General features: G+C 37.8%; 1 protein-coding gene across 2 annotated transcripts; it reads right to left on the bottom strand.

Annotated features, from left to right (window-relative positions):
- Positions 1-18,103: 18,103 nt before the first annotated feature.
- On the bottom strand, positions 18,104-69,319 carry PMP22 (peripheral myelin protein 22). Of its 2 annotated transcripts, XM_036766177.1 has the most exons (5): positions 69,174-69,319; positions 67,114-67,217; positions 65,838-65,937; positions 33,633-33,773; positions 18,104-19,336 (listed from the first exon to the last, which is right to left on the bottom strand). In XM_036766177.1, exons 2-5 carry the CDS (start codon positions 67,189-67,191, stop codon positions 19,173-19,175), a joined length of 483 nt encoding a protein of 160 aa, XP_036622072.1. In that variant the 5' UTR covers positions 67,192-67,217; positions 69,174-69,319; the 3' UTR covers positions 18,104-19,172. The 2 variants fall into 2 exon arrangements, with proteins under 2 accessions (XP_036622072.1, XP_036622073.1); XM_036766178.1 differs by lacking the exon at positions 69,174-69,319 and having other exon boundaries at positions 67,114-67,350.
- Positions 69,320-72,089: the final 2,770 nt, after the last annotated feature.

Below are 72,089 nucleotides of genomic sequence, written 5' to 3'. Positions count from 1 at the left end.
CTGTATTTAATTTTCAGATTAGCCTCTTTAACATCAGGGGTCCAAACACAGGAAATCTGTAGCTTTTCCCAACTCCTAAAGGCCACAGTAGACTTGTCCCTTCTGAGTCTTCATAGTTTCTTAAGGAAACGAAAACATTTTTTCCCAAAATAATTCATAGAGATAAAATCTAAGGAGATCACGTTTCTACAGTCCTTCTTGTCTGTATAACACCTTTTACCCTTGAGAAGGAGGCACAGCCTAATTATCTGTCTTCAGTGTCTGAAATATGAGAATCCCACTCATCCTAAGAAACAAGGTAATCTCACTACTGGGATCTCAAGAGAGGAAGAGGCCAAAAGCATCAGAACCAGATGCAGAATGAGGTGTTATATAGAAGGGTAGGAGGAGACAGTGATGGAGATACGTTGGAAGGCAACATTTCAGGATAGGCCTCGAGTCAGGTAGGAAACTCAAGGATGATGTCAATGCTTGATCATATCCCAAAGTCTGTCTGGGGTCCAGTCAAGGGCTACATGCCTGCCATGACCTGGTATCTAGAGCCTCCTGAAGGGGGAAGGTCATGAACCTTAGGAACAGGCAGGCATGAGGGAGGAAAAAAGAAATGCTAAGTGATACCAGCCTTGGCCTTTTTACTCCTTCCCTTTGACCAAGGATCTCTTTATCCGAAACCTATTTGTTTAATAGGTGCTCCAGAGCCAGTTTAATACAGATTGTAAGAATAATTACTTTATATAGCATTTTAATGTTCATAAAATACTTATAATTTCATTTGGTCCTTATGCCAGCTTTGGAGCCATTACTCTAGGGCTCTACCCAAATTAATACAAGTCAGCAAGCATTTATTAATTACCTACTATGTTCCAGGTATTGTGCTAAGCACTAGCTATAGAAAGAAAAGCCAAAATAAAAGTAAACACCCCCTCATCTCAAGGAGCTTGCAGTCTAAGGGGAGAGAATCTGATTAGTGATTTGAATGTGTGCAACCTATCCCACTTAGCTCGCTGTATCTACTGTTGGCCCTAGATACCAGAACATGGTTTAATTTTGCATCCTATTCAGCTACCCACCCAGAGTATTGCACTTTCTTTGTCCCAGGACATCCTTTCTCTCCACTTGTGTTCCACTGCCTAGGAATAAAACTCTCTTCCTTGGTCACTTCTCCCCTATATGTGTTGAATTTTTATTATAAATCACCAACAAACACATTTCCATATAGAAAGAAGAGAAAACAATGGATCGCTTAAATTGTTTTTTTATAATTTTTCCCCAATTACATGCTAAAACAATTTTTAACATTTATAAAACGTTTTGAATTCCAAATTCTATCCCTCCCTTTCTCCCTCACCTGCCCCCTCCCTGAGAGGGTAAGCAATCCTACATAGGCTATAGATGTGCATTCTTGTAAAACATTTCAATATTTGTCATTTTGTACAAGAAGATTCGAACAAAAATGAAAGTAAAAATAGCATGCTTCGGTCTATATTCAGACAATATCCGTTCTTTCTCTGGAGGTGGATAGCATACTTCTGAGTCCTTTGGGATGGTCTTGCTGAAAAGAGCTAAGTCATTCACAATTCTTCATCATACTGTGTACAAGATTCTCCTGGTTCTGCTCACTTAACTTGATATCAATTCATGTAAGTCTAGGTTTTTCTGAAATATCCTGCTCATTATTTCTTATTTCACAATAATATTCCATCACAATTTTATACCACAGCTTGTTCAGCCATTCCCCAACTGATGAGTATCCCCTCAATTTCCAATTCTTTGCCACCATAAAAAGAGCTGCTATAAATATTTTTTGTACAAATATGACCCTTCCCTCCTTTTTGAAATCTCTTGGATACAGACCTAGCAGTGGTATTGCTGGAATATGCACAGTTTTATAGTGCTTTGAGCATAATTCCAAATTGCTCTCCAGAATAGTTGGGTCATGTCACAACTTAAAAGCATATATTACATTTAGCATAGTAGCTCTAGCATGTCCCTGCTTGTCTGGTACAGCTAAATGGTGCAGTGGACAGAGTGCTAGAACTAGAGACAGGAAAACCTTAATTCAAATGCAGCTTAGATACAAGCTGAGTAACCCTCTATCTCAGTTTCCTCATTTGTAAAAAAAAAAATCTAAGATAACACCTACCTCCCAGAATTGTTGTGAGGATAAAATGAGATCATATTTTTCAAGTGATTTGCAAATCTTAAAGTGCTAGCTAATGTTTGTGTTCTTTTCTAGATTTCTGCTTTTTTCTGTAATTTAAAATTTTTTTCCACTGATGTTCTTTTCTTTAACATCATTATTATGCCCCCTCCCCATTTCCCCCTATAAACATCTCCAAAGACAATAAGATATGTAACGGGTGAGTTTATATTCAGTGTTACACAAATCTACATGATATCCTTTTCTGCATACATGCCTGATTCTGACAAGAGATTTGAAGTGTGAGTCATCACTAGTTTTCTGGATTCAGTCACCAGTATTATTTAATTGTAGAAATGCTAGCTACAGGAATAGGGATAGGGACTAGACTTGTGATTTCATCGTTACATGAAGAAACTCCCTCTACCAACGCAGATCAGCATCTTCTTTGCAATGTATAAACTTGGTGAGTTGCCTAGAGCACAGAGTTTAAGTGAGTTAATGAGGATCACATAGCCAGATTGTGGCAGAGGGTAAGATTTTGATCCAGCTTTAACTGGCTTGGAGCCTGGCATGATGCCAGGCATCTTAAACTTTTAAAAAAATGAAGTTGATTTACTCTTTTATTCTCCCCCCTCTCTGACAAGTTCTACAGGTGCTTTCATGAGGTTTTTTTTTTTCACCCTCTTAGAATGGAGAGGAGTAGGTGTACAAAGTGTAAGGGAGGCCAGTCATGACTAGACAGCCAACGCCTCCAATGTGGTTGAAGTTCAAAAAGTTGCATGGTTTTTGTATTTTTTAAGGCCTGGATATTAAATAGAAAATAACCTCAGGATAACAGCATACTATTAAGGAATCTGAGGGCTTAGGGTGATGTGGGGAAGCCTGGCTCAGTCCCAACTGATAAATGTTAAGTGAATATAGTGGTTTTACTAGATCTCAGGAGAAAATGTAGGCCAGATTAGGGTTGGATGAGTGCATGGGACAGGATTTCAAGGTTGTCTAGTGATTCTCTGAAGAGAGACCCCAGCAGAACTATCCCAACCATTGCCCTGCCAATCATTCACCATCAAATTCCACTATCCTTAGCTGTACCATTCCCATAAAGTCCTATGAATGTATTCCATCTACCATTTCCTCCAAGTAAGTGGCCATCTAGGAAGTTATATGTTATACTTTGACCTCCTTTTCAGTGTTTTTCGTGCCCAGTGCTCCATCAAAGGAGAAAAATGTCACAATTAGGGTCAAGTTCACTCTATCCTGATGTTATGTTAATGAAAATGGGAAGATCTTTCCCATCCATTAATAGGCCCATGTGACCTGCCTGAGTCACATGAATCTGAGTCACCTGGAGCCTGTCGTGGGAGGAACTTGCTAAACTGGTGGAGCAGGAAGGGGTGGAACAGGAAGTTGGAATGAGTCAGAGTTGGGAGGGAGAGAGAGGAAGTTGGAGCTTGGAGAGAGAAGAGGAGGCAGAGAGAACAGAGCAGGTAGCATGAGTGAGAGGGAGTGATTTTGCTTAAAGTAGTCTGTTTGTGGGAAGGCCCAATGGAGGGAAGGCTTGCAGATGGTGGTGCCCCCTGCATTGATAGTGTGTCTAGATTTCTTTGTTGCTACGATGGATTTGGCTTTCTGGTGTTTGAATAAATGTTTTGGTTTTGCCTTCAATGAAGAGAGTCTGTTATATTTTGCGACTCAGAACTATGCTGGCATATTCATAGCAGCCACAGCCGCTGTGGGTATCAGATTGGTGCTACATTTGGGGTCAGGAACAGAATTGCAAGGTATAAAATCTCTCCTTGGAGGCAGGAAGGCTTTAGGAAGGAAATGGATATCCCACGATGGGACCATTTACCTCATTCCTCCCTGGCCAGAGAATGGGCTGGAAGCACAGAACTTTGTGAAAACTGGGAACCAAGGCTATAGAAGGGAGAACCCAGAGATTTAGAAGATGTTTGCAAGGAATACCAATAGAACTCAGGAAAGAAATGGCAGGAGTGTGTAGAAGAGGCTGAACCTTGCTATCAAGTTATTGTATTATGTGTAAAAGCAGTGACAAATTGCTGGAGCAAAAGGTTCAGATGAAAAAGGAGTTAGCTGATTTGCATGAGAAGCTTTCTATGCTACAGTGTTTGAACTTTCCCTTAGAAGAGCAAGCTAGAAAGTTTCATGTAGTAGAAGAAAAAGTAGCTGTGATAGCAGCTCAGAAAAAGAAGCAAAAAATTAACAAGAGGAAGATGCATGCAACCCTTGCACAGGCTGGGCCTGATTGGGGCCCAAACATCTAGCAGGAAGATGCCTGGGAGGAGAATGAAACAAAGTTAGATGAAGAGGCTTATATTCATCCAATACTAAGAAGAAAGCAGGAGAATCAGGGGGACCATACAGTGTTTAGGGAAATAATTGAAGATTTTACTCAGCAGAAAGTCACAGATATTTTGAGTTCATTTACCCCCAAAATGGGAGAATCCTTGGTATCTTGGATGGTGAGAATTTCATAGGTATTAGTCAGAATCCTTTTGTATGGTAAGCTTTTAGGGATTACCATATGCAAGGAGGTAACAATGGAACTAATCTGTTAGCTTTAGCTGCAAAAGGATGCAACAAACAATATCCCACTGACTCTATGTGGCCTAGTGGAGATAGACCCTGGTATTTGTTTAAAGACTGCATGAGAAAGTTAAAGGAAGAGGAAATAAAGACTGCAATTATGATTGGAGATGCAGATGTGAATCACAATACTCCCTTAACAGTTTCTCATAGAAATATAATAGTGAAGACAGCTCCTTCTGCTTATAAGCACCTAATTCTGACTCTACTAATTGGGGAAATAGGGCACCCTCTTTCAGAGTAGCTGGATAAGATTTCACAGTTAAGTGACTTAGGGAAATGAGGAAAAGATAAATTTCCTCAAGAGAGAAGAGCAAATAGCCACTGGATTCAAAGTCAGAGTAGATTAACAAGGAAGGAATTGTTTACTGCTTTATTAAGAGCAGGGATAGATTTTGGAAGAATAGATGGTATTCCAACTAATGAACTATATAAGATGTACCAAGAAAAGGGACTTAATATTAGACGGAATAGGGAAATAAGAACTGCCTCTACAGATCCTCCTGAATCATATCCAAGTTTGTCACACCTTCAAGGAGAATAGGAAATTGACCAAGCCCCAGCTCAGATTAAAGAAATACACAGATGGGATTACAGACCCCATATCAATTTGACCATCTGTGTTATTTCTGTAACAAGGACATTAATAGGTACTGGGACAGAGGCCTCCCTTATATATGGAAACCCTGATAAATTTAAACATGGAACTCCTATTACCATCACAGGACTGGGAGGGGCTGAAGTATCAGCCAGACAAGTTAAACTAACAGTGAAAATTGGAAAATTAACCTAAGAAAGAATATACAGTGATAATTCTGCCCATTCCTGAATACATCATTGGAATAGATATATTAAGAGGTATGACTTTAAATTTACCTGAGGGGATATACCAATTTGCAGTAAGGAAGATAGGAATTAATACAATTTTAGTGGGTTCATGGACTAACATCACGGCTGATGCCATATCTACCCTGCTTCTGGTTATTGTCTCCTTATTCTTTTTGGCTTTTTGTCTGTTCAACTTGTTTGCTAGATTTCTTTCCTGTAGGTTTGGCGCCCTCTACTTGTAGATGCCTGATCACTTGGACAAGGGATGACCAAGACTGTGCTGTGTCAACCCTGGCCCTGGCATCGACCAAGCTCCAGATGCTGGCTAAAGAACTGACCCCTTGAATAGGACCTCTCAGGGCAGGGACAGCTCTATGTCCAATATCAACGGGAAGTAGCTATAGAAGAAGAGACTTTTGTCTCTTACCCGAAGGGATTTTGGGCCCCATTCATTTGAAGGGGGAATGATGGGGTGCTTGTGCTCAATCCCCACCCTAAAATATTGTTTTATGTGCTTATTTTGTGTTATTCCTGTTATATTGTTATACAGTTCTGTTGATACCAGTTACCCCTAAACTCCTATTGACCTATGTAATGGACATGAAAGATCTTGGGGCTGAATGTTATGTTAATGAAAATGGGAAAATCTTTCCCATCCATTAATAGGCCCATAGGCCCTTGTGGCCTGCTGGAGTCATGGTCCTCTTCAAGAGTGAAGGACAAATATAACCTGTGAGTAGTCTTTCCTCTCCCCTTGCCTCTCCTCCTATCCCCTTGTCTCTCCTTACCTGAGGGTGATTTGCCCAAAGGAAGGTGCATTTTGATGGCGGAAGGCTGCATCCTTAATTTTGGGTTTACTGGTGAGATTTCCTTCTCAAAACTCAAAAATCAAGCCTTAAACCCAACTCACTCTGGAGCTCATAGATTGGACAGTATGTCCCTACCATCCTAGCACAGGATAAATGTAAATACTAAATAGAAACTGTTTCTCTTTTGGCCAGGAACCCTGAGAGTCTTCCCCTCCCAGTTTGATTTTTTTTTTTCAGGTTTTTGATTAAAGAGGCCCTCTCTTGATTAACTTCTTAAAGAGGCCTATTCACTGAATGGGCATTACCTCACTCAAAGTGAGAACCTGAAAAGACCTTAGCCTGAAAGGGCCAGGGTCTCTCAATGCATCCTGGGCCATCTGCTATTGTCCTGGTGAATATCGGGCCACTGGACCTAGATGACTATGAAGGAGAAAGTCAGGCTGGTGACCTCGCATAGCCCTCCCTCACTCAAACCAAAAACTGCAAATCATGTCATCATTTCCCTGATGTCATGGTCCTCTTCGAGAACGAAGGACAAACATAACAACCAGTCTAGTGGATATGGTTTTCAGGTTCAATCTAAATTCTGATCGCCATTTTTAATGGGGGGAAATCAGGCCACCCAACTTTATATCAAAGGCTTCATCCCCTTTCCACAAAATACCATTTCCTTGAATGAACACACATAGGAGGTAGCCAAGAAATCCATTTATCCAAATCATAGTGAACAGAAATATAAGTATACATAGTTGTGATATAAGTATATATAGGAGAATATTTACTAGACAATCAGAGCTCTCTGATTGGGAATGAGGTAACTGAACCAAGAGAGAGTCTTAAGATCTTACCCAAGGGGAAATTCCCCAAACTCTAGTGTAGCAAGTTGGGGATAAAGACATGATGGAAACTGCCATGTCCTATCTTGTCAGTTTCTTCCCAGTGTTTTCCTTCACTCACTTGAGGTGGGATTGGCATCAACCATCTCTCTTGAAATTGGAAGCCAGGAGCGCCTGAAACCTGAGGAGTTTTAAAGAGACCTTAAGCAACTCAAAGAACTCAGAGAAAACTCAAAGACTCAAAGAAAATTGAAGGTTGAAAGAGGGCGATACTCTTACCTTTTCTGCTCTCACCAACTTCCTGCCCCTCATGCAGGGCATTCATTTTCACCAGTGAAAGAGTCCCATACCAATGGACTTTGGGACTGGAGTTGCAGGTGAAGCATCTCAATGAGCTAAAAGTAGCAGAGGCAGGCTAATACTTAATTCCTAACATGCTCACTCAGCACCACTTCCCAACAAGCCACTACATTCTAGCAGGACTGTACAAGCTGACCCATGAGCTTGTAAGAAAAAACTCTGCCGCACACTCCCTACCATGCGCTGTGTAAAACCATAGTGGCAGTCCTTTGTGCTGCAACAGCACTCAGCAGCAAATCGGGAAAAAGGGAACTAGGGTAGGATGTCGGGATGTGTGTGGATCTACCAGGCCTGAAGCAAAGGGAACTGTGGTTAGGTCTGTCTGGCAAGAAATCACTTGAGACAGAGGCTGAGGCTGGGGAAACATGAATTGCCTAATGTGGAAGGGAGTCAGAGAAGGCTTTGAGTCCAGTCCTCAGGAAAAAGACTAAAATTACCAAAGATCTAAGGAAGAAGAAGTTAGTTAAAATGCTTGAGCACAAAATATAAAATATAAAAAACATTCATGACAAGGTATAAGACAAGGGGACAGCTAGGTGGCTCAGTGGATAGAGCACAGATTGCCTCTCATCTTTCATTTATAAGCATTTAGTGTGCTGTCTTACCCATTTTTAAAAAAAATGTTTTGGAGGCAATCTGGGTTAAGTGACTTGCCCAGGGTCACACAACCTATTAAATGACTGAGGCTAGATTTGAACTCAGGTTCTTCTGACTCCAAGGCCTGTGCTTCTCTAGTCCTAGAACACTAACCTGTAGTCTCTGGCACTTTCATAGCTTTCACTTATATGTTTAGGACGACTAATGCCTTTGGGTGATAACCCAACTCAAATGATGCATACAGTGGCAAAGAACATGGGAGAGCATTTCATCAGGTCTCAAGCTCCAACAACAGTGACTGTTTTTAGATCCAGATTTCCTGTCTGCATTCAAGGGGACACCATAAAACCTGGATCTGTGGATAAAACACTAGTCTGTAAATCAGGTAAAGAATCTCTCTATAAAAAAGTTTGAGGCTGAGGTCATAGAGATGATAGAATACCCCTTATTCTCATCTGGCTTATCTCCTAGCCATAATTTATAAAATTTGCCTAAAGGCATATTTTAAAACTAACTTTGCTCCAGTTTGAAGCCAATAGGACTATCAGCCAGAGTTAAAATAATGTGGCCTTCCCTCCACTCAAGTTGGATCTTTGAGAACAACGCACAGGAGGCTACCTGCTCTCCAGATCAGATGTGTGATTCACATGCTGTCTCATTTTCAAATCCCTCCTCAATAGAGCTCTTCAAATAAGTGAGAAGGTCCTCTGGCTAGGGTCGTGCTTAATTCTATTCCTCACTGTATTACTTAAGGAAATGGTGAGAAAGTTGACCCAGGTCCACTGAAGCAAGTAACCTCACTCCATGAACCACCTGTCTAACATTCATAGTTATAGCCACCCACAGCAAATTTACTCCCCTACCCCGACACCATTTAGTAGGGGAGGTAGGGGTTTGATGCTGGTTTTTTGAAGGAGGCATAACCAGCTCTTGCTATTCTTTAAAACTGTTTTATCCAAGAGGTCTTGGGGACCACATCATTCTAAAATGAATAGAGATACAGGGCTCAATGGAATCTTAATGGTGTTCACTGCATCTAATTTAGAGCACTAAATTCCACAGACTTACTTAGGTCCAAATCAGATGTCATATTCAGTATTTCCTTAATAGCTGAATTCAGTGTTATGAAACCCCATAGGAATGCCTAGGTAAAAGCAGTTCTGTCATCACAGAAATCTCTTGATTTTGAACCTGAAGCTGAGTAGGGAGTACTCTCTTTATGCATCTCAGTAAATAAGGACACATTTTATTATGTTAAAATGCCTATGTGGCAACTTCACTCATGCCATCTAGCATTTTAAAAAGAATGGCTATAGCAACATACTATGTCTAGATTTTTGCCATGTGCCAGGGTATTTGTTTTCCTGTCATATAGTTCACAGCTCAAACCTATCCTCATGTGTGGATCATCAGTTCCAGTGTTAATTTAAAAACTATTGGATTTAGGTCAACCTTGCCTATGTCCATATTTGGGGAAATTATATCCATGGAATGAATAGAGGTCTTATTCCCCAGAAAGGGTCTCTGAACGACATTATTGCCCTCATCATTCAAGCCAGCCTATTTCAGTGCCAACCAAATGGTATTATGCGGCATTAAGCCAAATGTATTTTTCATATCTAACCAGGCCATCCCACAATTCTCTTTCTATATTTGGCATATTAACAGACTATAGAAAAATGATGTTCACAACAGCTATAACTTGGCATAAAATCCTTTTGGCACATGCAGATCCAACCATTCCTGGGGCTCCAGTCCTCTAGTCATTTTACTAAAACTGAGGCATAGACCTTAGCTGTGGTATTACCTTGAGATGCAGATTTCCAGTTGAAGGGAAATTCTCATCATCTACATCTCACTTCAGGAGAGGCCAGGGTCAGCAATCTTATGGAATTGTGAATTGTCTTTAATTCCTGGATCTTCTACCTTGACCAAGCTAAGTGACCTCTGCTATTCAATGGGGAGAAAAGTTTAAAGGGTTTTCTGAAGGGTGTAGCTTATTATTAGGGAGAGGAGAAATCAAAGCTGAGGTAGGAACTCTATGATCTCTAGGTGGAGTATCATGGGAGAAGACCTACAGAGCAAGTGTCAGATGGAGTTTGAGAGAGTTTGATTAGACTATAAACTTCATGAGGGCAGGAATCGTGACTTATTAACATTTTGTATTTTAATCAGTATCTAGCATAGTATTCTTTATATAATGGGAACCTAATAAATGTTCTAACTGAATTGGGTTGAACCCCCAGCAATTTCAAAATAAGAAGCATTGGGGAAAGTATCTTTAAATGGTTCCTACTACTAACTGGCTCTTTCACTGTGGCCATTTCCACATCTATAACTGAGTTGAATTAGATGTGTTCCCTCCAGTTCTAAAATACTAAAATTCTATGATGTGATGCAGCTTGATGTTATTTCTATGATACCACTTCTTGTCACCAGAAGGAAGGATTTGCCAAATGGAGAATTAATCTCAGAGCATTAAACTTTATTGGCTTTGTGGTGTGACACAGACTTAAGCTTGACAGAGGGAAATAAACACTCCTCCCCAATTTCTTAGGGGGGGAGGCAGAACCTGTGAAAGCTGTAAGGATGCCATTTTTTTCTGTGTTTCATGTACAAAATGCACAAAGCGAAGGGTTGTGATGACCATAGCATCATAACTAATCAGCATAGTACCAGTAATCAGTATCACATAACTCAACATAGGAGGTTCTTTCAGGAAAATCTTAATCCAACATTACTCCTTTTCAGAGTTGGGCTTTCTGAAAATATTGGAAAATATATCTAATTTTTCAATAATTAAAAATCTGCATTGTGGGGGCTAAATTCTATAATCATTAACTCCATTCCATAGTTATATCATTAAATAAATTCTGCTTCAATTATAATGATTAGCCTATTAGTACAGCAAGAGTCAGTAATACACAAGTATAGCAGTGAGCATGTGACTAAAGCTTATTGGCTTACTTGTTTTTGCCTTCTAGCTAATTAGAAAAAAAGTTGTTTTTGTTAAAAATCTTAAGCAAGCAGCACTTGGACCATGAGTCACATGTTGAAATCCAAGTCTTAGACAAAAGCACTCTTCTTTTTCCTAAGAGTCAGCAGAACAGTGGGTAGAGTAGGAGGAAGAAGAGAAACAAAGCAAAGCTTACTTGTTCTCCTTCCATGCTTTTGCCTATCACTGACCTCTGTGGTTGGTAGATGCCAAACACCCTCTCCAACACAGTTGAGAATTTCTATTTGAAAATGTCACTTTTGCTTATTCCTGATATTTAAACATTCCTTAAATATGTTCAGAAAGAAAAACAAATATCATCAAAGCAGTTAACATTTTAAATTTTATGGCAGTAAAATTGGCAGGGAGTAGATGTTATTTGCCAGAGAATTATAGAAAAAGATTGAAACAAATGAAAAAAAAAAACAAAGAATATTGATGAGAAGGTAATTCAAAGAATTATAAAATACCAGAATAAGGAAGGATTAAGCATTCTCTAACTGAAGTATCCTTGTTCTACAGGTGAAGAAACTGAGGCTCAGAGGGGTGAAGTGATTTGAGTAAGGGGCGCAAAAGGGGCATCTTTAGGAGGCATCTGTGATAGTTTAAGGTTCTGCTACTGGAAGAAATGTATTTCATTAAAATCATTTTGTTTCTGATTTGTACAGAGGGAATAAGAATGTTCCTTTAAAAAAAAAGCAAGAGAATACATGCCTTCTACGGAAGGAGGCAGCCCTGAGTAAAAGCAATTTGAACTATTAGGACAGAGTTTATGACCAAACAAGAAGTATGGAGATTCACAGAAGGTAAAATAAACAATTTTGAATACATAAAATTTAAGTTTTTGCATAAACAAAACCAAATTCAGGTAAAATTAAATGAGAAGCAGGAAATAGGGGGGAAAAACTTTTGCAATTAGTATCTCTGACAAAGGTCTCATTTCTAAGATCTATAAGATTTAATATACTATTAAATTTTATAAGAATAAGAGCCATTTCCCAATTGATAAATAGTCAAAGGATATGAATAAGCAGTTTTCAGAGGAAGAAATTTAAGCTATTGATAGCGAAATGAAAAATGCTATAAATCACTAATCATTAGAGAAATACAAGTTAAAACAATTCTAGGGTTTCCCCTCACCTCAATCAGACTGGCAAAGTTGACAAAAACGGAAAATGATAAATGCTAGAGGGCCTGTGGGAAAACAAAAACAATAATGTACTCTTTGTGGAGCTATAAAAGCAATGTAGCTATGGAGCCATTCTGGAAGGCAATTTTACAACTATTCCCCCAAAGTTATTAAACTATGCATAGCCTTTGATCCAGTACTGTTACTAGGTCTATACCCCAAAGACATCAAAGAAGGAGGAAAAGGAACCTATGTGTACAAATATATAAATAGTTACTTTTTTCATGGTGGCAAAAAAATGGAAAACTAAAGGCCCATCATTTGGTGAAAGCTTTGGTGTATGTATGTGATGGAATACTGTTGTGCTGCAAAAAATGATGGGATGGTTTCAGAGAAAGGTGGGCAGACTTGTATAACCTAATGGGAAATGAAGTGAGCAAAACCAGGAGGACAGTCTGCACAATAACAGAAATATCTTAATGACCAACAACTGTGAAAGACTTGGAGACTCTGATCAACGTAATGACCAGCCACAATCACAGAATCCTTGTCTGAAACATGCTACCTACCTGCAGACAGAAGCGATGGATTCAGAATTCAGATAGAAGCATACACACACACATATAGGACATGGCTAAATATTTTGCTTGATAATATATGTTTGTGATGAGTTTTATTTTTCTTGCTTTCTCAATGTAGGGAGGATAAGGTGAGATGGAGAGAATTCAGAGTTGAAAATGAATTATAATTAAATTTAAAAAATCTTTTAAAAATAACTACTAGTTATTTTTGGTTATCTTCTCTAAAAATAGCATTAGAGAAAGGAGGACAGATTTATAGATTGGAGGACAGATTGGGGGAGAGGGTAGTAAGAAGCAAAACACTTTCAAGAAGGGATAGGGTGAAAGGGTAGAGAGGGAATAGAATAAATGGGATTGGGGGAATAGGACGAAAGGAAATATAGTTAGTCTTTCACTACATGACTATTATGGAAATGTTTTGCATGACTACACATGTATAACCTGCATCAGATTGTTTGCCTTCTCAATGAGGAGGGGTGGGGAGGGAGAAAAAGAGAGAATTTGGAACTCAAAATTTTAAAAATGAATGTAAAAATTGTTTTCACATGTAACTGGGGAAAAATAAAATACTAATTAAAAAAAATAAAAATAGCATTAGAGGAAAGATAGCTGACTGTAGAATATAAGGCTTGGATTCTAAAGGCCAGAGGGTTGAGAACAAAGTGGTATTTATTAGAAAAAGATGGCTAAGAGAAGTTGTGAGATATTTGAAAACAGTACTGAAGTATAACTGAAAGGTCTTAATGAGATCTTAACTCTGAGTGTAAGGCCAACAATGGTCTGTAGTTGCTATAGATAAAGATAATAATATTTATTAATATTATATATTATGCAATAACATATAATATCATGTTATATATAATATATAATAATAAATAATATTTATATAGGGCTTTTAGATTTTTAAGATATATATTATGTCATTTGAGCAACTTGATGAAGTAGGTATTATTTTATCTGAAGTTCAGATAAGTAGCTTGACTATAGTCACACAATTAAGGGTCAGAGGCAAGACCATTTACTATGGCGCTTCTGTTTAAAGAACTAATATTTAAAGAAAATTTTATATTGTATATATACAATGTATTTAGATTTTTTGGGTTACTTTTAAGGATTGCTATATCTTAAGATTTACATATAAGAAGTTAATCTGTGTTATTGTTTTTAAAATTACATTTTTATATTATAAAAAACATATATTCATATTAAATATTAAGTCGAACACCTCTGGTGGTGGAGCATCTTATTAGGAATAAAACATCTGGGATAGAGTTCTAGATTTGTCATTGATGATCCATAGGAAGGACAACAGGAAAGTTATTTCTCTGTGGGTCTTAGTTTCCTCATGTGTAAAATGAAATGCTTAGCCTAGATCTCTAAGATCTAGAATCTTCCAATTCTGACCTTCTCTTGTTTCATGATTCTCCATTATGTACTTGATTTACCTGAATAAAGTATTACTAACTAGTGGCTGACAACCACTGGAGATAAAATAAAAGCCTCTCCAGTATTAGTCTTAAAATCCTATTTAAAGTGACAGGAGTGTTAGCATTTAAGAGAAAGGCCAATTATAAGATCCATGCGCTGAGTTTTCCTGACCCATTTCCCAGTAAATGATTGAGTCAATGCCTATCAGAAAGAGCAGACACAAGCCAGATCCCTTGGGTCATACTCAGTCAGCATTGTGAATGACTCACTCAGTCAAGTGAATGGAACATTAGGGTGGGCCTGCTTTGGTGGGGCTTATATAGTAGTGGGACCCTTCTCCTCCTCCACCCTTCAGGGCATGCACCTTTATTGTGTATATTCTAATCCATCTTTCTCAGGGTCAGGCCTGCTACATCTCCTCCCTCAGGGTTTCAAGTACCTTGGGATGTCTCCCTTCTTTTCTGCCATTGGCTCAAGCCCTCATTGACTGTGTTTTCCCATTGTTGGGGGATACAGTGACTAGCAGCCTAGTTCCATTTAACTACAGAACATCAAGTAACTTTTACAAAGGTATATTTAATTCAAAGTTGTAGCAAAACCAACATACACTTTCCCTTAATACTTCCATGATATACTCTCCTCCATAATATCTTGGTCTCTGGGGGAGTAGGCTCAAAACTTAGTTCAGTCTCTATGCTTACTAGCTGTTCGACCATGGGCAAATCATTTAACCTCTGTTTGCCCGTTTCCCCAACTATAAAATGGGGATAATAATAGCATCTACCTCACAAAGTTGTGAGGATCAAATGAGATAATATTTGTAAAAAAGTGCTTCGCAAAGTGCCTGGCACATAGTAGATGCTATGTAAATGCGTATTCCCTTCCTTTCTTCTACGTAGTTCACCAAGTCTATGTCCAGGTGCAGCATGACCACTGGATGAGTCCTGTTGGGTCAGAATCCTAAAGGTCACACCTGAAGATGACCTCCTTGGGTCAACAATGCTGGGCTTATTGCAACACCTACAGTGGAGCCCAAGCTCTAGAAGACTGGGATGCTCGTGAATCTTCCTAACGACCCTTCAGAACCACTAGGTTGTGGAGTTCCACTTCCTCTACCCAGAAGGAAAAAAGAACAAACAAAAGGCCTAAGACCCAGGCATATGTACCTCTCAGGGCCATACAGCCTTGCAGTAGAAAAAATCTCAATGACTCTTTCACCCTCCACCCTAGCTATAGGATACCATTTCACTAGACTCTGTGAGCAACAGAGTCATGGAATGAACTTAAGAGAGGCAAGGAGGAAGTAGCAGAAACTGATAGGACTTTTTGAATGTCTCTGAAGCCAATCAGAAATCCTCTCTTTCATCATATTGTTAGCCAATCAGAACTAGTTATGGATCATCTATATATGCTGTACAATCTCTCTAAGGCCATCTTGCATGTCACCATGATTCTCCTAGAAACAAATTTCCCATATTCTCTTCGTAGAGATGTTGCATCAGCTGGGCCACTTGATTGGATCTGCATATGTACTAGATAACCAATAACACTCATATATCATCTAACTGCTTCCTGTCAATCATGAAGACGCAAGGGTTTTTTACTGTGTGAAGTCTTTTATTTGGAAGAGGTCTTTGCAGTCATCTAGTCCAACCTCTAAATACAAGAATAATATGTCACCATGTCAGTGAAATGCTCAGCTACTATAGAACTCAATTTGTTGATGAGTTTTAATGTCCTCAGCACCATGTTAGGTGTTGAGTAGGAAATATGAAATATAAGATCTAGTCCCTTTCCTTGAGAAATTTGCCATTTAGTTGGGAAAAAGAGAGATCTACTAATCATGTAAATAATAAAAATGCTTAAATGTGAATATAAATAAAAAAGGGAGAAAATAAGTATTGAAGGACTCAGGTCTTCCTAGAAGACGTACAATTTGAGGTGGGCCCTGGAATGGAGAGTTGAGGCAAAAGACCATTTCAGGTAGAAGAAGCAAAACAAGAAAAGGCACGGCAACAAGAAAAAGGTAAGAAAAAGGTGTTTAGGCCAATGTGTTTTATGGAGGAGGAAAACCTGACTGGAGGAAAAAGTTCTTGTAGGAGGACTAGTTGGACAGGAATTGTATTCTACTTGCTTCTTATAAGATATATATATATATATAATAAAAATGGATATTCAATTACTAGGATATGGCAATAGGATAGGATAGAGAAAAGAATCATGCTGAAAAATTCATGTTGTATTTTTTTAAAGTTTTGTATTTTAGGTTGCGTGCTTTCTGCTAACAACTAAACACTTTAACATGCCTCCAAATTACACTGTGGGATGCTTGATTCTAAGAAAGGTTGTTATAATAGGATTGCCATTAGAAAAGGAAAGGATGGAACCAGCAAACCTCAGAAAGGGACCGCTTTGATATGTACTTTGATAAATGGGTTTTAGCTCTATACAAAGAACGTCTTTGAATTCTCCTTCCTTACAATTAGTCACCAGGTCATGCTCTGAGGTCTTTTGCATTAATCCTTTTCCAGTTTCATAACATTACTCTATTTTTAAGGTGTGTGTGGGATGCAGGGATAGACAGGAGAATAGGAGGGTCAAGGATAATGATGATTCAATCAGAAGGCATAAGAGACTATCACTGAACATAGACTTGCTGGAGGCACTCCTAACACATCTTTGGACAGGGTGCTTCACGGAAGACTATGGACAAAGATGGAAAAGGAGTTAAAGAAAGAGTAGAGAGGGGATTGCTTATCAAAAAGTAGAACTTGTAACTGAACCTAAATATGGAAGACTCAAAGCATGATGAAAGCATCATGTCTTGTTTTGTCTTCAATGATAAATCAGTTGTTTGCTCATTCAACTCTTCCTGGATTGCTTTTGTAAGATCTTAAAAACTATGTTATTTATAATCCCTCCTAGGAATAGAGACTGTAGCAGAGGTAGTATAGACCATATGCAGTAGATTCCTGCATAAAGACTTGGCACAAACAAAAGGAATGAAAAAGTTTGGGGTACTATTCTGGACTGGGAAGAGGTTTCTTCTCATTTTTCCTGATCCCTCCGTCAAAAGGGCCCAAGAAGAACCAAAGCTAGAAAGAGATAGTAACTGTTTTCTTTCACCCCTGGATGCTTCTTATAATTAAAGCTGTGTCACCCCAATTGATGTGTTGCAACTGACAGAAATTTTTTCTCAGATGCTTATAATTTATATTTTCATGAAATCTTATAGTCCCTTCTGAATAATAATGAAATTTGTATTTTGAAATTACCTATAGTTATTTTATTTTTTTATTTTATTTTTTTTTTGGCAGGGCAATTGGCATTAAGTGACTTGCCCAAGGTTACACAGCTAGTACATGTGTCAAATGTCTGAGGTCGGATTTGAACTCAGGTCCTCCTGACTCCAGGGCTGGTGTTCTACTTACTGCACCACCCAGCTGCCCCCCTATAGTAATTTTAAACTCATCGTTGACATAATTTAGGATGTACAGGTCCTATAATTCATGAGAATGGATTGCCCTTGATTAGCCTTGCATAATGAATTTTTAGCTCTAGATCTCAGTCCTTTTCAAAGAGCAGTGAATTATTAGATGTCTTCAGTGGTCTCTCTGAGGAGTAGAAAGGTATAGAACCATAGTTTGACTTTGGCCCTCTACCAAATGACAGAAACAGACCTACCTTTCAGAACACTGTTAACATTTCCCTCCTACCCACGTTCCCCCCTCCTGCCACGGTGTGTTTTTATCTACTATCTTTGCTAACCCCACCAAAAACAAAAGAAATATCAATGAGTTATTCTGATGTTTATTTCAATGCATTTTAGTCAACAAACTTGTATAAAATCAGAAAGGCAAAAAAAGTTTGGAGTCTGAGCATCAGAAGGCACTGCATACAAATCTACAGTTGTTTGCCAATACAAGTCATTGCCAGACATTCCTTTGAAGCAGAGAATAGAGGCTGCACCCAAATGAGCCCTGAGTGTTCATGGCCCCGGAGAGTCTAGAGGCTTGTCATAAGAAAAAAGAGGAGGGAGTATTATGAAGTTTTTATTAAAAAAAGAAGAAAGAAATAATAGCAGCCCGAGTACAAAAGCAGTTTATATTACACAGAACTATTCAATTCTCCATTTTACCTTATCTTGTAAAACTGTTAACTGAGTTTTCCAGTGAGTAGGTTAAATGACTACTAAAGGAATGGTAAATACATAGCACCATTTTATAGACGTGGCTAAGCTGATCACTGATTTACCTACACGAAAGGGAGAAATACTTCAAAGTTGCTAGTTGTCTTTCTGCATGTGTTCTAGTTTTCAAGGAGAGAACATGTCCCTGGGAATGCAGACATTGGAGATTTAAGAAGTTTATGTTTAATTCATATAGCATAATATAGGGGCTAGTGGTTTGTGCACATACTATTTTCTAAATGAGGGAAAGTGGTACAGATGTGTGGGATGTATTCAGTTTCAGGTGAAGGCAGTAAGGGATGGAGTGGAAGGTAGAAGGAAAAATATCAGGTGATTTTTTTTTTTCTGATCAGGTGATCAGTTTTTCAAGGAAAAACTAAGACAAAATATTGAATTTTGATTACACTGTTAGTATTTGAAAATTTTTAGGCACTTCTTTAGGGTTTAACTCAAGGCATACTGTCAAGACAAAAGCAAACAATGCTATGTACATACATGTAGAAAGTGTTATAAATAGGTTTTAAAAAAAACCATAGATATTATATACATATCAACACAGTAACCTCCCTCCATTTTTGTGTTTTGGTTTGGATTTTTTTGTTATTTCTTTTTTTTCATTGTTTTCCTTTTCCCTTCCACAGGGATATCCTACAAGCAGCTTGAGGGAGTTTCATTCGCGTTTTCGCAAGATGACATAGATCACTCCACTGGTGAGAGCCAAAGGAAGAGCTATCCAGGCCAGTATGTAAGCAAAACCAAAGGCATAATCCATGCTGTGCTGCCACTCCGTGTGTTTCACTGTGTAGATTGACGCTGCACTCATCACACATAGGCCTATGAAAGGAAGAGTCACGGAATATGAGAAAAGAATCAACTTAGAGTACACAGTAACTTTAGGGAAAGATGAACTGAGTTAAGTCATTAAATACTTGTTAAGCATCTATCAAATATCATGGAAGATGTGAAGTAAAATAAGAAATATATGTTAGAAAGATCTAAGTTCAAGTGCTATATCTGATATTCATTAGCCATGCAATTCTGCATAAGGCTCTTAACCTCTCAGTGTTCCAGGCAACTCTCGAAGACCTAAGTTTCAGAACAGACGCTGATTTGTAGTTTCCTCATTGGAAGTTCCCAATATCAGTGAAATTTGCAGGCCCTAGTCCACAAAGTAAACACAAAACTACAAAAATTAAGGAAAACATAGTTCCTACTCTCAAAGCACTTTCAGTATATTTTTCATAATCATTCTCTCGGTTCCTGTTGCACATTCAGCCTTTAGATTTCTCTCATTTTAGGGAAAGACAGTGAGAAAAATAATGTAAAGAATGCCTTCCACTAAATTCTTAAAAAGATAATATTGTGACTAGGAGGGATATCTTTGGGGCAGGTAGGCGGCACTAGAGCCAGCCCTAGAGTCAGGAGGACCTGAGTTCAAATCCGGCTTCAGATACTTGATATACTTACTAGCTATGTGACCTTGGACAAGTCACTTAACCCCAACTGCCCTGGGTTTCCCCCTCCCAAAAAAATTATAGGAGGGATATCTTCATTATCCACTGTCTTTGCTAACTCTACCAAAAAAATCAATGGGTTATTCTAATATTTTTTAATGCATCTTAGTCAACAAAGTTGCATAAAATCAGAAAGGCAAAAAAGATTTGGAATCTGAGCATCAGAAGGTACTGCATGCACATTTATAGTTGTTTGCCAATATAAGTCATTGCCACGCATTCCTTTGAAGCAGAGAAAAGAGGCTGCACCTAAATGAGTTCGTGGTCCCAGAGAGCCTAGAAGAAATGAAACTCAGAAAGAAAAAAAAAAAAAAACGACTTCACTCTTTTTTCCATACCAAATCAACCCCAGAGGAAGAAAACGTCCTTTATCCTTATCAAAATCCCTTGTCATATTTTCAGTGTTACATTGATGAAACCACAGGTCCTGATTCCAGGAAAAGTGTCCAGAAAGAGTGATGTGGTAATCTCACTGTAATATCTTGATCAATTCACATCTGTGAATGTGTTTAGCTGTAGGAATCATACTTTGGGAAGGACAGTGACAAAATTTTCCCCAAGGAGAGTAACCAATGAAGAGAAACCATGGCATATAAGGATTATTTTTAAGAAAATAGGGATGGTTACCCTGGGAAAAGAAAGGGTAGAGGGGCAGATGATAGCTATCTCAAATATTTGAAGTGCTGTCATGTGGAAGAAGATTAAATTTGTCTTTGTTGGCTTTGAATGAGTAAAGTAGAAGCAAAGGTTGGAAGTTGCATAGACAAATTTTGCTCAGTATAAGCAATATCTTCCTAATAAATGATTACAGCTGAGATGTTGTAGAGGGAATTACAGAACAGCCAAGTTGGACCAGATGTCTTCTGAGATCCCATACAATTCTGAGACTCAACGATTCCCATACCTATGGTAATACTTAAAGAAAAGGAAGGGGAAAAGAAAGAAAATAAATGAGTGAACTAGAGGACAAAGGAAGGAGAAAGAAGTTGGAGAAAGAAAAATAGAACTGAGTATTCGAAGGAAATAAAAGTCTAGAATGGCTATGCAATAAATGCATATGCTAGTAAATTTTCTAATCAGTCGCAGCTTTGTCCACTTGTCTTCTACTGATATCTAAAAGACTGAGGTAATTCTCTGAACCTTTGATAAGGATGAATGGATGCATGACAAACTAGAAGGTAAAGGAACCTCTGCTCTCTCAGCATAAGCACTCTCTAGTGAAGGGAGAGAAGACTCTACTTTGAGTCCCAGTACAGCAGCTTCTTCAGACCAGCATCCCAATCATGTCAGTCACATCTCTGCTGAAGTAGAGGGTGAAAAATCCACTGATGTCAACAGCCCTCACTTGTGCCTGCACAAAGTCTACTCTGTTCACTGCTAAAAACAAGGTCTTTGAGTTTCAACATGCCACTGAGATTACTTTCATTCTAAATTTCCCAGAGGCCCCTAGGACCACCTACATTTAACCTCAATACTATTTGAGCTATTTGTACACTGCCACTTTGTTTAAGCCAAGTGCAGAAATTGGAATATGTTGAATTAATAAGGTTCAGATAGTTTTTCTTTTTCTTGTTAGGGAAGAAAACTCCTACTCCATTGGTCCCCTTTGAGATGGCTAGGCAACTGTCTTAGAAGTCTAGAATTAGAATCACAAACTGCTACAGTACTTCTTACCTACAGAAAGCTGACTAAGCCTTGATACAGTAGCTTAATGATGTAATGCAGTTTAAAGGAACCATAGCTCTAATCTGCTGGGATCACATTGACTATTGTTAAGACCACTGATCCTCAAATATTTTTATCCTGTTAGCCTCCTTACTCTCAAGTTACCACTCCCAGAAAAAAAGAATTTCCTTTCTATTGAGAGGAGATCTTCTCCTTAAGAAAATGTGAAGTTGTCACCTGAACAATGGTCTACTTACAGAAAGGAGTAGGGGAAGTGACCCTAGTGAAGGGTGGTAACAGAATGAGATACTAATAAGGTACTGCCCAGAAAAGATGTGAATATGAAAAAAAAATCCAATCAAAAGCTGGTAATACAGACAGGGTTTCAGTTAGGAGGAAATACATCAATCAATTCCTTTTGAGAAATAAGATGGCATCTATGTATCCTAGCTGTATGAGTCCATGGGAAACTCTGGGTTGAATCCCCAGCCCACAGATATAGAGATGGAAATTTTTAGTGAATATACATGGGTCTAATTTTTGGAACTGGCAGAACTTCAGAAATGAAGAAAACTCAATTAGAATAGTCCTCTTGGACAGTTTTAAGTCCAGAAAACGGAGTTCAGTGAGTTTCCTAAGTGTTCACATATTCAGAAGGATCTATGATGTCAGATCTATGGATGTTTTCTCCAAAAGTGGAAATCATGACTCATCCATGCCTGACAAAGTCCTGGGAGCTTTTCTCACTTTCTCCTAACATTTCAGTGATGCCAGTGGAACACATTGATTATCCCTTGCTCTCACCACATGACCGACCCATCTTTTTTGATAACATATTTCTCTGGAAAAAAAAGAACTTTATTTTATTTTTTCACATTTCCTTGTTAGATTTTAAAGTCAGCTTATACCCACTAAGAGCTTTATTTGAAATAATTATTTGGAAGTATGTTGTTCCATAACTCACAGGCAAATAGCAATACTAGGTAATATTGGAATTAAAAAGATGGGCCTTTGCTTCTAGAAGTTTGTAGACATTAGTAAAGCTTTGCAACTTCCCAAAGGCAATCCAGGCTGCTCTCATCTTGTTTAATTCTAGTCCCAACTTGTTGTCTTTTTGCATTGTCCAGGATATAAATAAGTAGGTAGATAGGTAGATAGAAGATAGATTCATAGATATACCAAAATTTGTTTAACCATTGCCCAACTTAGATTCTAGTTCTTTTCTCTTTTAATCCTCCTTTTAAGATCAGGAAGTTTATTTTGCTTGTGACTACTGCCTCCCCCCAGTACTAGCCTTCCTCTTAATCCTTCCCTTTCATCCTCACTTATTTCCCTGTGAAGTTTTTTTTTTTTTTGGAGGGGAAAAGGCAGGGCAATTGGGGTTAAGTAACTTGCCCAAGGTCACACAGCTAGTAAGTGTGTCAAGTGTTTTGAGGCTGGGTTTGAACTCAGGTCCTCCTGACTCTAGGGCTGGTGCTCTACTCACTGCACCACCTAACTGCCCCTCTCTATGAAGTTTGACGTATCTCTAAAGAAACTTTTTATGTGTATATGTGTGTTCAACCCTCCTTTATCCATTTCAGTTAAGAGTAAGGTTCATCTGATACCCACTGCCACCCTCCTCAGTATTTGTATCCTTTTTTCACATACTCCAATTATAATAGCAACTTCTACACCTTTCTCCCTCCTTTCTACACTAATGCACTGCTTTTACATTTCCTTTTCTGTTCCCCATTGAAACCGTCAGTACAAACCATTTCACACCCTGATCCTCTGTTTTGTTTTATTTTATAGTTTATTTTATAATTTAGCTCCCTCAATATTCCTTTAGGATATTAGTTTCAAGGGACATGTGTTTCTTTTTTCCCAGTACAGTGAATAAATTTTCTCTGGAGTCCTGTTTGCATTTTAAAGTTTCTATTCAGTTCTGGCCTTTTCTTAAGAAATGCTTGAAAGCTCTCTATTCCATTAAAGTTCTTTTTATCTATCTATCTATCTATTTATTTAATATATTTAGTTTTCAGCATTGATTTTTACAAGAGTTTGAATTACAAATTTTCTCCCCATTTCTACCCTCCCCCCCCACTCCAAGATGGCGTATATTCTGGTTGCCCTGTTCCCCAGTCAGCCCTCCCTTCTGTCACCCCACTCCCCTCCCATCCCCTTTTCCCTTCCTTTCTTGTAGGGCAAGATAAATTTCTATGCCCCATTGCCTGTGTATCTTATTTTCTAGTTGCATGCAAAAACTTTTTTTTTTGTTTTTTTTGAACATCTGTTTTTAAAACTTTGAGTTCCAAATTCTCTCCCCTCTTCCCTTCCTACCCACCCTCCCTAGGAAGTCAAGCAATTCAACATAGGCCACATGTGTATCGTTATGTATAACCCTTCCACAATACTCATGTTGTGAAAGACTAACTATATTTTGCTCCTTCCCAACCCATCCCCCTTTATTGAATTTTCTCCCTTGACCCTGTCCCCTTTCCAAAGTGTTTGTTTTTGATTACCTCCACCCCCATCTGCCCTCCCCTCCATCATCCCCCCATTTTTTTTATCTTCTTCCCTCTTCTTTCCTGTGGGGTAAGATACCCAATTGAGTACGTATGGTATTCCCTCCTCAGGCCAAATCTGATGAGAGCAAGATTCACTCATTCTCCCCTCACCTGCCCTCTCCCCTCCTCCCATAGAACTGCTTCCTCTTGCCACCTTTATGTGAGATAATTTACCCCATTCTATCTCCCCCTATCTCCCTCTCTCAGTATATTCCTCTCTCATCCCTTAATTTGATTTTATTTCTTTTAGATATCTTCCCTTCATCTTCAACTCACCCTGTACCTGCTCTCTCTCTCTCATTCTCTCTCTCTCTCTTTCTCTGTCTCTCTCTATATATATACATACACATTCACACACACATATATATATATATATATATATATATATATATATATATATATATATATATATGCATATTCCCTTCAGCTACCCTAATACTGAGGTCTCATGAATCATGCACATCATCTTTCCATGTAGGAATGTAAACAAAATAGTTCAACTTTAGTAAGTCCCTTGCAATTTCTTTTTCTTGTTCTTTTTCTTGATTACCTTTTCATGCTTCTCTTGATTCTTGTGTTTGAAAGTCACATTTTCTATTCAGTTCTGGTCTTTTCACTGAGAAAGCTTGAAAGTCCTCTATTTTATTGAAAATCCATATTTTGCCTTGGACCATTAAAGTTCTATACTTCCCTCAGGTCCACCAGGATTATTATACTCATCTTTGCAGGCTAATTTATTTTTGGTTGTAAACCTATATCTTTTACCTTTTGGAAATATTGTATTCCAAGATCTCATATTTATGGTAGAATTTATGAGGTCTTGCATGATCCTAACTGTGGATGTTTGGTATTTGAACTCCATTTTGGAGACTTGCAATTTTTGACAATCCTGAGGCTTTTCCATTTGGGGTCTGTTTCAGGAGGTGATTGATGGATTCTTTTTATCTTTATTTTGCTTTCTGTTAAGAAAGGAGCAACCTTGAGTCTGGTGCCTTTGACCACTAGCCATCCTGACACCCATTTGAATTGTCTTAGGAACATTCTGAAGATCTTCTGGCAGGGTAAGATACCAGGTCCTTTCTCGAACTAAACTGCCATGCATTCAAACTCTACTGCAGAGAGCGCAACTCTGATGGGCTGACCATGTTGTTCAAATGCCAAATGTACTCTTGCCAAAAAGACTATTTTATGGAGAACTCACACAGGGCAAGTGCTCACATGGTGGTCAGAAAAAGTGATACAAAGACTCTCTCAAGATCTAAGAACTTTGAGATAGATTGTGTGACATGGGAGACACTGGCACAGGACTGCCAGCATGGCATGCCCTCATCTCTATTAGCAAAGCAGAACTGAAGAAACTCAAAAGAAATATGAGATGTGCAAATTTAGAGAATCCACCCCAAATGTTCACCTGGGCTATTTGTGCCTGACCTAGGGTAGAGCATTCTGAACTCGTATTGTCTGATCAACCACAGTCAGACTTGATTCTAACATAGTGATATCATTCTGGTCTTCTTTGAGAACAAAAGACAACAATGAACCAAGCCATTCTGCTTCCTATTTTGAATAGATCTGGGCAGTTTTTATTTGTATTATCTTGAAATACAGTGTCCAGACTTTCTTTAATGATGGTTTTCAGAGGGTTCAAATTATCTCTCAGACTGTTTCCTAGGTCAGCTGTTTTTTATATCAGATATCTTCTATCTTTTCAATCCTTCGATTTTGCTTGAATATTTCTTGATGTCTCATAGTCACCGATTTTTGCTTGGTCTATTCTAGTTTTCAGGGAGTTTATTACTTTGGTAACTTTTACCATTTTATCTTCTAAGCTATTCTCTTTTCAATTTGCTTTCCAGACATTTTATTTCATTTAAAAATTTCTCTTTCATTTCTTCTAGGTAATCAGGTAGTACTTGTGGAAAATCGACTCTTTCCTTTGAGTGTCTCCTTGCAGTTTTTATAGTTAATTTTTTCTTCCTTTGGGTGCTCTCTAGATTTACAATATTTTTAAAATACTGGTTGACTTTTAAAAATTTTCTAATTCCTTCACCTTTAGTTCTCAGATTTAGAGCATTGTGCTATAGCCACCTGCCTTGATTTTGAGTGGCATGGTCCATCCTGGTTGGTTTTACTCTACATCTTTACTGACTTCCACCATTTAATGTTAGGTGTCCCTTAGATCTAGGTTAAGAGCACTGGATCCTCAGGGCCCTTTATGGTATCGCAGGACAGTGTTAGGAAATTTGGAGACCAGGGCACCTGGGCTATCCACATCTGAGAGCTACCACTACACTTTCACTTACTGGAGCTATTCTCCAATCCCACTCCTTTCAACTACCCTGTCCTTGGTGGGGTGGAGCGGGAAGAGGGACTTTCTCAAAGCTGAGAGAATACAGATTTGCCTGCTTTGGAGATGACTTTCCTCACAGACCCCTTTCCTATTTGTCCATGGGTTGCTGGCGAACTTTTGTGTAATTCTGGTTTGGGAGAAGTCATTGTATTAACCATTGGATTTCTTGATCATTATTCTGTCTGGTATAAATTTCAGGTGTTTTCTGAATATATTCAGGCAGCCATCTTGACTACAAGTTCATATTGGTCTCTTAAAGCAAGCCAGAGAACCATAGGAATTTACTCTCTGGGGCTTGAAATATCAATCCCTTTGGAATTAATACATCTCTTGAATCCATAACAAAGTCACGAGGAGCATAAATCCCTAGTCAACACACTGTTGTCTAGGAATGTGACAAGGTCCAATTCTTGATGATCCAATTCTTAAAATTTGCTTGTCTGCTGCCAAATAAAGCTTTTATGCTGTCATGTTCTGTAAGACTGCAGTTGGTATAAATGCTTGACATTGAGCCAGAACTATCACTGGAACAAATAAAGTCACTACAATTCAGACTATGTAAGCAAGATTTGTAATCTCTGGACTATTTGTTAAAGGCTTTTGGGAGCCTATTGGCCAAATACTAGAATGACCTAGATAGACTGTTTGATTACTCAATATTCTAGGTAGTGGGGATAGAAAATTAAAAACAAAACAATCTCTTCCCTTAAGGAGCTTACATCCTATTGGGAAATATACAATATGGTTATTGGGGAGTGAAAGTGGGATCAGATCCAGTACTCCAGCCTTTATCTTACTCTTTTTTTTTGAGGGCAGAAGACTTAAAGGGTACTACCTGTTATTAACAAGAACTCATATCTTTTGTTTTGGAATCTAGAGTCTTAAAACCAGGAATCGTCTATTGAGTGTACATTTTCAGGGAGTGGCTAAGAATTACTAAGAAGTAAGGAAACAAGCCCCTAATTTAGGCACTTACCATGTGCCATGTACTGTGCTAAGTGGTTAGAAATGTTATTTCCTTCGATGCTCTCAACAACCCTGGGAGGTAGATGCTATTATCACTGTCTTGCAATTGAAGAAACTGAAGCAGACAGAGGTTAAGTAACTTGCTCAGGGTCACAGAGTGAATAAATGTCTGAGGCTAGATTTTCCTTACTCCAGACTCAGCACTCTGTCCCTTGTGCTACCTAGCTGCCTAGAGGAAGCATTCTATTACCACCATCCTTCATCACGTGCTCCAAGGACAGGACTTTGGATGTTCCCTATAGCATAGAATGAAGAAAGAATGGACCAGAGAACTCATCTAATTCAGATAACTTATCCTACAGATGAGGAACCTGAGGTGCAAAGAGGAAAAGCAGCTTAATTAACAAGAATTATTTGATGAGCACTTTCCTCAAATCATCAGAAAGGACACCACCATGAAGTTGTAGAAACTCTTAACACTGAAAACCTTACGTAGTTTTTCAAGTTCTGTCTCTCATAATATTTTTATGACATTTGATTAATTTTTGTTTTCAGTATTCCAAACTTGGTAGCAACTTTATGTAGCTGACAGATTTTTGAACTTGGAAGTGTGAAGACCTGAGTTCATCTCTTGCCATTTAATTCCCCTTTCAATAAAATCTGGTGATACGCTCCAGAATCTACATCCTCTGAAACTACATCCTCTGTTTGGCACTCAAAGCCCTTCATTATCTGGCCCCTTTCTACCTTTCTAGTATTCTTACACCTTACACCTCTCACATCTTTCCCCACCTCCTCAACCCTGTATGCTAGTTATCTAATGACACTGTCCTACCTGATATTCTTCGAACAAGACACTTCATCTCTTGACACTAGGTATTTTCACTGGCTGTCCCTCATGCATAGAATGCTCTCCCCCCTCATCTCTGCCTCCTGACTTCCTTCAAGTCCCATCTAAAATATCATTTACTGAAAGCTTTTCTCAATCCCTCTTAATTCTAATGCCTTCCCTCAGTTGATTATTTCCCATTTATCCTGTATATAGCTTGGTTGTACATAGTTATTTGCATGTATGCTGCCTCTCCCATTAAATTGTGAGCTCCTCATAAACAGGGACTGTCTTTATCTTTCTTTATATCCCCAATGATTAGCGCAGTGCCAGGTATATAGTAGATGTTTAATAAATGTTTATTGACTGACTTGACTGTTCTGATCCCAAGCTTGCCAAATAATATGAATATGAATTTTCATGTACCTTGATAAAAGGAATAGGGTGACTGGGATAGTGAACACCAAGTTGATGAAAAGATGTGACCCCTCATTTTAAGTTAATAAATTGGCATTCTAGATATATTAATTCCTTTAGAGTTTGGTTGGCTGCATCAATCCTCCAGAATCTGATGTCCCTTCTAGTTCTAAATCCTATAAGCCCATTTCCCCTGACCCATTTTACAGATGAAAAAATTGAAGCTGATAATTATACTTAGCATTTTAATAGCCTAAATATGACTGAGAAAAACAATTTGATATGTAATGGGATGATTAACATAAAATAGTTTTCTGCACTGAATATCATCTAATATTTAATTATGAGGCACCATCTTTTCAAACAGCATTTTTTAGTATCCTTTCAAACTCAAGTAGTTTGACTGCTTGCAGAAGGTATGGGTATCCTTGTTACAAACATTTGGGGAAAGCTAAACACAAGCTCTCCCTAGTGTAAACTTCAAAAGAAGGCATAGAGAGGAGAACCTTCTTGGGGTAGCCTTCAAGATCTGATTCTGTCTACTTGAACTAAGGGCTTTAGGCCCTAGATCGTGGTTTACATATATTTTATACTTCTTATCTGGGACATGTTTTTTTCACCCTAGTAGAATATAAGTTCCTTGAGGTCAGGGACTATTTAGTTTTTGTCTATTTAGTTTTTATCTTTAGGTCTCTGTATTGAGTGAATGAATGAGTGAAATCTGCTTATTCTAACACTTATTTGCCTGACTACCATAGGATAATTCTACTTTTAATGTTAGCTAACATTAGCTAACTCATTGTTCCTAGTTCTGCCTTTGGGGATAAGAAGAGCAAGCTATGATACAGTGGAATGGGCACTAGGTTTGGATGCATAGGACCTAGGTTCAAATCCCAATTGATACTTTGACAGTGAATTTGGGCAAGTGACTTATTCTAACAGAGCCTTAGTTTCCTCACCTGTAAAAGGAGGGGGCTGAATTGCCTCTAAGGTTCTTTCTGGTTCTAAATCTATTATTCTAATGTTACTGCTTCAGAATATAAGTATACCTTATCATATATTATATAGCAGAATATTTACATATCTATTCTAAGTTACTGGCTTTTTTTTCATCCCTCATCCTTCTGGATCTCTCCTAGGCCATCTCCCCTTGTATTAGCCACTCTCTCCTCTTTTCCCTAATTCAACTCTACACTGTCCTTCTCTCTTGAATCCCTAGTCCCCTTATTATATTGATGATTATACACAGCCAGGCCTCAGCCTCAGATCATTCCCACCTTTTGTTGACTTTGTGCCTAAACATATGAAAATCATTCAATCATTTTCACTGGGTCCACCACAAATTCATGTTAGATAACCTTAAATGGGCTCTAGTTGCTGCTCAGCAATCATACTACACCTCCCTTTATCTATGTACTATCCTACTTTCCATAGCAGCTCTTCACCCCTTAACCCCTCTCTTCAACCTTTTCATCCCTCCTCACATCTCCCATGGCTCTCCTTCCCTCTACTCTCTCAGCGGAGAACCTTCCCTGATATTTTACAGGAAAGATTGAGGCCATTCATGTTGAGTTCCTTCTTCTCCCCTCTTTCTCATCTTCTGTCACTCAGGTGCCGTTTGCCACTTTTTCCTCCTTCACCAGTTTCACTGGCCTCACTCCTTACCAAGGCTAACCACTCTACTTGTTTAAGCAATTCCATTTCATCTTATCTCCTCCAAAAGACTGCCTCCCCTTTTATCCCCACTCTCTCAGTTTCAATCTTTCTCTCTCTACTGTCTCATTTTATACTGCCTAGAAATATGCCAATATCTCTCTTATCCTGAAGAAAAAAAAAACAAAACTAAACTCTTCCTTGATTCTTCCATCCCTGCTATTATCCTATTTCTCTTCCGACTTTTGTAGCTAAATTCCTAGGAAAGGCTGTCCACAATAGGCTCCTCCATTTTCTCTCTTCTCATTCTCTTTTTAACCTCTTAAATCTAGCTTTTGACCATGCCATTTCACTGAAATTGCTCTCTTCAAAGTTACAAATTATCTCTTAGTTACCAAATCCATTGGCCTTTTCTCAGTCTTCGTTCTCTCTGACTTCTCTACAGCCACTGACGCTGTCGATCACTCTCTCCTCCTTTATACTCTATTCTTTCTAAGTTTTTGGGACACCGCTCTCTCCTGGTTTTCCTCTTACCTATCTAACTGCTTCTTCTCTATCTCCTCTTCTGGATCCTCTAACCATAGGTGTCCCTCAGGATTCTATACTGGGTCCTCTTCTCCCTCTTTATTACTTCACTTCTTGATCTCATCAGCTTCCACAGATTTAATTACCATCTTTAAGCTGATTCTTAAATCTACCTTTCCTTCCCCAAAAGCTCTGCTGACCATCAGTCTCATATCTCCAGTTGCCTTTCAGACATCTTAAATTGGATGTCTAGAAGACAACTTAAACTTAGTATGTCCAAAACAGAATTCATTATCTTTCCTCTTTTTTTAAATTTATTTTTTATTTTTAGTTTACAGCACTCAGTTCCACAAGTTTTTGAGTCCAAATTTTCTCCCCCTTCCTATCCTCCTCCCCTCCCCCACCCCCGCAAGAAGGCATGCAATCTAATAAGTTCTACATATACCTTCACATTAAACTTATTTTCACAATGGCCAAGTTGTAAAGAAGAATTAAAACTAATGGAATGAACCAGGAGGAGGAAGAAATAAAACCAAAAAAGAGAAAAAAAAGAGACAGCAAATAGTTTGCCTCAATCTGCATTCAGACTCCGTAGTTCTTTCTCTGGATGTGGACAGCTCTTTCCACAATTATCTTTCCTCTTAAACCTTCTCTACCCTTCCCCTTTCCCTTCCCTATTACTGTAAGGGCAACACCATCCTCCCAGCTATTCAGGCTCCCCACCTAATAGTCATCCTGGACTCCTCACTCTCTCCCTACTTCCCTACCATCCAAACTGTTGATTTCACCTTTACAACACCCCTTTCTCTCCTCTGATGCTGCCACCACTCTAGTGCAGGCCCTTATTACCTCACACTGTATTACTGCAATAGACTGCTGGTGGGTATGGTTGCTTCAAGTCTGTTCCTAATGTCTGTTCCAATCCATCCTTCATTCAGCCATTAAGTTGTTTTCCTAAAATGAAGATCTGATCATGTCACTGCCCTCCTACTCCCCACCCCAAACTCCAGTGGCTTCTTTTGCTTTCAGGAGCAAATACAAAATGCTCTGTTTGGCATTCAAAGCCCTTTATGACCTATTCCCCTCCTGCGTTTCCAGTGTTCTTACAACTTACTCCCCGACACATACTCCTTCATCCAGGGACACTGGCCTCCTGGCTGTTCCATGAACAAGACACTCATTTCTCAGTTTAGCGTTTTCTCTGGTTGTCCCCTCTGCCTGAAATTCTCTTCCTCCTCCAATATGGCTACTGACTTCCCTGGCTTCTTTTAAGTGCCAACTAAAGTCCCACTTTCTACATGAAGACTTCTCCAACATCTCTTAATTCCAGTGCCTCTCTTAATTATTTTCTGTTTATTCAGTTCAAAGCTTGCTTTGTAAATATTTGTTTGCATATTGTCTTCCCCTTTAGATTCTAAGCTCCTTGAGAGCAGAGATTGTCTTTTGTATCCCCAGTATCTTTTTGTATCCTTTTTTTGTACCTTTTTGTATCCCCTGTGTTTAGCACAATGCCTGACACACAGCAGGTACTTAATAAATATTTATGGAATTGAATCTAGGTTCAAATCCTGTCTCAGTCACTTATTAGTTGTGTTATTAGTGTGCAAACCACTAACCTGTGTGCTTCACTTTATTCGTGTGTAAGATTGGAATAAAAATAGTGTGAGGACAAAATAAGATTATATTTGTGAAGTGCTTTACAAACCTTAATAATTACATAAATGCTAGCTATATTGTTATTATTATTATTATTAATCTTGTATGTATCTTGCTTGCACATGTTCTGTGAACTTCCTGAGAGCAGGGACTATCTTTTGCTTTTCTTTGTATTCTTCAAGCTTAGCACAGTGTCTAGCATGTAGTGTTTAATAAATGCTTGTTATCTAACTGGTGAATGAATATGATTCTATTAAGTTGCTTATCTCTTCTACATGAAAGTTATTCAAGTTTTTTTTTAAAAAGATAGTTATCATGTTCCTTCTTAGTTTTTTTTTTCTATAGGATAAAAATACCAGTTTCTTTCACTTTCACTTGGCATGGTCCCCAGTCGACTCACTATCCTGGTTACCCTTCTCTGGTTACTTACCCCTGCTCTACTCTAGAGTCCATTTTGGGGTGTGTGTGTGGGAGGGTAGGTATTCTTTATTCTATGCAGAAGGGATCCCAGTTCCCTAGGTGTCCTTGTATAATATCATGTATAATATGCATAATAATATATAATATTATGCAAGGATACCTAGGATTAATACAACTAACATGTCATGCCTGGCTCAACAGATCAGATTTTACACAAGAACAGATTCTATGAAACAAAGTTCTAGCTGAGATAAGAACAAATAAATCTACAGTCTCTTCCGTTCTGAAGAGTAAGTGGCTAATTACTTAGAATAGGGCAGTGACCAGGAAAGTACTTTAATGTCCAGGCTTAAAAGAACCATTTTTCTAAGTTTGCCTTTCTCAGAATCTCCTTCCCAGATTCTGTCTTCACTTTCTAAAGAAATAAACAGGGCATTCCTCCACCCTCACATTCCAAAGATCATTGTATCAATGATATTCAATGTATTCCATAAATCAATGGGTATCTGTATGCCCTATGTCTTCTCTTCTGACCCATCAACCTTCTTCCCGCTATTCCACCTGTCTTGCTATAGAAATGACTTACCAGAGAAGATCTGGAAGATTCCAGTGATATAAAATCGTCCACCCTTGGTGAGAGTAAAAAGCTGGCAGAAGAACAGGAACAATGAAAGGACACTGAATATAATGGAAAGGATCATGGTGGCTTGAACAGATTGTAGCCATTCTGGAGGGAAAGAAAGGGTAGAAACAATTAGGAAAACAGGTTATACTTTGGCTTTCTGGTTGAAAAGGACCAAAAGGATTTTGAGGGCTAATTGTACACACCATAAGAGAAATCAAATAGAAACTAACAGGGTAGTCACAAACACTGGCACAAACAGCTCAAGAAATATGTTGTCTTAGAAAAATTTGTGGTAAGGAGTCTTATTGCCAACAGGAAAACCAGTAGCAGGACCTGATGAGGTTACAAAATAAAATTCTCCAGAAAACTAGCTTAGCCCTGTAACCATTGTAACTTTTCATATTTCAGCTACTTTTAAGAGAAACAATTCTAAAATTTATTACATACTCTCTTGTCTTAATAAACAGAACATAGAAAACATAGTCAATCAGTTAACGAGCATTTATTAAGTGCTTACTATGTGCCAGAACATAATAAATACATAGCTAAGTTCTGGGAATACAAATAAAAGTGAAAAAAAAAAACAGTCCCTAACATTAAGGAGCCTCTAGTCTAATGGAGGAGACAAAATACATAAATCAGTAGATGCAAGATAAAAACAGAGTAGATGGAAAGTAACCTTAGAGGGGAGAAAAGCAGCAAAAGCTTCTTAGGAGGTGGATAGAACCCAGGGACTCTAAGACTTAGAAGTTGGGAAGGAGAGCATTTCAGAAGAGAACAGCCAGTGCAAAGGCACAGATATTGGGTGCTGAGTGCAAGGAATAGCAAGGGGGCCAGCATGACTAGATGTAGGAGGTTAGAATGTGAGATGATTAGAAGGGGCCAGGTTATAAAGAAATTTGAAGGCTACACAAAGGTCTTTATATTTAATCCTGGAAGTAATAGGGTATGACTAGGTTTACTGAGTAGAGTGTGATTTATACCTTAGAAAAACCACTTTTGGCAGCTGGATTGGACTGGGAAGAGAGAAGCTGGGTAGAAGGCTACTACAAAGAGGGTGGTGGCTGTGTGAGTAGAGAGAAGGGGACATTTAGGAGGGATGCTATAGAGAAATAAATTAGAAGATTTGGCAACTGACTGGATATATGGAGTGCATGATAGGAGTTGAGGAAAGTAGACATCACACTGACTTAGTGAATCTATTGGGTGACTCACTTTACCTGCGAAGTTGGTACCTCTGAGTAATAGGCAAGTTCAGAAGGGGGAAAGGGTAGAAGGAAAAGAAAAAAAGTTCTGTTTTGATTAGGTTGAGTTTAAGACTCCTGTGGGACATGGTGATGTGGGATTGGAACTCAGGAGAGAAAAGAAGGCTAGATAAATATATCTAGGAATCATTTGCATAGATATGATAATTGAGCCCATGAGGTCACTAAGAGAAAATACAGAGAAAAGAGAAGGTCTGGGACAGGACCTCAGGTTACATTCACTGTTCATGGGAGTGACATTGATAAGATTCAACAAAAGAGATTGAGAAGAACCAAGGTAAGAAACTAAGACAGAGAAGGAACTTTCAGCATGTGGTCTCAATTTTTCTGGTGAAGGATGAGGTGAGGTAGATGAGACAGCCAGATGGGTGAGGCATGGAGTGGCATGGAAAGCTTAAAGACAGAAGAAAAAGTTTGTTGAAGAATGTAATAGGGAATCTCTTAGGGAGAAGTAGTAGGATTATTTTGGTATAGTGGTATAGATGGTACAGTAAGCCATCAACTCTCCTATCTCAGCTCCTTGAATCTGCAGTTCTAGTCACAGACATTCAGGAGCCCAAATCAAAGCTGCTAGTAATGAAATAAAACAAACTCTTTTTTAATAACTCATATTTTTGATGGGTAGAAAACTTTGGACCTCATCTGTGATGAGGGGGCATTTCCTGATTTCTTGCAGTAGGTAATGAATTCCTCCTCACAAAACACTTTGTTTATATATCCCTAGTATTCACTTATCATGTAAAATTATATATTATAGTTATTTGGGTATATATCATACTGCCCTCTTAGACTGTAAGTTTGATAAGAATAGGTGTCATTGCCTTATTTAATCACTCCCAGAAACTAGCACAAGCACCTTCACACAGTATATGCTTTATAAATGTTTGTTAAATTTCAATGATTTCTATTCTCAACCTAACATAGAGCTTTGTATGTAGTAGATGCTCAATAAATATTTATTGATTTGATCATGCAGTTCTAAAATGGGTACAGATGAAAAAGAAATCTGACACCAACTCCTGAAAATGCTTTCAGAAGTCATAAAAATTAAAAGTTAATATTTAATATGTAACCCATTAAAAGAAAATCCTAGCAGGCAGACTGCCTAGTTTGGTGTCTCACACAGTTACTTAATAACTGTTTGTTGAATTAAAATGAAACACTTTCCTGAAAAGAACGGGGAGAGATCAACATGAGCTCTCTCTTATATTTGTCCTGATGAGATATGCATTCTGCTCTTAGTTTTTGGAAAGATCTCACATGAGGAAACTCAGATGAGGTCCAAAGAGATAAAATGACCTACCTAGTGTCATCCAGAAAGGATGCAGCAGGGCCAAGATTTGACCCCAGGTTTTCTGACTCCAATAAATGGCTCTACATTGGGATAAGGGACAGCAAGAATTACCTGTGGGTGCTCTGCCCAAAGGAATATAAATTTCGATTGCTGAAACCTTGCAAGGTATTTTGGGGTCTAGGGGCTAGATTTCTTTTAAGGACCATGCCTTAAACCCAAATCACTCTGGTTCTCAGTGACAGGCCAAGATAATTCCCAGCCCAAGCCTCGCTTGGTCATTGTTTGGGCTGTGTTGGCTCAGAGTAAGCGGAAATAGCAATTGTTTCTGTTTTGGCCAGAAACCCTGAGGGTCTTCCCCTCCCAGATTGATTTTTTTTTGACTAGATAAAAGAAGACTTTCTTTGCCTCATTTTTTACCTAGCCTTAATCACTGAATAGGCATTGCCTCAAACAAACTGAGACCTGGGAAAGACCTTAGCTTATAAAGGCCAAGGCCTCCTATTGCATCCAGGGCCATCTCCAGTTGTCCTGATCTATATCTTGCCACTGGACCCAGATGGCTACAGAGCAGAGTGAGGCTGGTGACTTTGCACAGCCATCACTCACTTCAGTCTAATTAATTTGCAAGTCATGGCATCACCTTCCTGATGTCATGGTTCTCTTCCAGAACGAAGTACAGAGAACAAAATAGGCAAACATCTTTTGACAATTTTTATATTTAAATTATATATGTTTAAACTTATAAATAAATAATTTGGTTGCATTAGTTTGTTAAAAGCTAAAGGGGAAGGAAAGAGACAAATCCAGTTTCTTTTTATGGGAGGGAAAAAATACAAACAGTAGCATTCTAAGTCTCTATGGTTGGGAAGAGCCACTCCATTGGCACTTGGTTGGTCTAAAGTGGTGATAGGAAAAGGTGCAGGGAAAGCAGTTAACTACAGAAAACTAGAAACTAAAGAAAATTTGCTAGAATTTTCTCTAATAGAAAACAAAAATAGAGTTATCATAAATAAAACATTTTAAAAATTGCTTAGTTTCCAAGTAAGACTTTAAGTGTTTAGGTAGAATGTGTCTTTGGTTCAGCCGTGCTTTTGTTTTTGAGTTATGGACTTTAACTAAATGAAGAAGGTTTGCTAATTAATAGAAAAAACAGTGTATCTTCCTAACTTATTATGAAAAGTGTCCTTATGCCTCTTTCCCTTCAGAGTTGAGTTGTACCATACCTCTTCTTCCCCCTCCCCACAGTGGCACTTTAAGGCAGTGAAAAAAAAATCCTGAGAAAAGTAAAAAAAGAAAGGAAAGCAATTAGCCTTTTCTAGTTCATTGAATGAAAATTCTAACCTAGAGTCATAGTTTGAGATTACATGCACAAATGAAAAACACAATTGACTAGAAATCAGGAGCCCTGGGCTCTAATCCCAGTTTTATTATCCGTATGACCTTACCAAACTTCTCTCTTCACCTTCTACATCTCAGTTCCCATTTGTAAAGAATATTAAGAGAGCTGATCCCTACAGTCTCTTCCTGCTCTGGCAGTATATGGTTCTATATTCACCAGATGAGATCCTATGACATGTATTTAAAACCCCATTTTTCAAATGAATCATTACAGCTAACATATAGAGCATCTTAAGAAAAGATAAGGCAGATCAAATATCTCTGTAACTATTGCAAACATATCTACATAATCTACAAAGAAATATGCTAAGTTGGTTATAAACAAAAGGACTAAAAACATTAGGTTGGTTCTACTTAGAATCCATAAGAACAATTAAGAATAACCTAAAAGACATTGTAACATTGTATACTATTGTTTCTTTCTTCTTAATGTTTGTATTTTATGGGATTCTGCATTTTTGAGGGAATTTTAAAATATATATGCTATCTCTCTACATGCTACAGATAGGTTAGCAGTTTTATAGAATCAAGGTCAATCAAGTCAAGGTCAATGAATACCTGAATTTCTTCTATAATATCCATCTACAACAAAGGGGTCATCTGGTCTCCACTTGAAAACTTTAGTGATGGGGAACTCACTACTGTGTCAAGGAAAATTTACATACATACATATATGTACGTATGTGTATATATTTCTATGTATGTAAAATAAATTATATGTGTGTGTCTTAATGTACAAGAATGGCTATGGGGGAGTGATGGTAATATTAGAAAATGTATTTGAAGCCAATGATAATCTTCCATATAAAGGGAATTTGGAGGGCGATATTTATTGTTGATGTTGGATATCGCTGTTTTTTTTTTAAATGTCAAAGATGGACTATGTCTAAGGGTCATAGAATTTAGAGCTGGGACCTTAGAAATTATCTAATGCAATCTAATCATTTACAGTTAAAGAAAATGAGGCAGAGAGACAACGGCTTAGTCATGTCTAAATGTTGTTGACAGCTCTTCAATTTCAAAAGGCAGAGATAGTAGTAAGGACAGAATTTTTATGTGTTCTTTGGATTCTTGTTATTTTGAATAAAATCCTTAAGCTTTCCACTGAAGCTATAAGGTGAGGAAAATCAGCTTATAGTTTCCCCAAGTGTACCACCTAATTTAGTTTCACTCTGGGTAGAAGCAAGCACAGAAAAAAAAAATTAATTGTGTAGACAGCAGCTTGTTCTGTCAGCCTTAAAAGGCTACATTGGTCCTGGACTACACATTTGCATGCTAGATTAGTTTCTTCTTGGTAGCCAAAGAAATCACTGAAGATAATTCACTCAACCAGGAAGGGATTTTGGGAATACAACAGCTTTCTTCACTAGAGAAACATTATTTCTTTGTGTCATTTCCCTTAACTATAAAATGATGGGGTTGGATTAGATGATCTCTAAGGTCCTAGGTCTAAATTTTATGACTCCATATAGCAATATGATGTGCTCTTCCTTTTTAGATCATAATCTTGCTGCTGAATTTTTTTTTAATAAACAAAATTCTTAATATACTTGTCTGAGATACAGCCTTTGGAGGATGTCTAATGAATCAGTGTTCATTATTAACAGTTGTTTTATGTATGAATGGGGTAGCTAGGTGGTATTGTGCTGGACTTGAAGTGAAGTAAAACTTTCTAGCTGTCAAACATCGTTTAGCCTCAGTTTTCCTTATCTATAAAATAGACATAATAGTTGTACTACAGGGTTGTTGTGAGGCTCAAGTAAGAAAAAAGCACTTTGTAAACCTCAAAGTGCTGTATTGTATAAGCTATTATATATATTATATAGCACCCCCTCTGGACTACTTCTCCAACTTGTCCTTGTTTTCGCAGGATGGACCTACAGAAGGTGGTTGCTGCTTTACCCTGTTTGTCTACAGAGTCTATAGGGTTTGTCTACATTCCTTATTCAATAGTTCACAAGCCCATACCACAATACTCTCCATTAAACAGGCAGTCAGTAAAATCTTTCACAAAGGCAGTTACTAAGTTGGCATAGTAAAAATAGTAAATATTTCCCCCATAAACTTGGGAATATTGTTGCACAAATATGTCACCTATGTATAGAATGGTCTTAAACTTTGAGTTCAAATGGTAGTGAAGTACATATCTAGGATGTTTTCAGATATCTTTGAGTTCAGATTTGAGTTATTCTATAGAAAGTCCAATCAACTGTTTTGAAAATCATGTTAAGACAAAGGAAAAAAAGTTTAACAGAAAAATAATTGCAAGCATGGGCAAAATTGACAAATTTTGTAGATTTGTAAGTAAAGGTGTGCTCCCTTGAGACTTAAGAAAACTGAAAGTTGGGAAGGGCAAAGACAGAAACATAAAGTCTTTTAAAAGAAAGTCTATTACATGCCTAGTAAGGGGTCTGCAAGTTGAATACCTCAACTCCATATGAAAAGGCCAACAAAGACAATGAATTTGCTCTGGGCCAAAGACTCCATACCTTTGTCCTCAGTCACTTAGAATATTGGAAAGGGGGCAGCTAGGTGGTGCAGTGAGTGGAGCACTGGCCCTGGAGTCAGGAGGACCTGAGTTCAAATCTGGCCTCAGACACTTGACACATGTACTACCTGTGTGACCTTGGGCAAGTCACTTAACCCCAATTGCCCTGCCAAAAAACAAAAAACAAAAAAAGAATATTGGAAAGGTAAACGGTTTCTTCACCATGAGTAAGGGCAGGGTCCTTCATAAAATAAAACTGTTCTGCACCAGTAAAAATTGTCAAACAGGAGCTCCTAGACTTCTCTTACCTCTTATGTGGAGATGACAAACATCAGAGTCAAGGCCCAAAGGAAGTCAAACTGGGAAGAATTATGTTAATTTTAGGCTAAGGTTTGCTGTCCTTGGCTGAAAGAGCAATACAAAAAGAAAGAGCTCCAGAAAGGGCAGTATAATGCACAGAGAATATACTACAGAGGCTAGAAAAGTGCAGCTATTCATCTATGAGCAAGTCCAACCTGTTCAGCAGAAATTCTAGGCCCTGTGAAGAACCTAATGGCTAAGTGATTTGACTGGGTGGGTGAACCACTCATCTAGTGGAAATGCTATGTCCTTCAGAGAACTTCATGAGGATTCTCCAGAGAAAGAAAGACTGTCAAAGCCCTTGTATCTCAGACTTGTAAGGTGCTTTGGCTACACCTGTTCCCTAAACATGTGTCTTATTACTATCTTCTTTAAGTTTGTACCCAATTTCTCTCTTGATTCTATGAATCTTTACATATTTGCTTGGAGGAGAGTAAAATTTTTTTTTTGGAAAATGCTTTGTAACTGCTGTTCTTGCTATGACATTTGAGTAAATGTCTTTTCAAAGGTGGGGGCAGGTAAGGAGGGTATGAAAGAAAATGCTTGTTAATTGAAAAAAATTAAAATAAGTCACATACAAAAGTATAACATTCATCTTTGGATGATTATACTCTTCTGAGTGATATGGACCTCATTTAGGAGGCTTTACATGGTTTGGGACTTGATACAATCAATACAATGTCATCTTATAGCCATCTAGAGAAGCTCACTGTCTTTAGGGAATCCCTCTTCTATTTTTACTATGTGCTGGACATACTCCTTAGTATGACAAATCAATAAATCAATTAAGTGCCTACTATGTGCCAAGTATTGTGCTTTATTCAAAGAATAAATCCCTACGTACATAGAGTGTAGTCTTCTTATTCTTCCTATGCCTCATTTGATGTGTAATCAGAGTTGTCAAACAAAGGTATATCTTTTGTTACATTTTTCATGAAACCTTAAATGATCTTCACACCTATATGGAAAACACTTTTTTGGAGGATAGTCACTAAACTAATTCATCTCTCCATTTAACAAGGATTTCAAGGTTTCCTAAGGTGGCATTTAGACTTTCTGTGATGTGGCATTTACTTTATATTAATTAAATATCTTTAGCAAATGGTAGTTGTCAGTATTAATATCTGTTCTTTTATCTATTTTCCTATTTTGCTTGTTTAATACAATAGCTAGTTTAAACAGGTCAAGTTGGGGCTAACTTGTTTTTATTTCTATCCCTCCTCTTTGTTGATGATCTGAATGTAGATAGATAGCTGATTCAGGAACATTGGTTGTCAGTCATTTCTTGTCAAAGATATAGTCAAATTCACTTTTGTTACTTGGTGCTTTCCATATTGAGTGCCTCTTGATTTTTTTTTAAGAATGTATTTATAGGAGCAGTTTGGTGGTGCAGTGAGTAGAGCACCAGCCCTGGAGTCAGGAGGACCCGAGTTCAAATCCAGCCTCAGACACTTGACACACTTACTAGTTGTGTGACCTTGGGCAAGTCACTTAACTCCAATTGCCCTGCCTTCCCCCCTGCAAAAAAAAAGAATGTATTTATAATATATAGATCTGAGGTCACTGTGTTAAGCTTTTGGTCTCTTTCATTTCTTAATCCTAAGCCTATAGATATAGATATGTATATATGCATATGTATATATGCATATATATGTATGTGTGTATATCTACACACATGTAGATATACACATACATACACAGACATATATTATATTATAATATATGATAATCATATATATTATAATATACAGTTTACCATTTTCCTCTATCTCCACATTTGTATAGAATGAAGAATTAAAATATATATATTGATTTAATTTGGAGGATCTTATTGATTTCCTCAGAGAATTATTCTACATCTTCATACGTTAAAAAATATATTGATTTATATAAACTTTTTATTGTCAACATGGAAATTTTATTTTAATAAATGTTAATCACAAGCATTGCAATTTGGGATGATAGTTTCCCATGATATATTTCTTGTTGCTTAAACCATTCTGCCAATTTTCACCTCCAAGGAGAACCTATTAGCCAACCTCTCTTTTAGCTTCAACTTCATTTTGTTTTCTGCTTCCATTTTTAGTGTGAATGCCAAGATTAATAAGTTTTAGTTCTTCCAACAGTATAGCCATTCACTGGTCAAGTATCACACATTTAGAGCAATAGTTAAATTAATGTTTATATGTAGACTAAAATCTATGATTCTTAACTACTCTTATCACTACTACTTTGCCAATATTCTAACATTACTGCAAAAGCAGAAGGTGGAAGGGGGAAACTGAGGATCATTTTTGTATTTTTCTTTGACTATCATGGCCAAATTCACTACATAGTGAATCCTAATTGTAGTGTGTCTCTCTGTATTTAGTTAAGCTTATCATCAAAAAAGCAGACCGCTTGCTAATGGGACCACATTCAATGTTTTCCTAGTGATGTGAACAAGATGGAGGACTAGACAATTTTTCCAATCATGTTGAACTCTTGAACCTCTCAAAAACAGAATAAGCAAGAGATAGCAATTGCAGTGATCTCTGGGTTGGAAACATCAAGAAACTGAACAAGATAACCTGATGAACTAAAAGCAGAGAAGGCTAATCTGTTATCCCTAACAGGCTCACTCAGCACCCACTCCATCAGGGCTCACCATGTTCTGGCAAAGCTACACAAGCCTACCAAGGACTGGCAATAGAGTTCAACTCTACCCTTGCCTCCCTCTAGACTACTGACAGCCAAAAGCCTGTACTGGTTGGGATGACAGTGTGGCAATGTTCTATGCTGCAATCCTATGAGTGCTAACTCATAGGATGAAGAACAAAGGGACCTGGGCCAAGATGCTTACATGTGTGTGGATCCATTTGGCATGGAAAAAATGGGGACTGATATGTAGTTATGACTAGTTCTGTCCCCCAGAAGTCACTTGGGGCGGAAACTAAGGTTGGTGAAATGTGAATTGCTTAACATGGTAGGAGGCTGAGACAGTTTTGAGATCCAGCCCCCGGGAAACCATCATCAAAGCATAAGAAGCATGAAAGTAGAATATATGGGAAAAAACCTGAAATTACCAAATATTACAGAAGAAGTTAAAGACCTTGGGTACAAGCAGATAAACCAACAGGGAAGATAATAGTAAGAAAAAGAAATGACCTATACATCTTTTAATCAATTCAGACATCTAGGGAAGCTGGGAGAGAACAAGCATTTATTCATAGCCCATTATGTGCCAGGCATTGTGCTAAAAGCTTTACCTCAAATGTTACCTCATTTGATAATCTATGAATAAATACTATAAGACAAAAGAAAATGAATTAATTCCTGATGAGGCAAAGGACCCTGTGGATTCCCAAAATAAAAACTGTAAAAGCAGATTTTATGGCCCATAACAATGGAAATAATTGGTAGAGTAGAAAAACTTATACATATATACATATGAGAAAAAGAGGATGCATACAGACGATATAATACCATGGGGCAATAAGTCTATATTCTCTATTACCTGCAGAAATTGGTATATCTAAGAGCGAAGGATAACAGAAAAAGAGGGCCAGCAGGTAAGATCTATAAGGCAATAAGATGGAAAGTGTTTAAAGGAGGAAACTTAAAATAGTGTGAGAGGACCAGCATTTCCTTGGCACAGCATCTTTCCTCCCACAAAAAGGGATTTTTATCTGAAAGAAGACAAAGTTACTCTTGGGGCCTAATGTCCCTCAGCTTCCCTAACATAGCTTCCTGATCATCTAGCAAGGGTGGGGAATCTGCAGCCTCGAGGCCACATGTTGCCTTCTGGGTCCTCAGGTGCAGCCTTTTGACTGTGTCCAAATTTTGCAGAATATATCCTTTTATTAAGTAAATTTGTTCTGTGAAGTTTGGATTTAAAATGCCACACTTGAGGACCTAGAGGGCCACAAAAGGCCTTATGGCCACAGGTTACTGACCCTTGATATAGGGGCATAAAAACTTTAGCTTCTGAGAGTCTAGGCCTCTCAGAACTGGTGCCTCAGGTGGGTGCCTATTGACCATGCTAGGTGCCAAACCTTGATTACATATTGACCAGACGTGTTTCCAGGTAGAAACAAGGCAGGGTATGTGTCCAGAGAAACGAAGTGTTCTTGTTGCTTATTCTTGTTGTGTCAGGATAAAATAAACTCCTTTGCTTAAAATGTTCATTGACTTGCAAATGTCTTATTTCAACCCAACATCAAAGCCTTGGCATTAAAGCCACACCTACAGCAAATGGGTACCCTAGAAACTTTAGATCTCTTTCCTTCTTTCTTTCCTTCCTTCCTTCCTCTTTCCCTCCCTCTCTCCCTCTCTCCTCTCTCTCTCTCTCTCTCTCTCTCTCTCTCTCTCTCTCTCTCTTTCACAAAAAACTTAATCCCAGTTTACTCTGAAGCTCATAGACTGGACCACAATAGGTCCTTGCCCAACCTTCATTTAATGGCTGTATTTTGGGCCCTCCTGGCTTAGGGTGAATGTCAATGATAACTGTTTCTCTTTGGAACTGCAACTTTAAGGGTCTTCTCCACCTCAGCTTGATTTTTTTTCTTTTTCTCTAATTACAGGTACCATCCCTTGACTCACTTCTTAAAGAGGCCTATTCACTGAATGGGCATTATCTCACTCTAAGGGAATGCCTGAAATGGCCTTAGCCTAAAAGGGTCAGAGCCTCCCACTGCATCCAGGGCCATCTCCAGTCATCTTGATGAATATCTGGTCACTGGATCCAGATGGCTCTGGAAGAGAAAGTGAGGTTGGTGAACTTACACAGCCCTCTCTCACTCAAATCAAAGTCAACTGCAAGTCATGTCCTCATTTCCCTGATGCTATGGTCCTCTTCGAAAATGAAGGACAGACACAACAACAATTCTATGAAGAATACAGAAGCTAAAGAAGGAACGAATAAGTATAAATGCCATCAATCAAAAAAACAAAAGTCTGGAGTAGACAGAAAAGTAAGAGAATGATGAAGAGAATGACAGAAAGAAATCATTTTTAGAAAAAGGTACAGAAAATGAAATTAAAAACTAACAAAACTAGATGAAGGGGAGAAGAAAAGAATTTCTACTTGACTACTTAACTGTGAGGAAAAAACAAGGAGAAAAATTAGATAACCAGATAGAATGAAATAAAAGAAAAAGAATTAATAAATTAAGTAAAAAGCAATGTCTTTTTGTCATGAAAGAAACTGCCAGAGATTTTTCTCTTCTGGTGTAGATTTCAAGAAGCCAGATTCCCTTCCACACCATTATCAGGCATCAGAGCAAGACTGTAATGATGCACATATTTAGACAAAACCTTCTCTAAAAAAGTCCTTTCCTTTTCAGATATCTGGGTCAGAGTTTAAAACTGCTACCTCCAGACCATTTCAGTGGCAGCTAGGAGTCATTACAGAGCAGGCAAATCACACCATTAAAGCAGGGAGACTAAGCTGAGCAACAAAGGCCAAAGTTGTAAGGATTCGCAAAATAGGGAAAATGGAACTGTAGAAAGTGCAATGAGAGGATAGGTACACTAATACACTTTGTGGGAACTATGAATTCGTTCAACTAATCTGCATGCAATTTTGAACCATTTCTTCCAAATCACTGACCGTACTCTGACCAGGAGATACTGCTACTAGGTATATACATTAAAGAGTTCAAAGGATGAAGGAAAAAAACCCTTATGAAATGTATGAAAGCCTCAGGTTGAGTAAGTTACAGAGCCCTTTAATAGTAGTTCTAACCTCTACTATAGTTCAAATTGGGGGGTTTTTGGAGGTAAGCTTTAAATTTTTCTATTTCTTGTTCTGTTAATCTTTATATTTTGTAGAGATTCATCCATATCATTAAACTGTAAGTTTTGTTAGCATATGATTGGGGAAAATCATTAATAATTTTCTTTAATGATCCCCCCCATTTCTGATTGGTTTTTCTCTCTTATTAAAATCAGACTAATGAATGGTTCAACAACTTCATTATTGTTCCTTTCCCCTCATTTTATTTATCAATTCAATGCTTTTTTCCCTTTCATTTTTTTAAACTCTCAGATTAAGAATTGCTATCTTGGACTTTTAAAATTTTTTTTTGTTTTCTATGTTGTTTTGTTGTTGCATGCCCAATTACTTATCTATTCTTTCTCTTTTTTGATGAAATTTCTTGGATACAAAATTTCCCCTAAAGACATGCTTTGGCTGAATCCCAATAATTCTGTCATGTTGTTTCATTGCTATCACTTTTTTTGGATGAAATTTTCTGTTGTTTCTATGATTTGTCCTTTAGTCCACGGACTTAGAATAAAATTATTTTATTTATTTTATTAGTTAATCATTGACTAAATAATTGATTTTAATCTTTCCTTTAGCATCCCTTTACGGAATATACTTTTATTACATTATAGTCAGTAAAGGATGCATTTAATATTTATGTTTTTCTGCATTTGTTAGTGAGGTTTTTATGCATCCATGATTATCTCCTGAGTTAGGCTCTTCCTGTCAGAGAAACACCAGTCCATCTGGTGCTGGTCCCCTGGCCTTGCCTCTTCCCACTTGTAGGGGACACTTTTGCCTGCAGGAGATCAAAGACACTAATTCATCCTGTGCTTGCCTCCTGGGCTAGCCTTATCCTGCCAGCAGGGACACACACACACACACACACACACACACACACACACACACACACACACCCCCACACACCCATCCATCTTGGGTCAGTCTTTTTGGGTTGACCTCTTCCTGCCAAAGACAGATCAGAGTAATACCAATCCATTACATGCAATTTCTTGAGCTGGCCTCATCTCGACAGCAAGGCATCAGAGAGATGCCAGTTCATCCTACTCAGATCTCCTGGGCTAGCCTATTCTTGCCAGCAGGAGATCTGAGAGATGCCATTCCTTCACATGCCAATTCCCTGGGCTAGCCTCTTCTTGATTTCAGGAGACAGAGGGATGCTATTCCATAGTGTGCCAATATCCTGACCTGTCTTCTTTCTGCCAGTAGGGGATCAGAGAATCACCATTCTATCCTGTGATGGACTCCTGAGCTGGTCTCTTCCCTCTTTCAGTGGACCTTTCCTGCCTGCAGTGGACAGAGAGATGCCATTTCTTACTGGTTTCTCTTGGACTGGCCTGCTTGTAGGCGTATGAAGGATGTCATTCCATCAACTCCTCACCCTCTCTGGTCCCCTCAGCTGAGCTGCCTACTAACACCCTGAGAGAACTCTACCCTGATGATGAACCCCTAATGATATTAATAACTCACCTGAACTCATTCATCAATGATTAACTAAGTCCCATGCAGTCATCCCCTTTCCATCCCAGTGATCCTGACACCTCAGGTGTTGTTATTCAAACCCCATTCTCCATCTCCTACCATCCTACCTTTATTCCCATCCTCCTCAACCTCAACATGGAGTCTCCATGCCCCCAAATGTCACACTCTTCCACTGTGCTCTCTACAATACTTGCTTGGTAGGTAATAAATTTGCTTTCATCTTAAATCTTTTCCTTTTCCACTCCTGTCATATTCTGGCTCTCACTAAGACTTGGTTCCTTCCTGATGACACAGCTTCCAATACTGGTTGCTCTACTCTTTCTACCACAGGTTTCATTCCCCTCAACTAAAGGTGGAGGAGTTGCAATATTCCTTGTTCCCCATTAGTCCCTTCTATGCTTTTCTTCTACTCACATCACTCAGTAATCTCTCCTCCTTTGTGGCTAATTCATAGTCTTTCTCTCCTTCCCAATTCCTGCTTAAAATACAAAATGGTATACCCTCAAACATACTAACCACCTAGTTTCTCAATTTGCTAATTTCTCATGACCTTCTTCACTTCAGCTACACACAGAAATAGTTGGCAGTCATCCACAAACGCTCCATTTCCATTTTGAACAATGAAATCCCCTTCTCTGATCACAATCTATTATCATTTGACCTCTCCCTTTGCCTTACAACCCTGAAGTCTAAATCCCTTAATCCCTTAGTTCCTTCCCAGACAATCAACCCTGAATACACTGAATACACTTTCTTCCCGTCTCCATCTGGACCCCTTAGTGAATCAGTTCAACTATATACTACCTTCTCTTGAATCCATTTCTCTCCTATCTTTTTGCAAATCTAGCCCTGCCAAGCCTCAGCCCTGGATTACTTCTGCCATCCCTGCTATTCATATGTTGCTAAAGGTGGAGAAAATCAGGTATCCATGGTGACTGAATTCACTCCAATTTTGATCGTGTTATCTCACCTTGGCCCTCACGGCAATAAGATAGTCATTTTATACCTCCCTAATTGATTTACTCACAGAGGGGCTTCTCTAAACCTTTTTGTCCCTCCTCAATCCTCCCTTGATTTCTCTTCTTCTTCATCTCTGCCTCCTGGCTTCTTTTAAGTCACAGATAAAATTTCATCTTCTACAGGAAGCCTTTCCCAATCTTTCATAATTCTAGTACCTTTTCTCTTTTGATCATCTCCAATTTATTCTGCCCAGTTTTGTATGATCCTGACTGTGGTTTCTTGTTTAAATGCTTTCTTTTTGACCCCTGGAAATATTTTTTCTTTCATCTGGAAGCTCTGGATTTTAAGGTTTCTTTCAGGAAATGATATGTAGATTTTTTTTTCCTATTTTCACTTTGCTTTCTACTTCTAATAGTTCTGGATAGTTTTCATTTATATTTTCGTGGAATATGACATCTAGGATTTGTCGTTTTAGTTTTCAGGTAGTATACTGATTATTAGAGTCTCTCTTCTTTACCTATTTTATAGGATACTTGTTTTTGACAGGAAATACCCTTTCTTCCATTTATTCACACTTTGGATTTTATTTCAATGTTTATCATCTTACAGAGTCACTGATTTCTCTTTGATTCATTCTAATTTTCAATTTGTTACTTATGCAAGATTCTTCACCTTTTGTACTATGCTGTTTATTTGCAATCTAAATCCTTTTTGCTAGAGTTATCATTTCATTTATAATGTCTTTTTTATTACTTGTTTCATCTCTTCCAGGAATTATCTTTGGGCAATTACCTTCCAGGAACCGATCTTGTGGACAAGTCATACCTTTATCTGAGCCTTTGCTGGTAGTCACCGTAAGTTATTCTCTTTCCTTAGGCTTGGATCATGGATTTCTCTGGATTCATAAAAATTTCTTTATTGTTGGTGTCTTCTGTTTATTAATATCTCAACCCTAAGCTTCCTGAATTTTGGTGGAATGGTGGGCCCCTGTTTGTTTTTGTAATTTCTAATATATGGTGGAACAGTTCTGTTTATAAAATATAAATATTGCTATAAGAATAAACAGGATATACTAGGAAGCTAGCAGGAAGAAAAACTGGGTTAAATGTAGCCATCTGAGGCTGATATTGGTATCTGACTGATAGCGCTAAATTCAAAGAAAGGCAAAACATGACCCTTTCCCTCAGAGCTCACATTCTAATGGGAGAGATAAAAATGTGAATAATTTAGGAAAAACTGGAAAGCAGTATGGAAGAACTTAGATTTAAACCAACATTTTATGCCATAGTTCACCATAAATTAAAAATGACCTTAATGTTAAAGAACATGCCATAAAAGAAAAACATATTATAGGCCTTTCAAAGCTATAGCTAGGCACCAAATGCTATAGCATCTAAATTTTCAAAAGAAACCTTAAATGAAAAACAGTAGTAATTATTATTATTAATATTACTATTATAGTAATACTATAATAGTATTAGATAATTAGATAATTTAGATAAATCTAAAAAAATAAATAAGGAGGTGAATAGAATCTTAGATATAAGTATATCTAGATATATCTGGAGAGAAGTGAATGGGAATAGAAGTAAATATGCCTTTTTCTCAGTGGTACATGGTATCTTTACAAAAATTGACCATACATTAGGGCATTGTCAAATTTGCAAGATTATAAGTTATTCTCCAATTTATAAATAATCAAAGAACATGAAAAGGGATTTTTTTTGATGAAGAAATCAAGAGTATAGTCATATGAAAAATGCTCTAAATCACTATTGATTAAAGAAATGCAAATCACTACAACTTGGTGATGTCTTATCAAATTGGCTAAAATGATAGAAGGAGAAAGCAAGAAATTGTTGGAGGAAATATAGAACAATTGCGACAATAATGCTGGTAGAATTGTAAATTGATCCAACCACTTTGGAGAGCAATATGGAATTATCCCCAAAGTACTATAAAACTGTACACCCAGATATACCACTATTAAGTCTGTTTCCCAAAGTGATTAAGGAAAAAGAAGAATTGATATGTTCTAAAATATTTATAGCAGCTCTCTTTGTAGTGACAAAGAACTGGAAATTGAGGGGATACCTGTCAACTGTGGAATGGCTAAACAACCTGTATTATATGATTGTGATGGAATACTACTGTGCTATAAGAAACGATTATTTGGTTGGTTTTAGAAAAATATGGAAAGACTTGCATGAAATAATGAAGAATGACATGAGCAGAACCATGAGAACATTGTACACAGTAACAGCAATACTGTTCTAAGAACAACTTTGAATGGCTGAGTCATTTTGAGAATTATAAATATTCAAAGCAACTCTAAAGGACCTATGAAGAAAGATGCTATCCATATCCAGAGAAATTGCTGATAAATAGAAGAATATACACACATGTTTGTGTCTAATGGTAGCTTTCTCTAGGATGAGATGGGAAGGAAGGGAGGGCAAAAAGTGCATAGCAGAGAACAAAAGAAAACTTAAAAAGCAGGGTAGCTTTGAAAATGATGTATGGTATTTAATACATAGTTTTTTTTAAAGCGTGAAATAAAAATTCATGGTTTTATATTGAATCTTCTTTTTATATTGTGCTGTGTATGTATATGGAAATATTATTTTTTGTCTTTTTGTACTAAAGTTCAAAATGAATAAAAATTTTTAAAAAATTAAGAGAAAATTTAAAAAGGTTATATTGAGGAGATGTATTCTTTTAAAAATGCATTTGATTGCTAGCACTTTTTATATCACCAAATTTCCCTGGTATCCCTCCCTAACCTTTCACAAAGAGCCATCCTATATAACAAACAATATTTTAAAGAAAAAAGTGGAACATCCCTTCCCCCAGCAAAACTGATTGATGTATCAAAAAAGTATGAAAATATGTGCAATGTACCACACTTGTGGACCTCTCCCCTCTGCAAAGGGATGGGGTGTCTTCTCATATCTATTTTTTCAGAGCTATACTTGTTCTTTGTAATTTTGCAGCATTTATTTTTGATTATCTTCTGGTTGTTAATAATCTTTTTAGTTAGACTGTTGTAATAATTGTGTAGATTGCATTCTCAGTTCTGCTTACTTTCAAATGTTCTTTTAAGCCTTTTTGTGCTTCTCTATATTCATCATATTTGTCATTTCTCATAGCACAGCAATATGCCATTACATACACATACCACAATTTGTTTTTGTCATTCTGCAAACAATGGGCATCTAATTGTTTCCAGTTTATGACAGCATATTATAAACAATCATTAAAGATGTTGTTATAAATATTTTGGTGCATATAGACTTCTTATCAATGGCTTCCTTTGGATATAATCTTTGGGAATGTCTAGATCAAAAGGTAGGAGCATTTCACTCACTTTATTTGTATAACCCAAATTGCTTTCTAAATGATTGCACTGATTCACAGCTCCACCAACAATGCACTATTGCACCTATCTTTCCTCAACCCTTCCAACATGAACTATTACAATCTTATGTTATCTTTGCTAATATGAAAGGTGTGAGGTGAAAACTCAGAATTGTTTTGATTTGCATTTCTCTTAGTGATTTGGAACATTGTTTTACATGGTCATTAACAATTTGCTACTTTTCTTTTGAGATGTTTGTATCTTTTGTTTTTTATCTATACAGGAATGACTTTTGGTCATATATACATAAAATATTTATCAACATGTCATGAATAGCATAATAATATTATAGTGAATACTATGAAATTACAAAGAAACATAGCCCTAAAGAGATATGAGAAATTGCATCCCCAAGTCTTTTGGATGAGATAAAAAAGAATCAAAAAGATCACTGCATATATTTTCATAATTTTAGCTATATTGATTGGCTGTATTTCCCTTCCTCCTCCTTCCTCCTTCTGTTGTTGCTGCTTCTGCTTCTTTTTGTTTCTTAACTTTACTCTCTTTAAAAAATAGTTTGCTATATGGGATGGCTCCAAGACAGACAGGAAAGAGAAGAATAGAGGGGATAATTCAGGCAATATAAAAATGGAAGATATCAACACTTTTTTTCCATAAAAAGATGAATAAGAGGGTGACATGGTTCTATAAAAATAGTGTCAGGAGTCTTAAAGGTCAAAATAAGCTTAGGCTTGTGAAAAAAGACAACTATAACAAAGATGAAGTGGGGGATATTATAAAAGAAGAAAAAGGAGGATCAAAGGAGCATCACTCTGAATAGTGGTGGAAGACATGGCTGAAACTGACAACAGAGAGTAAGCCTCTGCACTTACTCTTTCGCTTCTGTTCTCTGTACCTTTGCATTGGAATTAAAAGAACAAAAATGGCTAACAGGCAGTTGATACCCCAAATCATTACTGAGATAGTCAAGACAAAACTTGGCTGCCCTTGATGAATGTGTTATTGGAACCAGATGAAATATATCCTCAGGGACAGAAAAACTGGTAGATATTATTGCTGAGCCACTGTCAGTGATATTTGAAAGATGAGGGACATCTAGCCAGGACAGATGTCTAAACAATGTTATTCTGCCCAGCTCCCACAAACTCATTGTAGCAAAACCCTAAAATTTGTATCATACCAAATGAGGATCAAGAAATACAATCAAAAATTCCAGTAAGAGATTTCTTTCACTCCAGAACTACACATAAAGTCAAACCTATGGCTTTCATTTTGCCTGTGGATAATGGGAAAGGGATCTGCCAGCAAAATCAGCACTAGCTCAGGCACACTCCCACTGTGATAAGTGACTGACATATGTACCTGCAAGGCTCTATGTCCAGAGGCAGAAGGAGTCAGAAAGCCTTAGAGTGGTCAAAAAAAAAAACCCAGAATGGGGATACTGGAAGCCAGAGGGAGTGGCAGTAATCAGAATGGCACAGGATCACTCAAACTGAGATATCCCAGGTAGTCAGGGACTCCAAGATCCCCTACACTCTGTCTTGAGATGCCACAGAAGGCAGTGAAGATACAATGCTCTGCTCTGCAGCATAAAGATTTAAGGGTGACTCAACTCTGGGAGTTGGTCAGTGTAGGAACCCAGGGCAGAGCACCCTACCCCCAAAATGCAGTAGAATGCAAAGACTGGCCCTGGCACAAAACTCCAATTCAGAAACTAAAGTTGGAGAGATAAGTAAATCAAAGAAAATACTAACTAGTACAAAAATATTATAAGTATAAAGATCCCCCAAAGTGAGAGAGTATCTGGAAACAATGACATAAAAAATTATTGTTTACAAGGACTATGTAAAACTGGGAAAAAATGAAGAGATAAAAAAATGAAATAACAGCTCTGACAGAAAGAACTGGAAGAATAATTAGGTTGGCAGAGAAATTACCTTGCTCAAATAGTGGACTCTCTAAAAATTAGCAGAGACCCAAACCAGAAGAGACCAAATAGAAATCAATGACTCCACAAAACAGCAAGAAATATTAAAACAAAAACTAAAAGATTGAAAAATAGAAGAAAATTAAGATACCTGACATAAAAATCAATTGATGTAGAAAATAGTTCAAGGAAAGATAATTTAAGAATCCATTGAAAATGTGATTAAAAAAAGCCTGGACACTATTTCAATAAATCACAACTGAAAAATGCCTCAGTCTATTGGAACAAAAGGACTAAGTGAACCCAGAATATACTGATAATATCCTATAAAAAAGCCAAAGAAAAAGTTACAAGAATGTTATAATTAAGATTCAGGCTTCCACATCAAAGAAAAAAATATTGTAAGCATCCAGAAAGAAGCAATCAGTATCACACAAGACCTGGCAACTTCTACTAAAACTGACAATAAATCTTGGAGTATAATATTCCAAAAGGTAAAAAATACAGGCTTACAACCAATAATAAATTACTGTGTAAAGATGAGTATACTCTTATGGAGTGAGGAGGGGGGAGAACTGAGTAGTGGAAAAGAGAATTTTCAACCATTTTGATGAAAAGACCAAAGCTGAGTAGGAACTTTGAAATACAATCATAAAATTCAAGAGAAATCTAGAAAGGTAAATTTATTTGAGCAAATGGAAGGGACTATATGATGGTACAGTGCCCACATTCTAATAGGGAGAGAAAAAACAAGTGTCCATTCAGAACCTTAATGTATACAAAGTGTATTGAAAGACTTAAGAAAAACAGAGGACCTGGGAGTGAATTGGTTCTGTTCTGAGTGTTAGAAGTGGAGAAAGATGAAAAAGAATGTAAAAGGAAAATGATGAAAGGGGAATGAATACACTGACATAGAAAGGAGTAAGAAAGGGGTAGAACTTACTTTTCATAATTTGGGTCCTTGAGAAGAAAAGTATACAAATACTGAAGGTAGGGTAGAGGGAGTGACCATCAGATAAACCTTACTCTTATCAGAAACAAAGGACAGCTGAACACACAAACACACAAGGAGTATGGTAGAAATATATAAAGTTCGACAGGAAACAAGCAGGGGAAGGTGAGGAGGACTGTGAAGAGGATGATAACAAGGGGAGAATATCAGAGGATAAGCTAAACAAATTTCCTGGTCCTAAACATGGGATTAAAAAGAAAAAAAGGGAAGAAAGTCAAAGAACTAGAAACTTAGGGGGTGCACATCAAATGGGGGAATGGCTGAACAAAATGTTGCAAAGAGATGCAATGGAATATTATTGTGCTGTAAGATATAACGAAAGAGAGCATTTCTGAACTGGTGAACAATGAAGGAAGCAGAACCAGGAGGACAATTTACACAGGATAATAACACTGTAAAGAAAAACAACTTTGAAAGACTAAAAAGCAGCAACTAAGCACGTTTCCAGAAGACCTAGAAGCGTGTTAGATGGATAGATGATAGACTCAAGGTGAAGGAAAACCTAAATTTTTGGACATGGCCACTGTGCGAATTTGTTTTCCTTAATTCTGCTTATTTATTACAAGTTTTTTTTTTCTCTTGTGTCTTAATTGGAGGATAATACTGATGCTAAAAAAATGCCTCTGAAATATTATAAAAATGTACAGAAGAGAACCAGAGAACCAGACAAATGTCAGAAGAAAGCACAGATAAGCAGGGCAGTTTTGAAAGTAATGTGAATAAAATATTATATGCCTTTAATTAAAAAAAAAGTGGTATGAAATAAATACTTATTTTCACATACAATCCTGTTTTTGTGTTCTGTGCACATGTGCTCTTTTTCTGGTGTTAAAAATTCATAATGAAAATTTAAATATAAAAAGATAATGGAGAATGGGAGGGATATCATAGTATCAGAAATTGGCAAAGAGGTCATGTTACATTAACCTTATTTCCTTTTATGACAGAGTAACTAATCTGGCATATTGAAGGAATGGTCTAGATATAGTCTTCCTAATATTAACAAAGCATTTGATAAAGTATCTCATATTACTCTTGCAGAAAGGATGAAGAGATGTGGATTAAATGGTAGTAGACCTTTCTACGATTAGATGGAATCAGATACTGATTGAATGTCTAGACTTATTAGTGGTCTAGTGTTCATTTGAGAGGTCTTCATTGGAATGCTGCATGGATCTGTATACTTTGACCTTATGCTTTAAACATTTTTATCAATGACATGGATGAAGACATTGTCAGCATGCGTGTCAAATTTATAGATGACACCAAACTGGGAGAGTTAGCTAACATAGTGGAAGATTGTTAGAATTTAAGAAAATCTTTACACTCTAGTGCACTGGGTTTATTCTACTATGATGAAATATGGAGAAAGTAAAAAGATAAGACTACAATTCTTATCTGGAGCTCTGCTCTCTATTATTTGGTCAGTGTTGGGGGGCACATAGTTGATTATGCAGAGTCCTGCTGTTTTCACATGTGTACTTGGTCAATATTATCCCAGAATGGGAAAATAGCAATGATCATACTAGCAGTTTTAAAATCAATTATAACATTCTTTTCCCTCAGGCTGTAAACTTTTTCTCTTAAAGGAGAGAACTAGGCTCAAATTATCACAGTCATCATCATAAAATTAAGCACAGACTAAAACCAAGGCAACTAGGTGACTCAGTGGATCGAGTGCTTGACCTGGAGTCAAGAAAACTGGCCCGCCAGCTCTATGAGCCTGGGCAAGTCACTTAATCTCTCTGTGCCTTAATTTCCATATCTGTAAGGGGGGATAATAATAGCACTTAATTCCCAGGGCTGTTGTGAGAATAAAATGATATATTTGTAAAACAGTTTGCAAACTTTAAAGTGCTATATTATTAGGTATTATTATTATTATACATTTTAAGGCTGAAAAGAACTGATACAAGGGAGAGATGTTAAATGGATAATGTTAAATTTGTTGTCTGTAGTGTGGTTCAAATACTACCAGTAGCTGTGTGACCCTTGGCAAATCACTTAACCTCTCTGAAATTCACTTACTTCATCTGTAAAATGACTAAATTGGACTAAATTGTCTCCAAGTTTCTTTGAGCTTCAAATCTAAGAAATTAAGTACTGCAGAAGATATTACTTAACTTTTCCTGGTCCAGGACCAATTTCACCATTGAGACATTAGAGCCACTAAAATGTTTTTCTTTTACCCTCCTCACGATGTAATGTGGCAAATCAGGATAGCTGTCTATATAAACTCTTTCAGATTTTTAGCTATTTATTGAAAGAGTAGGTTTTCTGGCTTGGACTACATAGTCTGGCTGTTCACATGGGTCAAATTCAGTCAAAGAAACAGATATCAAATATTTACCTAGTCATTTCCCTCTCTTTCTCCTGTGCTATGGGTACTGACATGACCAAGTGAATAAGTCAAGTGGCTAGCTGAGTTGGTAGGCAGCACAGAGATGGTAATGGATTCATTTATCAGACAAACTCTTTTTAAAGGAGGGATCCTGTGTAACAGCCAACAAGCATTTTTAAAACACCTAACATGTATTGCACAGTATATTAGATGCAGGTGATCCAATGTGAAACACAGAAAAAGTTCAGTTCACGGTTTTACAACTGCAGAAAGAAAGCTACCTATAAATCCTGCTAATCAATCCTCTACTAGAGTTGCACATGACTAAGTTCAGCACTCAGAACGATGCCATTAGGTAAAACAAACATTTATAAGACCCAAATCCTATTGTCAAGGAGTTTGCAGTTTAATTGGGGGAGATAGGACATAAACGAAGATTAATACTGTGAGATTCTCTACTAAAGTTCTGCTTTGATGCCTCATCATAGTGTGGAGGCAGTCTTAAATTCTTTAGAGGAAATGAACTCAAGATAGAATGCTCTCAAGAATGAAATACTGAAGACATAAACAGAAACAACTCAAAAGACAAAGAAAGGGAACTATGTAAAGAGAACAGTGAGACTGCATTATGGAAGTCATCAACCAACTTGATTTTTAAAAGAGATGTACAGAAGATGGAAAAGGGAAGGTAATTAAGAATGAATACAAAATGACCCCATCCTATCCATCCTATAAAAATAGTGTCTGCAGTGCTCAGAACGAGCTTTGATCATGAATGCTCAGAACCAAATCACCCAGCACTCCAAGCACTTCAGGGCTGATAGACTCATTAGAACTGACAAACATGGTAGTTGAGCCCTCTGACTCAGACTAGTAGAATATATGGTTGCTTGATTCCACATCATAACTTTCTAGATCTTGGTTTTTGTTTCTATAAAAAAGGAAAAGAAAATGAGTCGAGGGTTTGAATTGGGACTCCTATAAGCTATAGGGTTAAGAAATATCAAGTTCACTATATTTTTGGCTTGCCTCCAATTCCTAACTTGAACTGAGGGGAACAGTTTCTCTTTCTTTAAATGAATATAGTGTTTCTTCTCTCCATACAATTATATATATGTATAAATATGTAAATATTTTATGTATTATATAATGCAACATTACATATTTATATATATTTTATATTATAATATATAGAAAATTTATACACATACAAACTTGGCCAACATACTAAAACAATTTCCATTGGTTATACACACAACCACACACACATATATATGTATATATATGTTCATATGTATACATACACCAAATAACCACTTAAAAGCATAAACTTCAAATTAAATGAGGAAATTGAAATTTTCAGTGTTGGTTGAAGTAGATGGGAAGAGTCAATGGAAAACAGAAAACGAAAGAATTAACTAGCAAACCAGGAAATCTGGCTTCTTCCTGAAGAAATATGGGTCAGCAATATAGTTCCAGATGTTCTATCTGAATATTTCTATTATTCTCTCCTCATGCCTATAATTCTTTTCTTTCTTTGCAGACACTATTTGGATCTTCCAAGAACTCCACATAATAATTACCCTGAAGTTATCCATTCTAATTTCCTCCTTTTTCTCAGAAAACCATCCAGGTCAAGGATAAGACCACAAGAATGTGGGCCCAAATGATGAACCAGGACCTTTGGGTGTGTATACTCTTCTGAGGGCCCTTCCTATGGTGCCAAAGTGTGAGTTTTCAGATTCATGAGAAGTGATGCAGTCCATATATCCCCTCACATACACTTAATAATAATAATTTCTCTACAAAAAGAATTTTTAAAGCTATATTGGGGCAAGAGAAAATCAAAGCAGGAATAGGACTGTTTCTTGGGAGGCAGATAAGATGATAATGGATGATTTTTCTGTTTGAAAGCAAAACTATTCAACTTTTAACTGGGCTCTTTTTTTCTGCCAAAAATACTCTTCAGTCTGGGAAGGTAGGTTAAAAATGATTAACAGAAAGTTGGGACATAGAACAAATGAGGAGCTAGTAAGAATGCAACAAGACAATGAGTTCAAGCCATCCAGCCCATATGAACAACAACCTAGGACACTAAATGAAGTGGTAGAAATTATTTCTGAAGAATCACCAATGATCAGTGTCCTTAGAAAGATTACAGAGAACAACAGAAATGCTATAGGAGTAAAGAAGGACAAAACTCTGGATTTTTTAAAAAAGGAAAGAGTAGACTCTGCAAACTATAGGTCAGTGAACATGACTTTACCTCTTGAACAACAAAAATAACTCAGTCTGCCACTTACTCCTAAACCTCTTGCAATCTAGCTTCTATTCATTCCCCTCAACTGAAGTTGTTTTTTTTTCTTCCAGAAATGATCACTTTCTTGCCATATTGAATGGCCATTTTTTAGTTCATATCCTTCTAGATTTCTCTACAATGTTTGATACTGATGTCTTTATGGATGCTCCCTTTCCCTGTGTTTGTGTAAAAATACTGTCATGGAACTTTTCCTACCTGTCTGATCCTTCTCAGTCTCCTTTGCAGCATCATTTTCCAAATCCCTCCAACAAGATTGTGTCTGGGATTCCTGTACACAACATGCCATCTCCCGCCCTCATGCCTTTGTATACACCAAACTTTTCCTCATACCTGGAATACTTCCTCTCCTCTGTCTCCTGGAACCCCTAGTTTCTTCGAGGCTCAGCTAAAATGCCATATTCTTTAATGTGTTTTATCCCCTGAGATAGAAAGTAACTTCTTGAAGGCAGACTCATTTTTGTATTTGTATTTCTAGTAACTAGCATATCATCTGGCACAGAGTAGAATTTTATTAAATGATTTTTGATTGATTTCTTAACAGGAGAAAACAATGGGTCAAACAAAATAATATGAATATTTAATAGAGATAAGCATATTGGATTCAAAATATTAACTTCACAATTACAAGATGGATGAAATGTGGCTAGATTGAAGTGAAAAAGAACATAGAATTAAAAGGTATCAGAAGTGAAAGGGCCATTGAGTTAGTTCAGCCCATACCAGAGAAAGAATCCTCTCTACGTTATTCACAATAAATAATTCAGCTTTTTGCTTGAAAACCTCCAACTGGGAAAAAAAATCTCAGTACTTCCCGAGGCAGCCAAGGAGAATTATCTGGAGATTTCTGTGGGTTGCAAATATGTTATGAATCAAATATGTGACATGGCAGTCCAAAACAGCTAATGTGATCTTCATTAAGAAAGGTAAAGTGTTCAAAATGAGGGACATAAATTTTGCTGTATTCTAGCCTAGTAAACCCATATCTAAAATTTCTTATTAAGTTCTGGGAGCAAAGTTTTTTTTTTTAAAAGACATTTACAAGTTGGAGAATGTCCAGATAAAGGCAACCAATTTGGTAAGAGGTTTTGAGACTAGGAAGATAAGTTGAAGGAATGGAGGATCTTCAGCTAGGAGAAGAGAAATCGAGGGCATGACACCTCTTTAGTATTTGAAGGGCAGTCATATAGATGAGGAAATGGACTTCTGCTTGTCCCTATAAGAAAGACAGATAAGCAAACAGGCAGATTTAGGTATGATGTGAGAAAAAACTTCCTAACAAGTTTAATTGTCCAAAATTAAAATAAGCTGCCTCAGGAGGAAGTTGGATCCCTCTCCCCAGATGAAATCAAGTGGAGACTTGATGACTACCTGTAACAGAGGTTACAGAGGAATTTTCTGTTTAGACACAGTTTGAAGAGGCCTTTCAGGTCCCTTCTAACTCTGACATTCTGTGAGGAAAAAAACCATATTCACAAATTCCCAATGAAACCAGAGCATTAATTTAGAGCCTACTTCAAAGACCTTAACACTTATAAATACATTAATTAATGACATAAGGAAAATAGGAGTGCCCTTGTAGTGGAACAAAAGATAGGTAAAAAACTTACCTATGAAAAAATACCACTGCCTTTATACCATCTTCCCCTGTGAAGCAGACTTGTGTTTGCAGACAAAGATGAACAGAATTTAGGTCAATTGACAGAAAGTAATCATAATTACTTTCATTGCTGAAATTTTTTGCCACAATTTGATAACTGTAATTATGTCCCTTAGGCAGGTAGGTGGCATACTGGGAAAAGTGTTGAGTTTGGAGTCAGGAAGACTCATCTTTCTGAGTTCAAACCTAGCCTCAGACACTGCTGCAAATCTAGCCTTAGATCCTAGGCAAGTCACTTAATGCTTTTTGCCTCCATTTCCAAATTTCCATTTCCAAATCTGTGAAATGTGCTGGAGAAAGAAATGGCAAACTTCTCCTGTATCTTTGCCAAGAAAACCCCAAAGAGGGTCACAAAGAGTTGGACACAACTGAAATGACTGAACAACAACAATTATGTCCCTTATTTTAAACTAAGATAGATCCCAATTTCAATCCCTTTAATGAATTTTATAAGCAAGCTTGACAATAGCAGGATGCCACATGAGATCCCTTCCAGCCTGTACATTCTACACTTTTAAATTACATTCAAGGAAAAAATGGGATTCAATAACTTTTAAGCATTTGTCGTTGTTTAGATATGGACACATCCTCTACCAATACAGCTCACATGTCCTCTAAATTAGTAGATAGTGTTCAAGAATTCCTGTGAATGAAACCTGCTCCCAACCCTGCATCTCTGCACCGCCCCCCCCCCCCGCCCCGCCCGCCCAGCAGCCTAGTGATGAACCTCTCCGAACTTCTCTAGGCTGGTTCTTAGACAATAGATAGGCAGGTTGATGAATCAAACAATCAATCAACAAGAATTTATTTAGTTCTTTCTAAATGCCAGGCACTGTTCTGATCACTACGGATAGATACAATGAGAGGCAAAACAACAAAAACAGTTTCTGCCCTCAAGGAGTCAACACACTAATAGAGGATGTACATAAATAGGTACATATAAGATACATGCAGAGTAGATGGAAGTTGATATAGTAGGGGAAGGCAAGGAGTATCAAATAAGCTTGTATTGCTGGATCATAGAGTACACAGAGAGAAGTAAAAATATGATAACAATAGAAAGGTAGGAAAGAGTCAAGTTGTGAAGAATTTTAAAGCCAAACAGAGGATTTATGTTTGATCCTGGAAGTTAATAGGGAATGACTGGAGTTAATTGTGTAGGGGGGAGGGTTACATGATCAGAGCTAGGCTTTAGGAAAATTATTTTGGCATCTGTGTGGAGAATGCATAGGAGTGAGGAGACACAAGGCAGGGAGACCAATTAGGAAGCTATTGGAACAGTCGTGGCAAAAGGTAATGAGGGCTTGAACTAGTGTGGCGGCTGTGTGAGTGGAGACATGTTTAAGTAGAAATGACAAGATTTGGCAACTGATTGGATATGTAGAGTCAGTGAGAATAAGTTGAAGGTGATCTTGAGGTTGCAAATCTAGTATATTAGGAGGGTGGTGATGTCCTCAACAGGGCAATAGGAAAATATGGAAAACGGTCTGGTTTTGGGGAAATGATAAATGCTATTTTAGACATGTTGAGTTTGAGATGTCTATCAGATATCCAATTTGAGATCTCTAAAAGGCATAGACAGGAGAAAGGTACCTTAAGAGACAGACTAAGGAAGAATACCACCTGCATCTATAACTAAAACCCATAGATAGGAGCTGATGACATTGCCAAGGAATATAGAAAGAAAAGAGAAGTGGGGCCGAAGACAGAGCCTTGAGAGACATACAGGAGGCAAAACAATGTGGTACAATGGAAAGATCACCAGATTTGGAGTGTTTAAATCCCAGTTTGGCCACTTACTATCTTTGTGTGACCTTGGGCAAGTCACTTAACCTTTTTATGCCTCAGTTTATTCACCTGTAAAATAATGGGGATGAATTAGGTGATGTGTAAAGTCTCTTTCTGCTCTAGTTTGGTAGAATCTGCCAGAGTTTGCAACCAAGTGGAATGGCCAGCAACCAAAGGTTACTCCTAGTCCTTAATGAAAGAACAGGGTAGTATTTTAGCAGTTAGTCATAGCCTTTGCTCCAGAAAGATCTATGCTTTTTCTAAGGGAAGTCCTGCTCATAACTTCTATTCTTAAAAAATCCCATTTTGCCTCAATTAAGTCCAGAAGAACGAGAAACATCTCTGTTTTTTAGCAGCTCCCATTCATAGAGGGTGACATTTATAAACTTGAGGCATTCACAAGCATTTTATTTCTTCAAGACCAGCCAATTGCATAACATTGAAGACATTTTAAACTTAATATTCTCTCAATACTAAGAGTAAGAGCAATCTAATAAACCCTTAAGCACTTCTGTGGAGATACAAAATTTAGCTAAGATATAGATCTTATCCCCCATGGAACTCAAACTAGTCAGTGGATAGGCCAGAACTACCCAGATAAACAGAATATGTGGTAAGTACATTAGCAAGAACAAAAATCCTTTGTGAGATATCAGAGGGAATTGACAAGGGATCAAGGGAAGCTTTGTGGAAGAAGAGGCTTTCGAGTAGGGCTTTAGAAGAACAGGTATGAATTTAGGGAACAAAATATTGCTCTTGACAATAGGAGCTTTCGAAAGAAAGGAAATCCGGGGCAGCGAGGCAGCACAGTGGATAATAGACAGGCCCTCGAGTCAGGAGGACCTGAGTTTAAATCTGGCCTCTGACACTTACTATGTAACCTTGGGCAAGTCACTTGATTGCCAAAACAAACAAACAAAAAAAGAGGTTGAGATTCCTGGGATTTGTTTCTTCATTTTGTCAGGGGTTCTCCTCTGATGAAGGACAAATAAGTGTCCCTTGCCCACCTGAGTTCCTTGTCTGTTTATTCCATTTCAGCTCACTATTACTCTGGTGGACCACCAGACAACTGTTCTGGCACTTTATGATTATAAGGGATTTCAAGTCAATTGTACACATCATTCTTGGAAGCAAATCTTAGGTACATGAGAACCTAGCACTAACTAAATAGTTTGAGGCTTATTGAACTAAATACAAAAACCTTTCCCTCCACAACCAAGGGTATCTTCAACCACAAATTCTACATAGAATAGTATATGCAACAGCTTTAAAGGTAGCATTTTGGGGTCTTTTAAAACCATTTCTTCTTCTCAGTAAATTTCAATATTTACCTTGAACAAGTATTTTCTTCTTTTCAATGCAAAATACATGTACTATAGAATACTTTATTCCAACCTGGGTAGGAATCTCATCACACTCATATTTCTTCTCACCTACAGTAGCACAGAGAGCCCACAAAGGTCTTCCCACACCATATTCCTTTACCAACCATCCATGAGGAAAGCCTTGCCTGCACTGAAGCAGGCCTGAGATGTCTATAGTTTGGTACTTGTACCAGGAGATATGAGAGTAAATGCAGCTTTTTAAAGCAAGCACAAAAATACTTTACCCCACCAGTGTGAAACAGGTCAAAATGAACTGTCTTTACCATTCAAATGTTTCTTGGAGAATACCATAAGGAACTGAAGTCCAGTGTGGTTGTATAAATTGCAAGATGAGGCAAACCACAGCCTGATACTATTCTCTCACTTCAAAGGTGGTATATCCCAGCCACTTAGAAGGAAAACTAAAACTTAGCGGTATTTCCTGGTAAGGTTTAGACCTCTAACTCTTAGATTCTATGATTCCTTGTACACTATGGACAAAGATTCTTAAAGCTGTGAAAATCAGGGAGGAAACCTCAGTCCAGTTTGGCATCTACCTTGGCTAGAATAAGTCAGCCACTCCTGGGAAGGTTAGTCTTGGTCCTCTATATTTCCCTGCTTCTGTAGGCACATGAAAACCATTCCATGTCTTCTTTGTTCTATTAAAAAGTGCCACTTTCTCAGCAGTCAGGATTCTTACATAGTAATTGCATAATTACTATTCTAATTGCAGTAAACTAAAGCCATCAACTGTTTTTATGGACAAAGATTCTTAAAGCTGTGAAAATCAGGGAGGAAACCTCAGTCCAGTTTGGCATCTACCTTGGCTAGAATAAGTCAGCCACTCCTGGGAAGGTTAGTCTTGGTCCTCTATATTTCCCTGCTTCTGTAGGCACATGAAAACCATTCCATGTCTTCTTTGTTCTATTAAAAAGTGCCACTTTCTCAGCAGTCAGGATTCTTACATAGTAATTGCATAATTACTATTCTAATTGCAGTAAACTAAAGCCATCAACTGTTTTTGTACTGTCCATGAGGTAACTGATTTTGACATTTTAAAATAAACTTTTATTGTATTTAAAAATGCAAAAATTATTCTTAGCTAAAAGCTAAAGGCATGAGGCTGTAGTTTGCCCACTCCCTGGATAAAATGTCTCAATGATACTTGGGACATCTCTTTCTTCTTTGCTGCCCTCTCCTCCTTTCACTTGTAACTCTCATTTGTACAATCTCTCAGACCCTAGAAACAGCCTACTGACCTGAAGTTTACATTGGTTTTGGTTCAGAAAAGTATTCACAGGTCTTGATTCAAAAAATTTGAGACACATTAGAAGAAGCCCATGAAAAAAATCCGGAATTCTTACCATTTGTAGAGGATGAGAAACAGTGCTGAACATTGCCTGAAGACTGAATGGTACAGTTCTGCCAGAGATCAGTTGCATGCCCAGGTCCTATGATCCATTGCTAAAAAAAAAAACAAAAAAAAAAAAACCCAACCCAAAACAAAGAAACAAAAAACTTGTATGAGTAAAGATGATACTGAAGTACAAAAGAAGAGACAAAGAAATATAAGAGAAAGTCAGCCTGGCTGGAAAAATAAATACTGACTACTGTAATGTTTCAATGAGCGACATTTTCTAGTAGATTAGGGACATTAGGGCAGTTATCAACTATAGCCCATTCCTGTTTTGGAGGACAAAATATCATCCTCTCTTTTAGTTCTTCCTGCTTTGTTCCCCCCACCCAGAAGCTGGAAAGCTGGGGTCCTGCACAGATTTCTGGGTGAGGAAAAAAGACCTAGAAGGAATTAATAATATGATTACTTAGTCATACTTGAAGTTACAGAATTAAAGATAAACAAACTGCTTAGGGATTTGCTTTACTCAGATTTTTCGGCATAGTTAAAAATAAAAAATCTAATGTGTTTAATTCCTAAGAATGAATGCTGCTGTGTTTCTTATTAATGGAAACTTCTTTAAAAGGTTTTATCTTTGTTTAATAGAAGTCAAACTTGGTAACCCTTAAACTTAGCCCAGCAAAGCTAATTTTAATTTTCCTTTTAAGTCCAAATCAAAATCCTGAAAGATGATTTAGAAACTAGCATTTTCATTTGTAAATTAAGAGTAGTAATATTTATTTATACTACCTAGCTCACAGAATTGTGCAAAAAGTATTTTATAAGTCTTAAGGGAGCAGCTATGCCATTAAATAGAGCTAGTTATAATGTCTGGTATTTGAAAAATATCAAAATAGTCTTTCACAAATGCCTCATTTCCTTCTTCAACTTCCATATAAAAGATCTTCCAGATCTGCCCTGACTTTAGGTCTGAAAAGAGGCACCGAATTTTCACTGAAGATTTTTATACGCAGTTGAAATTGCTCATTTATTCTCTAGGACTGAAAGGAGGCAGGGAGCCAGGACCGGTAAAATAGTCTAGGATTTTTCATTTTGAAAATATGTCCAAATGACAACTTAGTACTTATCAGGAAGGAGAATATTGACAAGACAGGGCTACGCTTAAATAGCAGAATAATGGAGAGGATTAGCTTTCTTCTTGGTGTTTCCAAATTCTGACAGGAAGTATCTGTCAAGTCTGAGCCCTGTCTTTTAGAGGTGGGGGTTGGGGAGCCAGTACTCACACTGACAATAGTGGAGATGAAAAGGAGTACCAGCACTGCTACATGGAGCACGATGATTCCCAGGAGCAACAGCAGCATTTTGGCGAAAAGAATCTGCGTCTGATCTGCAATGGGAGAGAAATCAGGGATATAGTGGAAAGGACTCCCCAACTGGCCCTTCCACGGAAGGCTTGGTTAGGAGGGCCTGCGTGCCTGCTGTATTTGTGTCTCAGATTGAGTTGGAATCTCGCTGAAACTGGGCGGGTCGACCAATGGGCTGGACTGACCTCATCCTGGAGGGGGCAGCAACAGGCTGCCAGGAGAGAGCACTTTTCTCTCTTGGCCTGGGGCCCCTTACTGAAAACAGTGCTTTCTTCCCACCCACCCCACTCCACCCTCCCCTTTTTTTTCTTAAAACAAAACACTTGGTTAAGAGAAGCAAGCAAATCTGGAAGGCAAGGAGAGTACACACATTTCTAACGTAAGAAACAGCCACTCACACCCCAAATGTGTTCTTCAGACCTCAGACACCACCCAAATCTGAGCCCTTATTCTTAGAGGCCAGAGAGAAAGTTCTGGAAGAAGCTTGTAGGCTTTGAGACCCTGCAGACTACCTTCCTGAGTAGTTTCACAAGTGACAAGGATATTTTCTGCATCGGGGATGTAAAGGGAGGGTGGAAAGCTGGGGTCCTGCATAGATTCCTGGGAGAGGAAAAATGACCTAGAAAGAATTATTAATTTCTTAAAATATGTCAAGCACATGAAAAAGAAACTCCAGCTGAAGAGTTAACTTTATTTCTCTTCCATTCTCCTCTCTCTCTGCACTTAATGTAAAATTTCTAGTTTTGAATAGAAAGAAGTAATGTAAAAAACCCATTAAATGTATAAGTTTCCAAGCTGGGATTTTGAGGGGAAGGAAGGAATGCATGCAGACTCTGCCTTGCAATCCAGAAAAAAAGCTCTTTGAAGCTCTTAGATCTCTGTGTGTTCTTCCATGAATTAAACATTTATACACAGCAGGTTTGGGGAGGAAAGGATAATATTTAGGCACTCCTGCTTCTTAGTTTATATGGCTCTCTAGTGGGTTGAAAACTGGGTACTTTTCATACCTTAGGTTTTTACAATACACTTTCCCTTTCTCTCTCCATGGCCTGGGTGTTCGCAGACTTTTCTAGACCAGTCCTGGCTCAACCTCCAAGTTGCACTGTTTATTTCCTTTGCTTGCAACGGGGAGTTCTAATGTAGCCTCTTGCTAATTGAAGGCCAAACTCAGGGTGTGAGCAGGGCAAAGTGGTTCTCCAGACCCTCAGACCTGTGGGATCTAGGATGTAGCAGTGCTAAGGTTGGAGTAGGAGAAATCTAGTGGGGTTTTATTTTGGGAGTGAAAGGGAATAAACAATGAATTAGGCCTGGAAGTGGATGACCTTACGTCTCTAAAAATTTAAATGTCTTTAGAAACTTGATCCCAAGGGAACTACACATTCCAATGGAATTCCTAAAAAATAACATACTTTTCCCCTTTCACACACCACTTCCCTAACACTCCCTTTCCTCAAGAAAACCCTGGAGTAGAAGAGGAAGAAAATTCAACAAAACCTCTAATGTTGTTGGTTAATTTGATATGACTAGCACCAAAGGAGATAAGGAAAGGATTCTGGGAATACGTAAGCAGAATCAGTGTAAGGCAGATGACTCAGGTGGAATTAAGCATAAGATAACGATAATTCTTCCCTGTCTGGTGGTTTTCCTTAATAGGAATCGGTGTATTTATGCGGTTAAAATCTGTTATCCCGAAAAATAAATGTTGTCCTCCCTCCCTTTCATACCTTCACCGCATCCTCAGGCCCTTTCCACTGGAAAGAATTAGCGGAAAGAGAGGACAAGTTTACAAACACAGTCTCGCCTTCCCCAAGGTTTACCGGACCGCCAGCCGTAGCGGGCTGGAAGACATCTGGGAAGGCTCCGCCAGGCAGCCAACTCTGGAGTTTCGGTATCATTTGTCCCGGGACCCACCCCAAGGATATCCAAATAAGTTTCATCTGCCTCAATCTCGAACAAATTCCACTTCAAAACCAACTTACGGTCTACTAGATTGGTTGTCCTGCTCCAGGAAGTAGTCCAAATGCAAAGTTGACCCAGGAAATAAAGTCCCGCTGCGATAGCCTAATTTTCTGCTCTAATCCCCAAAGGCAACTGTCTGGGACAGGATGCAAACGAAGTGAGAGGCAAGTGGGAGGCTCTGAGAGTTCTCTTTTAACAGGAACAACGCCCTAATTGTTTTTGGATTAGGGTGTGTCCCTGTGTCAGTTTGTGGAGGGATGGAGGAAGGGAAGAAGACTGTTACTCGGTTTATAAATCATTTCAGGGAAAAACGGTGATCAATGGAAAGGCAGCTCTGGGACTTACACTGTCAGACCCTTAGATGCGTCCACTGCTCAAATGGGAATTTCTCACCTCACACCTCCCCTTCTCCCCGCCCTACCTGGCAGTTAGCAGGGATACCAAAAGTTGACAAGTAAATCCTGTGGCGATCCAAAACACCCTCCTCCACCAAAATCCACCCCTTCCATACCCAGCGTCTACACTTCACGAAATACGTTAGTAAGAAAGACAAATGCAACCGCGTTTGTCTAGTTTTGGTACGAATGTTACACCTGTCGGTAAAGAGTTGGGGGAGGATGAGGAGGTGGCCCAGGGAAATTGGGTGGGTGGGTGGGGCTCTGTGAAGCTCAAGAGGTCCTAGCTGCTTGACGGGTGGGATGCCCCTTCCTGTCAGTGAGGAAGCAGATAAAAAGAGGAATGCCACAATCCCAGCCCTCAATCCTAGCAATCAGCTCAAGGCGATCTTTCCCCCTCCTCTCCATCTCGGTGCTCCTTTCTGGCTCGTATGGAGGAAAAAGTCCCAATCAGACGAATGCAATACCAGCACCACAATATGGGTTTGGCTTCTTAGTCTAGAATCTGGCTGCATGAGTCTGGGGTCCTCGGATAAGGACCGACAGCGTCTATTAATGCATATGGCACCAGTATTCATAAATATGAAATTTGCTTGGCTTAAAGTTATGAACCTGGGGAGATGGTATGGGTAAAAATAGATCCAGCTGTTTCTCAGCCAGTGTTGTTGTTTTATCTGGGCTAGGAGAAAGGAGTAGCACTAATTTCTCTCTCTGACTTTGCTTGTCCCGGGACATTGGTTCACCTTAGGCCACAGGTGAACTACTGCTGAACTACTGAGATAAAGTCTTCCCATCCCGTAAGCCAGTCAGCCTGTGGTGAGGAGGTGATCGAGTTGTGGACAGAAATCTACCGGCCATAACCTGTTCTGATTTGTCAAGCTCAGACTGTTCGGTTGATCCATAGATACCTCAACTCAGGTCAGCAGGGTTAAAATAAAGGTTAAAAAAACACCCTCTAAACTTTATAGAACCAAATTGTGCAAGGCAGGGAAACGAGAGGCAGTGCAGTGTTTAAAAAGAGAACTGGATTTATAATCTGAAGACCTGCATTGTGGTCTTGCCTCTGCCACTTGGATGTTAAAGTGACTTTGGGAAAGTCACAACTCAATGAACCTCAGTTTCCACATCTGGAGCTGGCTCACAAAACTCTTGTGAAGAAAGTACTCTGAACTGTACACATAGTTATTAACTACCCTGAAACCTGCTTCTTCATTTAAAAAAATAGGGATGACAATATTGTTGGGAGGAAAGTGCTTTTGAAAACTATAAAGCATGACAGATAAATGTAAACTATTATTGTAAGGGAGGGGGTGAATATCCAAGATAAAAATAGACTTATTCCCCCCTTTTTTTTTTTTACCTCTGCTTTTGTATCTCTCTATCTTTGGTTTCTTTCTCTGATGTTGTACTATATATTGTAAATCCGTATTAACACAAATTATTAAAAAAGTTTGTAATTCAAAATAGCTCTAGTTCCTAACTGGATGATTTCTTTACTTATTTTTAAAATAAATTTTTATTGATATGTTTTGTTTATACATCACCTATATTTTTCCCTGTATCCTTCCCATTCTCTCCTCACTGAGAGCTGTTCCATATAACAAAGAATTTTTTATTCTTTAATTTAAAATCATCTATCATCCAAATTCTCTTAATCCAGTCTTTGTTTAAGTTATCTTTCTTTCTTGGACTTGGTCTTACTGCATATAAATATTGTACACAGGCTTATAAATTAAAATGTTATAATTTATATACATGTATATTGTAATATAGGTTTATTGGTTAGAAAAGTAAAACAGTTTTTTCCAAGCAATAATTTTGCAAATGAAATTTTCTGTTTCACTGTTATATCATTGACTTCTGAAATTCTGAATAGTAAATCAGTCAATAAGCATTTATTAAATACTTACTATGAACAAGGTACTATGCTAAGCACTGGGGAAAGAAAGACAAAAAATGATCCCTGACCTTAAGGAGCTCACATTTTAATGGGGGAGACAACTCTCAAGCAACTATGTACATACAAGATACAGAGTAGATGGAATAGAATCTATCATTTTTCCTTAACTTTCTGGGGGAAAAATTAAATCAGTAGAATTTCAGGACCTAGTATATGAATATTAACATAGCCAGGGACTGCTTCAGCTGAAGTGTATGTGCATTTGTCTTTTATTGCTTCCTGCTCAACTTCTAATTTTTGAGCTCAGTTATCCTCAGTGTTTGCAGATGAGTAACAGAAACCCTGAGATCTTTCACAAGGCATTTTTTTCCTTATAGTTTAATCTTTTCCCTCAGCATTTTTCACAAATCAAAACTCATACATTAACCTAATGGTTGAGAGTTGATTGAAAATATTTCTGATCAAGATTTAAAACTCTCCAATCTGTGCTTAGGATCTGAATAGTTTTAAAATTTGATATTGTTCAGTTGATCCATTGATTAGCTTGTTTTCAAAAATAAAAGTTTCAGACTCATTTCCTAACTTAAGCAATTAGGACTACTCCAAAAGTCTAATTCTCTTTTTCACATACTCAACAGTTC

Source organism: Trichosurus vulpecula, chromosome 7, assembly GCF_011100635.1.
Source record: "Trichosurus vulpecula isolate mTriVul1 chromosome 7, mTriVul1.pri, whole genome shotgun sequence".
Taxonomy (NCBI): Eukaryota; Metazoa; Chordata; class Mammalia; order Diprotodontia; family Phalangeridae; genus Trichosurus; species Trichosurus vulpecula.
The sequence above is the reverse complement of the archived record's forward strand: the minus strand, read 5'-3'. Positions and strand labels throughout refer to the sequence as shown.

Bases quoted from the DNA above. Each gene is read 5' to 3' on its own strand.
- PMP22 (XM_036766177.1), bottom strand. From the start codon at position 67,191: ATGCTGCTGTTGCTCCTGGGAATCATCGTGCTCCATGTAGCAGTGCTG. The intron at 65,938-67,113 runs GTGAGTACTGGC...TTTTTTTTTTAG, and splicing joins TCATCTCCACTATTGTCAGT to CAATGGATCATAGGACCTGG. The intron at 19,337-33,632 runs GTAAGTCATTTC...TTCCTTTCATAG, and splicing joins AATCTTCCAGATCTTCTCTG to GCCTATGTGTGATGAGTGCA.